A 69,673-nucleotide genomic window follows, 5' to 3' on the forward strand; every position below is an offset into this window, starting at 1 on the left:
GTAAACAAGGACTCAGCCTATAGTGCAGTTAAACCATGGCTTAATATTTTCTTTTTTTCAAGTTTGCTGGGAACATAGCAGTCAGGCCTCTTATTTCAGAAACAATGAACCGTAACAGTTAGGTTAAAAGGTAAGCCTACTACTTCTTTGCTTTCAGCCAGCTGCCTGTTGACATTTTCAGACAACAGTGAAGCTCGCTTCTTTTGCACAAGACAACTTTTAAAAGTAAACTTTCCATTCAGAAGCTTTTTATCATCCATTTCGCCGTATCGCGCTCACCATTCACTCAAACCGTAACGTTAGCATACTACACAGTTTGCAAGGCCAAAAAGTACGTTAATCTAAAAAAAAAAAAGAAAAAGAATCTTGCGTTAATCTCGCGCTAAAAAAAATTAACGGCGTTAAAATGGGTTTGCGTTAACGCCGTTAATAACGCGTTTAACTGACAGCACTAGATGAAACACAACCTTAGGACACGGCTTGGTAATATGTAGCCAGGTCACAGAGTATATATTTGACTGAAAGAACAAGCAGCAGATGAGAAGACAGAAGAATCGTCCAGTTTCAGCATGAAGACTTCTGGAGCTCTACTGGTGCTGCTGTGCTGCTGTTTGGCTGAGACGCAGCTCAGAGGGGAGACCAGTGAAAATGACATCACTCACCAGGGCCACTCTGGTGAAGCAGAGACCAGAGAAAATTAGGTTATGGGTGGAGCAGAGAGAACTGAAGCTGCTGTCACAGCCTCCACCTAACAAACCTGCCAGCCTGACATCCACACTGTGCTGAGAGAGATGAGCGCACTGATGGCGGAGCAGAGAGTGGAGGTCAGATACACTAAGACACAAATGGAGACCAGACTGAGAGCCAGTGAGAATAAAGTAGAGACCATGGAGACCAGACTGAGAGCCAGTGAGAATAAAGTAGAAGAGCAGAGAGCTGTTATTAAGGAGCTGAAGGAGAAATAGGAGGAGCAAGCAGCAGCTGTGAGAGCTGTAGGAGGCAGTGTGAACATAACAGGGAGTCAGGTGGAGGAGCTGAGGAGGGAGAGAGAGGAGAGGAGGGTGTCTTTCTCTGCTTCAATGGTAACATCTGGTGGTGGTCAGTATTTTGGTCCCTTTAGTAGGCCAACCACACTGATCTACAGACATGTCATTACCAACACTGGAAATGCCTACAACCCCAATACAGGTATGACTGTAAAGACACAGCCCAGATTCAAACTGTAGGAATCATGTCATGCTGACATCATTGATATTTTGTATAATTATTTTTCTATTTTCCTTCTTCTGTAGGTGTCTTCACGGCTTCAGTGTCTGAAATATTTGTTTGTTTTTAATTAAAGCACTTCACCCCAGATCAGTCAGTCCATGCAAGTTCAAGGGGAATTTGTCCTAAATACCAGTCATCATAACTGACTGCTCCCTTCACAGAAATGCAATATTATCAGCTCTCGCCTCTCATTGCCAAGAACAGAGATGGCACTACGTGCACTTCCTTCTGTTAAAATATGTTTCATTGTTGATACTGACAGCAGTGAACAGGAGGAACATTGTTCAGGTAGTTGGAAGCTTTCCCATTGTATGGTTTCAAATATACTGTAAAGCTCCCTAGGCCTTTTATCACTCTTATATGTCCTTTCACACAGGGAGTGACAGGCCCCATGGCACCATTCTTTACCCACTCAAATCACACACTGAAAAATAAGGTTCCTTAAATTCATTCACAAATACAAGAGGACAGCAAGATGAACACTCAATTTTGGACAAAAAAACACAGATGCAGTATACCTGAACTTACATTAAATGCTGACTCTCTAATAATGGCCTGTAATCTCTTATAACATCAACATCGGCTCTTTTGATAATATCACCTTTAAAAATGAGTGTTGGTTTTCTCTGACAGGTTTTGTTCAAGCGTGTCTAAAAGAAAAACATTTTGTAACACTATGTATTTATTTCCTGAGGTGAGCTACCTTACTAGCTAAAGTATGAGTTATTAATTCTAGTTTATGTTTTACTGATGTAACAGGGCTTAGTGTTGAATAAATACCAGCCTCTTCTTGCAGGTGGGTCTCCAGGTGAATTCAGTAAATAAACAAATAAGCCCGGGCTCTTACTGGAAGTGGGGTTATGATTTTGGTTTTGGTTTTAACATGTCCACAAGCAGAGGCTGCTCATTTGAGAGCGGAAATATTACAGTTAACGAAAATTAGGTCTAAAACTAAAACTAGCTGTGAAAAAATTATTTAGTTAACTCAATAGAAATACAAGTTTTTTTAAAAACATGAAAACTAGATCAAAACTACAATAAACAATGTCACACAAATTAAAAATGAAATAGAATTGCTGGTAAAATCAGATTTGTTTCCGTTACCCCCTTGATTAGCACTGTGGTTGCTGTACCTCTCACCAACATGTCATCTCCAACACTGGACTGCCTACAACCCCAATACAGGTATGACTGTAAAGACACAGCCCAGATTCAAACTGTAGGAATCATTCTACTGTCAGGCTGACATCATTGATATTTATATAATAATTTTTCTATTTTCCCTCTACTGTAGGTGTCTTCATGGCTCCAGTCAGAGGTGTCTACCACTTTTCTGTATTTGTGTATGGAGTTGGTCATGCATCTATAGGTGCAGGAGTATCTCTCCATAAGAATGAAGAAAGGGTTGTCGTTGCTTACAGTCATCAGCCAAGCAAAGTTGTTAGCTCCTCTAATGGAGCTTCTCTGCTGCTGGAAGTGGGAGATGCGGTCTATGTGAAGCTGTGGCCCAATGCATGGGTCCATTGCAGCTATAACCACGAAACCACCTTCTCTGGCCACTTGCTCTTCCCCATGTGAGGGAAGCAGTAGACTGATGTAGAAGTTTTATTGGGTGTGGAGTGACGCTAGCAGTGAGAAACCGACAGAAGGAAACACACTCCTCTCCTTGTTTCTTACATGGTCACTGGGTGGGTCTGGGAAAGACTTTTAGTGTGAAATAAGGGTTCATTCAGGGTTCATTCTCTTTGGTTGCTGGATCTGTGCTTACTGTCTGCTCTTAAACAGTTAAACTCTGTTGTTTTGTTCGGTTAATTAGATTTCATGATTGAATTGTCTTTACATATTCAGCGGAATGAGGTATTTTGCATTGTTATCTTTTGATTGTTTTACTGGATGTAAAAGGACTTTTATACACTGTTAGGATGTTAACATGCATTTTCAGGCACTAGTTATGAAACCTACTTCCAAAGGCTTTGTCTCTGTACATAATCAATTTGTTAAGTACGTTATCAAATACATTTTCATTACTTATTCAGATATATCTGTATCAGCTCACTGGTGTCCTTATTTCTCGTTTCCCATTTGAGTTAATGCTTATGATATTTGTCATCGTTCTTGAATGCGAAATCTCTCTCTCTCTCACACACACACACACACACACACACACACACACACACACACACACACACATACACACACACACACACTAGTTGTTGTTGCGTTTTGTCCTAAATACCAGTCATGATTTCAAAAGAACTAACCACAGAAATGCAATATTACCAGCACTCACCTCTCATTGCCAGGAACAGAGATGGCACTACGTGCACTTCCTTCTGGTAAAATATTTTCTGATGTTCATGCTGACAGCAGTGAACGGGAGGAACATTGTTCAAGTAGTTGGAAGCTTTCCCACTATATGGTTTCAAATATACGGTAAAGCTCGCTAAGCCTTTAATCACTCTTATATGCCCTTTCACACAGGGAGTGACAGGCCCCATGGCACCATTCTTTACCCACTCAAATCACACACTGAAAAATAAGGTTTCTTAAAGTAATTCACAAATACAAGTGGACAGCAAGATGAACACTCAATTTTGGACAAAAAAACACAACGAATGCAGTATACCTGAACTTACATTAAATGCTGACTCTCTAATTGTCATACCTCGACCGGCCAGGTGATGCCGCCAGAACCCACAAGCCCCTGAGTTCCGGCCTAGGAAACCCCATGCCAGGTGATCAGAGGAATCACCTGGTCCTCGTTTCAGGTGGCTGTCTTAAGCCCCTTGTTTCTGAGCTTCGTTGCTCAGTCATGAGATTTCTAACCGAGGGACAGTCAATGCTGTATGCTCACCTGCTCCTAGCAGGAACTTGCTCCTGTGATTATTGATCCTTGTTTGCCGCAGCTCACGGTCTGTTGGACTTTATATTGTTTCTGTGATTTTGGATACTTTGTGGACTTTTTGAGTTTGTTGCCTAAAGACGGGGTTTTGTGTTATTTATTGGAAGGACATCTTTTGTTTACCGTGTGCCATTGAATCCGTTGTTGTTTCTGGAATAAACCCTCTGTGAGTCCTCCAAACCTTGTCTCCTGCAGTTGTGCTTCACAAGATCCTAACAGCATGACTGAGCCACAAGCAAGCGCAGCGGAGACAGAGGACGTGCACACAATCCTGAGCAGAATGGGTATGGCTATGGAGAGGCGCGTTCACACCCTGGGGCAGTTCCTGCACCAGCTGAATAGCTCTGTCCCGACCACCTCTCAGGCGGGGCCCAGGAGTGATACAACACCTCAGCCTTCAACCCCTGCGACACCACCAGTCGTTTCCAGCCCTCATTCTGGCACCCGCTTCCCACTACCCAAGCAGTTTGAGGGAGACCCGGAGGTCTGCCGGGGCTTTTTGACCCAATGTGCCTTGGGTTTCCGACTACAGCCAGACAGCTTCCCCACAGAGGAGTCCAAGGTGGCTTACATCACCACCTTGCTATCTGGAAGAGCCCTGGAATGGCCCACGGCAGTTTGGGAGAGGGATCTACCCATCTGTCACTACGCCGCAGCATTCATGACCGAGGTCCAGACCATCTTTGGGCGCCCCACCAGTCGTCGTGAGTCAGCCAAACATCTCCTCCAACTCAAGCAAGGCAGGCGGTCGGTGGCAGACTATGCCATAGCGTTTCGTACCCTGGCTACACAATCTGGCTGGGAAGGGGACTGCCTGATGACTACATTCTATCACGGTCTCCATGAAGATCTGAAAGATGACCTGGTCAACCGGGAGTGGGGACACAGCCTTGAAGAGTTGATGAAACTTACATCTGACCTGGACCGAAGATCTCGTGAACGTAGACGGGAACGCACTACTAACGTCCAGTTCTCCTTAGCACCCCCCAGGAAACAGCCTCCCAGTCAGCTCCCTTACAAGGAAGTGGAGGAACCCGTGCAGCTTGGGCGAGCACGAATCTCACTTGACGAGAGGGAACGACGGAGGCGTGAGAACTGCTGCCTGTACTGTGGGGTGACCGGCCACTTCAGGGATAGATGCCCAGAACTCTTGGGAAAAGACAAACGCTCGCTAGGACAGAGGGGACCACTAGTGAGCGGGGCGGCTAGGTCCTCTCAACCATCGTCACGGCTGCAGCTTTCGGTCACACTGGAGTGGGAAGGTGACTCCAAGACTTCTCTCCCTGCATTGGTGGACTCCGGGGCAGAGGAGAACCTCATGGACCTCACTCTGGCTAAAAGACTCAATATTCCTTATGTGGTGAGTCCCTCCACTTACACTGTCCAGGCTCTAGATGGACGACCCTTAGGGTCAGGACTAATTGAGTTTGTCACTAAGCCTTTGAAGATGCAGGTGGGGGTCAAACATGTGGAATGGTGTAGATTCTTTTTAATTGACTCTCCAAGAGAGCCTTTGGTACTGGGGTATCCCTGGCTAAAAACACACTCCCCCCAGTTTAATTGGAGAAGGGGTGTTTTAGTAGCTTGGGGACCAGAGTGTGAAGGGACCTGCTCCGGCGAACTGCCCAGAGGACACGGCGTGCACAGGACCATGGTCCAGGGGTCGCCAAAGCTTTCTCAAGTAGTTCCCGAGGTAGACCTAGCATCGTTGCCTCAGCAGTACCATGACCTGAGAAGTGTTCTCTAAGTCCAAGGCTAGTACTCTTCCTCCACACAGACCATACGATATGGCTGTTGACCTCCTGCCTGGCACGATGCCCCCACGGGGTAGGCTGTACCCGCTGTCCGTACCTGAGACCAGAGCAATGGAGGAATACATTCAGGAGGCTCTTGGTAATGGGTTAATCACAACATCCACGTCTCCTGCTTCAGCAGGTTTTTTCTTTGTGCCCAAGAAGGATGGGGGCCTACGCCCGTGCATTGATTACAGAGGCTTGAACAAGGTAACGGGTCAAGAACAAATACCCTCTTCCCTTGATGTCCACGGCGTTTGACCTACTCAGGGGGGCAAAGGTTTTTTCCAAGCTGGACCTGCGTAACGCTTACCATCTAGTGCGCATCAGAAGCGGTGATGAGTGGAAGACTGCCTTTAGTACTCCTAGTGGCCACTACGAGTACAAAGTCATGCCCTTTGGTTTGTCTAACTGCCCTTCTGTGTTCCAGGCTCTGGTGAATGACGTGCTGCGGGAGATGATTAACCGGTGTGTATTTGTCTATCTAGACGACATCCTCGTCTTCTCCAAAGACCTTGAGTCTCATGTCCAGCAGGTCCGGCGGGTACTCAACCTTCTTTGGGAGAACAAGCTTTTTGTGAAGTTGGAGAAGTGCCAGTTTCATGTGTCTAACACGTTTTTTTTAGGCTTTCACATCTCACCACAGGGCGTGTCTATGGATCCTGGAAAGGTGCAGGCTGTTGTTAAATGGCCAGAGCCCACGTCTCTGAAACAAGTACAACGCTTTCTTGGTTTCGCTAATTTTTACAGACGGTTTATCCGTAACTTCAGTTCTGTTGCAGCTCCCATTACTGCACTCACCCGTGGCCAAACATCCAGGATAAGATGGACAGCAGAAACCCAGGCAGCTTTTGAGGCCCTGAAGAAACGGTTCACCACTGCGCCTATCCTACGGCACCCCGACCCTGCTCTTCCCTTCATGGTGGAGGTGGATGCCTCCAACACTGGGGTTGGTGCCATACTCTCCCAGAGGTCATCCCAAGATGGTAAGGTCCATCCGTGTGCCTTCTACTCGCGGAAGCTGACGCCTACTGAACAAAGGTATGATGTCGGGGACAGAGAGTTGCTAGCCATTAAGCTTGCATTGGAGGAGTGGAGGCACTGGCTAGAGGGGGCCACTCACCAGTTCCAAGTACTCACTGACCATAAGAACCTACAATACTTGAAGGAGGCTAAGAGACTAAACCCCCGCCAGGCCCGGTGGGCCCTGTTTTTTTTTAACCGTTTCGATTACATCCTCACCTACAGGCCGGGTTCTAAGAACACGAAGGCGGATGCCCTTTCCCGTCAGTACGATGCCTCCGAGCAGGATGCTCCACCCGAGAACATTATTCCACCATACCGAGTGATAGGGCAAGTACGACTGGCCTTGGAAGACTCCATCCTTCAGGCTCAGCAGGTGGAACCGGATCCAGGAGGTGGCCCATCCGGTTGCCTGTTTGTCCCGACAACATTACGGGCTGATGTGCTTAGGTGGGGTCATGATGAGCACCTAGTTGGGCACCCCGGAACACGTCGGACGTTGGAGTTCATCCGTCGTCGGTTTTGGTGGCCCAACATGAATAAGCAGGTGTTCGCTTACGTCCAAGCCTGTGCTGTGTGTGCCACACAAAAGTCTTCTCACCAAGCTCCCGCAGGGCTGCTTCGCCCCCTCCCTATCCCCAGTCGCCCTTGGTCCCACATCTCGATGGACTTTGTTTCAGGGCTACCACCGTCCGAAGGTAACACTGTCATTTTAGTAATTGTAGACCGTTTTTCTAAGGCTGCTCATTTTGTCCCTCTTCCCAAGCTACCCACAGCCAAAGAGACCGCCGAGGTCATCCTGAAAGAGGTGGTTCGGTACCATGGAGTGCCGGCCGATGTGGTGTCCGATCGGGGTCCACAGTTCAGTTCAAGGTACTGGAAAGCTTTCTGGTCCCTATTTAAGACCTCTGTCAGTCTCTCTTCAGGGTTTCACCCCCAGTCAAATGGGCAGACTGAAAGGGTTAACCAGGAGCTGGAGAAGTACCTGCGCTGTGTGGTCTCCAAAACCCCCAAGACCTGGAGTCGCATGCTCATCTGGGCAGAGATTGCACATAACCAGCTGGTCAACACCTCTACGGGTATGTGTCCGTTCGAGGTGCAGTTTGGATTCTTGCCACCATTCTTCCCCTCTGAGCAACCCAAGGTGAACGTCCCCTCTGCTGAAGCTGCTATTGCTAGGTGCAGAAGAACCTGGAAGCGAGCTCGTACAGCCCTGAAGCGTGCCTCCGCATGCTCTCAGCGTCAGGCCAACCGCAAGAGGAGAGCTACCCCATCATTCCGCGTGGACCAGAAGGTGTGGTTGTCCACACGGGATATCCCTCTGCGTGTGGAGTCCAAGAAATTCAAGCCACGCTTCATCGGGCCCTTTAGGATTGTGAGGCGGATAAATCCAGTGGCGTATCAGCTTGCCTTACCAAGGTCGCTTCGGGTGAGCCCAGTTTTTCATGTCTCTTTACTGAAGCCTGTTCTAACCTCCCCTTTGTCTCCTCCAGCCCCCCCACCTCCACCTTCTCGTTTTGTGGCAGGCGGTCCAGTGTTCACAGTTAAAGAACTCCTGGACTCTCGGCGAGTGGGCCGGGGAACACAGTACCTGGTTGATTGGGAGGGGTATGGTCCGGAGGAACGCTGCTGGATACCAGCGCGCCACATCATTGACAAGTCCCTCATCCGCGACTTCCGAAGAGACCAGCCTGGTGTCGCAGGACCGTCCGGTGACGGTCGTAAGGAGGGAGGTACTGTCATACCTCGACCGGCCAGGAGATGCCGCCAGAACCCACAAGCCCCTGAGTTCCGGCCTAGGAAACCCCATGCCAGGTGATCAGAGGAATCACCTGGTCCTCGTTTCAGGCGGCTGTCTTAAGCCCCTTGTTTCTGAGCTTCGTTGCTCAGTCATGAGATTTCTAACCGAGGGACAGTCAACTCTGTATGCTCACCTGCTCCTAGCAGGAACTTGCTCCTGTGATTATTGATCCTTGTTTGCCGCAGCTCACGGTCTGTTGGACTTTATATTGTTTCTGTGATTTTGGATACTTTGTGGACTTTTTGAGTTTGTTGCCTAAAGACGGCGTTTTGTGTTATTTATTGGAAGGACATCTTTTGTTTACCGTGTGCCATTGAATCTGTTGTTGTTTCTGGAATAAACCCTCTGTGAGTCCTCCAAACCTTGTCTCCTGCAGTTGTGCTTCACAAGATCCTAACACTAATAATGGCCTGTAATCTCTTATAACATCGGCTCTTTTGATCATATCAACTTTAAAAATGAGTGTTGGTTTTCTCTGACAGGTTTTGTTCAAGCGTGTCTAAAAGAAAAAAAATTGTAAGACTACGTAGCTAAAGTGTGAGTTATTAATTCTAGTTTATGTTTTGCTGATGTAACAGGGCTTAGTGTTGAATAAATACCAGTCTCTTCTTGCAGGTGGGTCTCCAGGTGAATTCAGTTAATAAACAAATAAGCCCGGGCCCTTACTGGGAGTGGGGTTATGGTTTTTGTTATGAGTTTAACACGTCCACAAGCGGAAGCTGCTCATTTGTGCGCAGAATTATTATAGTTAACGAAAACTAAGACTAAAACTAGCTGTGAAACAAAAGTTTTGTTAACTTAATAGAAAACTAGATCAAAACTACAATAAATAGAGTGACACAAATTTAAACAACATAGAATTGCTGGTAAAATCAGCTTTGTTTCCGTTACCCCCTTGATTAGCACTTTGGTTGCTGTACCACTTTGTCCTGTTCTGTTTGACCTCTTGAGAGACACAGGCCTAACAAAAATCATCACAGCATCACAGATGAGTGCAAAAGTGGTCATGGAGTTGTGACAGCCTGTCTTTAGAAGTATGAAGAACCAGTATAACCAGTTGTAGAAGTGATCTGATCCAGATAGGCGTTTGTGTGTTCAGTGTACGAAGGCTCTGATTGGTGAGCAGTTGTAGTGCTCCCTCCAGCCTCTGCTCTTAAAAGCATCGCTGTGCTGGATGAGGTGACACTTTCTTCAGGGGGACAGAGGACTAGAATATCACCTGCATCTTTCGCTGAGATTAGGTAAGGCCACTGCTCCTCACAAAAACTTAACCTAAACATCACAGTATAACAGTGGTGTTCTGTGGTGATCTTAAACATTACTTCACACTGTGGAGAATATTTCAGAAATGTCACTAATGTATACATGCTGATATAACCATGATTTAGATGATTTTTTAGTTTTTCCTAATGTGTGTGTGTGTGTGTGTGTGTGTGTGTGTGTGTGTTTCTATATGGGGTGCGTGGGTGTGTGTGTGTTACACATTTAGTTTATAAAGCTGTGTGTTGAGCATGAAGACTCTCGGCGCTGTGCTGCTGTTGCTGTGGTCTGGTCTAGTTGTGGTTGCAGGAGTTGGTAAAGATCTCCAAGACAAAACTGCTGCCACAGCCTACACCCAACAAACCTACCAGCCTGACTTCCACACTGTGCTGAGAGAGATGAGTGTACTGATGGCAGAGCAGAGAGTGGAGCTCAGATACACTAAGACACAAATAGAGGCCGTGGAGAACAGACTGAGAGCCAGTGAGAATAATGCAGATATCACGGAGACCAGGCTGAGAGCCAGTGAGAATAAAGCAGAGACCATTGAGACCAGACTGACGGAGAGGCTGGCTGCAAGTGAGAAGAAAGCAGAGGGCATGGAGACCAGACTGAGTGCCAGTGAGAGGACAGTGGAGGAGCAGATAGCTGTTATTAAGGAGCTGAAGGAGAAACAGGAGGAGCAAGCAGCAGCTGTGAGAGCTGTAGGAGGCAGTGTGAACCTCACGGGGAGCCAGGTGCAGGAGCTGAGATGGGAGATAGAAGAGAGGAAGGTGTCTTTCTCTGCCTCACTGGTAGCATCTGGAGATGTAACTAAAGGACCCTTTAATGCAGCAACTCCCCTGGTCTACAAACACATCTTCACCAACATTGGGAATGCTTACAACCCAAATACAGGTGAGAAAAGCTGTCAGTAAGTGTAAGTGTGATGTTAATGTACTGTAATGTGTCCTGTCAGTGGTTGGAGCTGTTGCCACTCGCCCCTGTTTTGTAAACAGATGGTATCTGTCTGGGTTTCTGAGTGTTTATTTCTCTTTCTGTCTCAGGGGTCTTCACAGCTCCAGTCAGAGGGGTCTACCACTTTAATGTCTTTGTGTTTGGGAATGGCCATGCATCAAGAGCTTCCGGAGTCTCTCTCCATAAAAATGGCGAACATATTGTCCTTGCTTACACTGTCCAGAACACCGTTCACGTGGCAGCCTCCAATGGGGCTTCTCTGCTGTTGGAGGTGGGGGATGTGGTCTACCTGAAGCTGTGGCACGGTGCCTGGGTGAGAGACACTTATGACCACCACACCACCTTCTCTGGCCACCTGCTCTTCCCCATGTGAGGGAAGCAGTATACTGATGTAGAAGTTATGTTGGGTGTGGAGTGACGCTAGCAGTGAGAAACCCAGACAGAATGGAACACACTCTCCTTGTTTCCTACATGGTCACTGGGTGGGTCTGGGAAAGACTTTTAGTTTGACAAAGTCAGGGTTCATTCTCTTTGGTTGCTGAATATGTGTTTACTGTCTGCTCTTGTTTTGGTTGGTTAATTAGATTACAGGATTGAATGGTTTGTACGCATTCTGCGGAATCAGGTATTTTTAATTGTTATCTTCTGATTGTTTTCCTGGATGTTAAAGGACTTTTATACACTGGTAGGATGTTAACATGCATTTGCAGGCACTAGTTATGAAACTTTCCTCCAAAGGTAAAGGTCATTCTCCTTGAATGCTATCTATCTGTTATGCTGTCTGTTGACATGTTAATGTCCTTTACCTACCGTTACTTTGTCAGTGTGGAACTGAAAACATTAGTCATGAAATGTGCTTTGTCAGGCTGTGTCTTTGTATATCCATCTATTACAAAATAAAATACTTCTTCAAATATATTTGTCATAGCTTTCATGCCGCCTGAAGACATCCTTCATAACATTACAGGTATATACTAACCAAGTTCAAGGTAAGGGACTAGGACTGCTGTTTAGTACACTCAGATATTCAACTGATATCATTATTGGTCCATTCAACCCATCTCCTGCTTTCACCCCTCTGGCACTGGTACTGGGAGGGAGGTGCAGAGGGGTTCCCATTCTCATCTCAGCTTAGCGCTAGCTCCTTTAGCATAATGTATTACACATTAGAGGTGTAATAGTCATACATACTGGAAGGGGATGAATATAACTGTAACACAGCTCAGTAGCTAAGCTAAATTAGGCATTGTTGTAATAATACTAAAAAACAAAAGCACAGACATAAAGGACAGGAAAGTTGCACAAGGGGAGGCCACCATTGGGGGCAAAACATCTTCTCCATTAGGTTGCTGTGTATAACCCCACTGGGTAATGTTTGGAGGCCCTCACTAGAAAAATGACCCAATCGCACTGACCCCCCTTTCCCTTCTACTAAAACAGCTATATAAGTGTACTATGACAGAATGATCAACTTATACTCTTCTGGAACATATGGGTCATAGAATGGTCAAACACACACACACACACACACACACACACACACAAACAAGCCTGTGCAGTTCTAATCTGGCCCAATGGCCCATTTTAAACTCTAGTCTTAGAGCATGTGCTCATAAGCTCATCGGGCGGGGAGTATATAACATTTCTTAGGATCCCATCAAATCCTTAGATGTACCACATTAAAGTAGCCACTAGATGGCGCCAGACACCCAGGAGTCAGAGAGGTGCCAGTGTGCCTCTATGGGGTTTCAGAAGGGGGAGTATGGAGGCAGGAATAGCACTGATATCCTGGGATACGCAGCAAACTAGACTGTAACTGCAGCACAGTGCTGCAATGCCACATTATCCCACACAACAACGAAGGTAGGGGAGTTCCTTGCCTCTCGATCTCTCTCCTCCCTGGCACAAGCTGATAAAGCAGGTCATCCAGAAAATAAACGAGCCTCCCTTTATCCATGTTTCCAAACAAAATACTTCCCATCCTCTCTTGTCTGTTTGGTAAACACACTAGAAATAGCAATTGCAATTACCTGCGTTTGGAATGATTACTATTTCATTTGGTTGTAAATAATCTACAAGGATTTTCTATGGATTTCTATATGGTTACCGGAGAACTGCATGAAATCTGCCATCATTCTGTTTTGAATGTGTTGTTAGGTGTTTTGAAAACAGTGTGTTAGCATTTGAAAAGTGTACTGCATTTGAAAAGTGTCCTCAGCTCCTCCACCTGAATCCCTGTGAGGTTCACACTGCCTCCTACAGCTCTCACAGCTGCTGCTTGCTCCTCCTGTTTCTCCTTCAGCTCCTTAATAGCAGCTCTCTTCTCCTCCACTTTATTCTCACGGACTCTCAGTCTGGTCTCCCCCATTTGGGTTAGTATAAATAGTTGCATCAGTAACATTTCTACTGAAGCCATTTGGATCAGTTCATAGTTGTTGTAGAAAATCCAATCTCACTAGTTTTAAATGAACAATGCTGGAATAAGCATCTCCTCAGATGTCAACCACACCTGGATTTCAAATGACTGCATTCACCACCCATGTGATCATTGTATTTGTATCAACAGGTATAATATCACAGTATCCAAACAGCCTTAAGAACCAGCTGTGTTCTACAACACTGTTAGCCTGACGATGTCATACTCATAATTCTAGTCAGAATATGAGTCTGATATCGCTCCATTGGGCTGTGATTATGGGGCGTGTTTCAACCGAACCAGGAGAAAAAATGCCTCTTCGCTCAATTGGTTACCTACAACCAATCAGAACAACGTAGTATGTGACCAGGGGCAGCTGATACATTACACTTTTACCGGATCCCGTAGGAAGGAAGGCAAAAACATCTTTTCGATTGACAAATGCCTTAATCGCGTTTCTCTGTTCCTCTTTCAAAATGAATGCACTGTCAATGTCTAAATGGACTCGAATCTATACATTTCAGCTCTCCAGCGGCAGCCATGTTTGTTGAAAACTAATTCAACTCGTGTGTTGGTGACGTGGTTGGTTACGTTACTGTTGATCATCTGTCCATCATCGTATAAAGCCCGCCTTAACAATTTGATTGGTACGGCCGATATCGAGCCGCAGATAATTTCTCCTCAATGGAGTAATGCCAGACCGAACTTCCCAACCAAAAAATGTGTGGGCGGGGCTAAGTTCGGTCTGGTATCCAGGCTACAACACTGTCTGCTTTGTGTAACGAAAAGGTGAATCCATATTACTGTAAGGGTAAAAATAACACACACACACACACACATGCACACACACACACACACACACACACACAAACACACACACACACACACACACAAATAAATAAATAAACCCCCAAAGGCAAATACATATGTAACAAGCTCCAAATGATCATTTATTTTCATACACAGTGCACTGTGAAACACCGTATAGTACAACCATCTGTACATGCAGTAAAATCATCACAGCTGTTACAAAGGAGAGAATGTGTGTTCATGTGAGTGTGTTGCATGCATGCTGTAGGTATGTGTGTGTGTATGTGAGCATGTGTATGTGTGTGTGTGTGTGTGTGTGTGTGAGATATGTGTGTGTGTGTGTGTGTGTGTGTGTGTGTGTGTGTGTGTGTGTAAACACCTCCCCATCACATGAGGAAGAGGAGTTGCCCGCTGAAGGTGGTGAGGTGGCCAGTGTAAGCAGACACCCACCACCCTGCCTCCAGACGCAGGGCCACACACACACACACACACACACACACATACGCCTATGCTTGATGAGGATTCATCACTGCTCAGTTTCTTTCTCCCACACACACACACACACACACACACACACACACACACACACACACACACACACACACACACACTCATACTCATGTCCTCATAGGGCTCGTATAACAGTGTGTTTTGGTGGGTGCTGGAGGGTCCGATGGCCTGTTTCAGGTTCAGCATATTACAGGACAAACCGTGTGTGTCGTAAATCTGGTTCTTTCCCTCATTTCCTGAAGCCTTTCTAAACAAGCAGCTGATAAAAAAAAACACACGCTCATACACACACACACACACACACACACACACACTCACACACATGGAAAACCATGTGCTGAGGCTGAGCTTCTTCTTTCCTTAACAGCTGAAGAATGGAATCAAAACATCCGTGATCAGAAGAACCAAGGAGCTGGTGAACTATTCTATTACTCAGATGTGTGTGTGTGAGAGAGTGGTGTGTGTGTGTGTGTGTGTGTGTGTGTGTGTGTGTGTGTGTGTGTGTGTGTGTGTGTGTGTGTGTGTGTGTGTGTGAGAGTAGTGGTGTGTATGTGTGTGTGAGTGGTGTGTAGGTGTGTGTGTGAGAGAGAGAGTGGTGTGAGCATATGTGTGTGAGTGGTGTGGACGTGTGTGCGTGTGTGTGTGTGAGTGCTGTGGGTGGGTGGTGTGTTTACTGCATGTGAGTCTTTGTTGTAACTGTCAGGGATAAGACCCTCAACAGTTAGTTAGCAGATTAAAAACATTACCCAGCATGTAAGTGAACTGGACGGTTTTCGAACGGGACCCGACGGAGACAGACACCTTAAGTCTGTCTGACGTGCCGTGCTGAAAACAAGTCCTTTTATTAAAACACAATGTTTACACAGTATGACAGTCAAGACGCTGGGATGCACTTAGGATACCTTCAGCTCAGCTGAATTCTACTTCTGCTTAGCAACGAGTCATTTCACAACCCGCTCTCTCCTTCTTATCTTATGTAAACATATACGTGAGGTTTCTGGGTTAACATTCTTGACTCTGCTAATTGTCTTCCAAAGTCCAATCTACATTGAGAACGCAGGGCACACAGCATTTTGGAACAAACCTTAAAACTCAAAGACATTCATGATAAAATATACTAATACTTTCTTTAACAGTAACATGCACGGCTCAATGCATGAACATGAAGGGGAGGTCATGCAGATTTAAATAATAATAAACAAAGTAAACAAAGACATGGCAAATAGAAAATAAAAGTCTGAAAAAAAGGAACAGACAGTGATGAACGTGACAGTATGTAGAATGTAGTAAGTGTTGCTCCAGTCAATATATAGTTATAAAGTATTACAGAACTCTGCTTTCCACAATCAGAATCTAAAATGTTTTAATTTAATGTTTTTTTCCCTGTCATGTCATTTGTCCAATCCAACAGTAGACGGGGCTATACCATTAACCAACCAGGACTCTCCTTACGTATGTAGCCTCTACATTTAGAAAAATATATAAAAACTAAATTGTAATAAAAATGTTGAAACCAGCAGAACCACTGGCTACAACATTGCTGTACAAACCCAAACAGGGTTTTTTATGAAAATGAACCACTTCAGGGGAAACCCCCAACACCCAGATATGCTTCTTGGCACCTGGCACGTGTTTGGCCTTGGTGATCATTTTTACTACAGCAGAGGAGGAAACTCAGTCAGCATTGGTGATCAATCAGAGGAGCCGATCAGCTGTACAGAGATAGCATGACTGTAAAGAGGGACATAAACATTGAGAGGAGTATCAGTAGCATTTAGTATCAACCAATAATTGACATCAGTCATAAAACTGCAAAATCAATAATTAACAAAAATCAATAAAAAAAGTCAGCCTACAGCCCTGTGCCCCGACCTTTAATCAGGAGCACTTCACCAAACAACAAGACAACATGGAATAACTGACAAAAACTAACTCATTTGAGTGTATTATTACCTACTGTAAGGAGGGGGATTGGGGACTGGTTACACACACATTAGCTACTGTAGGAGAGTACTGGAGACTGGCTACACACACTACCTAACACAAGTTCATCGGCATATCAATGAGCACCATAAACTGCAGCTCCTCCTCTTCCTCAGAATGATGAAGATGTTTGTCTGGCAGTGAGATATGATTTATGCTGACATAACATCAATAACACACAGCACCAATAACACACAACCCTGAGCCTGGACTTTGTGCTGCTTTTCAGAAAACAAGACGGCACATGTACAACAACTCAAGTGCACATCATTTATGATTCTGTTTATTTGGCTACACACTACTTAACACAAGACAACGGTATTGGAGACTGTTTACTGTGCACCTCATCACCCATTCACACCAACACATGGGGTTACAATGCTAATGTAAGTTGAGCTGATTTGGATGTTCAGTTAACCTCATGAAGAGACAGCTGTTAGCATATCTAATGCAGTACGCTGGGCAGTGGGCCCAGGTAGATGGCTGAAGGAGAGGCCTGAGGTCACCTGAAATAAGTGTGTGATTTGTAACAACAGTGATTTTTCCTCTGTGATTAGAATTCAGTGTCACTAAGAGGAGAATAATGTTACCACCTCTGACTGACTGGACTGTTCCTGTAGAGTGAGACCTAGAGCAACCACACAAGCACACTGGACTACCAGACCAGGACATCTTCATAAAACACAGAATATTAGGCACATACCAAACACAGCTGACAAACTGTACTCCCAATCTCTGGAGATGCAGGTCAATCTGGGATTTTATGACACATCCACACATTGTATTCCGGCACGAGCAGCACATCAATGAGCACCATAAACTGCCGCTGCTTTTGATAATGTTTGTTTGGGAGTGAGATATGATTCATGTTGATATCACACTATTTTCACCAATAACACACAACCTTGACCCTGGACTACTTAAAAAAAAAAAAAAAACACGAACTACACCTCACGTGTGCATCGTATACGATTCTGTTTGTTTGATGAATATCTGCACGTCCCAATGACATCACTTGGTAACATGCAACCAGGCTATATATTTGAGAGCAAGAACACACAGTACACAATGAGAAGAGAAGTGGAGAAGAAGAATCATCCAGTATAATGAAGACTTCTGGAGCTCTACTGGTGCTGCTGTGCTGCTGTTTGGCTGAGACGCAGCTCAGAGGAGAGACCATCAGTGAAAATGACATCACTCACCAGGGCCACTCTGGTGAAGCAGAGAACAGAGAAAAAGAGGTTATGGGTGCAGCACAGAGAACTGAAGCTGCTGCCCCAGCCTCCACCCAACAAACCTGCCAGCCTGACATCCACACTGTGCTGAGAGAGATGAGCGCACTTATGGTGGAGCAGAGAGTGGAGCTCAGATACACTAAGACACAAATGGAGGCCATCGAGACCAGGCTGAAAGCCAGTGAGAATAAAGCAAAGACCGTGGAGACCAGACTGAGAGCCAGTGAGAAGACAGTCGAGGAGCAGAGAGTGGATCTCAGACAGACTGAAGCTAGACTGACAGCCAGTGAGAAGACAGTCGAGGAACAGAGAGTGGATCTCAGACAGACTGACGCCAGACTGACTGCCAGTGAGAGACTAGTGGAGCGGTTTCAGAGTGAAAACGAAGGTATGAAATTACTGATTATGTTCCCAAATTAATCTTTTTGCACGTCAAACATGGAAGTTCAGCTCAAGGATATAATTAATATGTTTTTTTGTTTGGGTTAATTCCTTTCTCTTTCTCTCTCTGTTTCTCTCTCTCTCTCTCTTTCTCTCTGTGTGTGTTTTGTTTGTTGTGTTCAGCTCTGACAGTGAATCTGAACCTCACAGGGAGTCAGGTGGAGGAGCTGAGGAGAGAGAGAGAGAAGAGCAGGGTGTCTTTCTCTGCCTCACTGGTAACATCTGGTAGTGAGACTTTTGGTCCCTTTAATAAGCCAACCACACTGGTCTACAGACATGTCTTCACCAACACTGGAAATGCCTACAACCCCAATACAGGTATGACTGTAAAGACACAGCCCAGATCCAAACTGTAGGAATCATAATACTGTCATGCTGACATCATTGATATTTTGTATAATTATTTTTCTATGTTCCCTCTACTGTAGGTGTCTTCATGGCTCCAGTCAGAGGTGTCTACTACTTTGCTGTATTTTTGTATGGAGGTGGTCATGCATCTACACAATCAGGAGTCACTCTCCATAAGAATGAAGAACATGTTGTCATTGCTTACAGTCACCAGCCAAGCCACATTTATAGCTCCTCTAATGGAGCTTCTCTGCTGCTGGAGGTGGGAGATGTGGTCTATGTGAAGCTGTGGCCCAATGCATGGGTCCATGACAGTCATAACCACCACACCACCTTCTCTGGCCACTTGCTCTTCCCCATGTGAGGGAAGCAGTAGACCGATGTAGAAGTTATGTTGGGTGTGGAGTGATGCTAGCAGTGAGAAACAGACAGAAGGGAACACACTCCTCTCCTTGTTTCCTACATGGTCACTGGGTGGGTCTGGGCAAGACATTTAGTGTGACAAAGTCAGGGTTCATTCTCTTTGGTTGCTAAATCTGTGCTTACAGTCTGCTCTTAGTTAAACTCTTGTTTTGGTTGGTTAATTAGATTACAGGATTGAATGGTCTGTACGTATTCTGCGGAATCAGGTATTTTGAATTGTTATCTTCTGATTGTTTTCCTGGATGTTAAAGGACTTTTATACACTAGTAGGATGTTAACATGCATTTGCAGGCACTAGTTATGATACTTTCCTCCAAAGGTAAAGGTCATTCTCCTTGAATGCTATCTATCTTTTATGCTGTCTGTTGACATGTTAATGTCCTTTACCTACTGTTACTTTGTCAGTGTGGAACTGAAAACATTATTAATGAAATGTGCTTTGTCAGGCTGTGTCTTTGTATATCCATCTATTACAAAATAAAATACTTCTTCAAATATATTTGTCATGGCTTTTATTCCGCCTGAAGACATCCTTCATAACATTACAGGTATATACTAACCAAGTTCAAAGTAAGGGACTAGGACTGCTGTTTAGTACACTCAGATATTCAACTGATATCATTATTGGTCCATTCAACCCATCTCCTGCTTTCACCTCTCTGGCACTGGTACAGGGAGGGAGGTGCAGAGGGTTTCACATTCACATCTCAGCTTAGCGCTAGCTCCTTTAGCATAATGCATTACACATTAGAGGTGTAATAGTCATACATACTGGAAGGGGATGAATATGACTGTAACACAGCTCAGTAGCTAAGCTAAATTAGGCATTGTTGTAATGATACTAAAAAACAAAAGCACAGACATAAAGGTCAGGAAAGTTGCACAAGGGGAGGCCGCCATTGGGGGCAAAACATCTTCTCCATTAGGTTGCTGTGTATAACCCCACTAGGTAATGTTTGGAGGCCCTCACTAGAAAAATGACCCAATCTTATCAGTATGATGGTGACATTCATGCACTGACCCCCCCTTTCCCTTCCACTAAAACAGCAATATGAGTGTACCATGACAGAATGATCAACTTATACTGTTCTCTTCCTGAACACAGTTCATAGAATGGTCAAACACACACACACACACACACACACGCACACTAGCCTGTGCAGTTCTAGTGTAAACAGCCCATTTCAAACTCTAGTCTTAGAGCATGTGTTAATAAGCTGATAAGGGTGTATATAACATATGTTAGGATCCCATTAAGTTCTTAGATGTACTACATTAAAGTAGCCACTAGGTGGCGCCAGACACCCAGCAGTCAGAGAGGTGCCAGTGTGAGAGCTCAGCAGTGGCTCAGGGAACAGGTCACAGGTGCACACAGTTTTGCATAGATGGAATCAATTAAAAACAAACAAAATCTTTTAACTCCACGTTGGGGGGAAACAACTTTGCATGTTCCTCTGTACTATTCTATCTCTGCATAAGGTCAAATGGGTTAATAAGACAGGAATATGAAACATTTCATAAGTATGTATTCCTCCTCTTCCTCAGGAGGATGAAGATATTTGTCTGGCAGTGAGATATGCTTTATGCTGACATAACATCAATAACACACCAATAACACAACACCAGTAAAACACAACCCTGAGCCTGGACTTTGAGCTGCTTTTTAGAAAACAAGACGGCACATGCACTACAACTCACGTGCACATCATTTATGATTCTGTTGATGTGATGAAACTAGTGCTGTCAAACAATTAAAATATTGAATCGCGATTAATCGCAATTTTTTATCTATTCTAAATGTCCCTTCATTTATTTATTTTTTTCCATCATTTTATTTAAATTTTAATGCCCTTATCCAGGGGCGGTTTTTCCTACAGGCGGTGTAGGCGGTCACCACTCAGAGGGGGGCGCAAAAAACTGCGCCCAGCAAAAAAAAAAAAAAAAACAAGAATTGTGTTATTTTTTTTGCTGGACAGAGTTTTTTTTGCGCCCTCTTCTATATCTCCAACCAATATTTTGACATAAAAAAAAAATCTAACATCAGGGTAAAATGAGCCAAAAATCGAAAACGGAAGGGGTACGTACGTCCTTGGTGTTGTCAGAACATGCTAGCGCAGCGAGGCGTTTGGTTAGAGTGTGTGTGTGTTCAAGAAACTTTAAAGAACAAAATAATGAAGAGGCAAAAGCCATCCGGGGCGCAATTTAAGAAGAAAAGAAAGGAAGAAAAAGAGAAACGTGCCAAGGAGATTCTAGCCTAGAATGAATTCCAGATAAGAAAACGTTCACGAATGCGTGAATTGCCCCCGGCACTTTAGTGGAGTTAAGAAGAAAAGATGTACCTTATCATGAACCACTTCAGGGGAAACCCCCAACACCCAGATATGCTCCTTGGCACCTGGCACGTGTTTGGCCTTGATGATCATTTTTACTACAGCAGAGGAGGAAACTCAGTCAGCATTGGTGATCAATCAGAGGAGCCGATCAGCTGTACAGAGATAGCATGACTGTAAAGAGGGACATAAACATCGAGAGGAGTATCAGTAGCATTCAGTATCAACCAATAATTGACATTAGTCATAAAACTGCAAAATCAATAATTAACAAAAATCAACCCTGTCAGCCTACAGCCCAGCGCCCCGACCCTTAATCAGGAGCACTTCAGCAAACAACAAGGCAACATGAACGCAATAACTGACAAAAACAAACTAATTTTAGTGTATTTTTACCTACTGTAAGGAGGGGGATTGGGGACTGGTTACACACACATTAACTACTGTAGGAGAGTACTGGAGACTGGCTACACACACTACTTAACACAAGTTCAGCGGCATATCAATGAGCACCATAAACTGCAGCTCCTCCTCTACCTCAGGAGGATGAAGATGTTTGTCTGGCAGTGAGATATGATTTATGCTGACATAACATCAATAACAAACCCATAACACACAGCACCAATAACACACAACACCAATAACACACAACCCTGAGCCTGGCCTTTGAGCTGCTTTTTAGAAAACAAGACGGCACATGTACTACAACTCACGTGCACATCATTTATGATTCTGTTTATTTGGCTACACACTACTTAACACAAGACGATGGTATTGGGGACTATTTACTGTGCACCTCATCACCCATTTACACCAACACATGGGGTTACAATGCTAATGTAAGTTGAGCTGATTTGGATGTTCAGTTAACCTCATGAAGAGACAGCTGTCAGCATATCTAATGCAGTACGCTGGGCAGTGGGCCCAGGTAGAAGGCTGAAGGAGAGGCCTGAGGTCACCAGAAATAAGTGTGTGATTTGTAACTACAGTGATTTTTCCTCTGTGATTAGAATTCAGTGTCACTAAGAGGAGAATAATGTTACCACCTCTGATTGACTGGACTGTTCCTGTAGAGTGAGACCTAGAGCAACCACACAAGCACACTGAACTACCAGATCAGGACATCTTCATAAAACACAGAATTTTAGGCACATAACAAACACAGCTGACAAACAGTGTCATCCCAGTCTCTGGAGATGCAGGTCAATCTGTGATTTTATGACACATCAACACATTGTAGTCTGAGATCAGTGAAGTCAGCAGTGGGGCCATCACCAGAGTGGCACATCAATGAGCACCATAAACTGCAGCTCCTTTTGATGATGTTTGTCTGGCAGTGAGATATGATTCATGCTGACATCATACTATTTTCACCAATATCACACAACCTTTACCCTGGACTGCACATGAACTACACCTCACGTGTGCATCGTTTACGATTCTGTTTGTTTGATGAATATCTGCACGTCTCAAAGACATCACTTGGTAACATGCAACCAGGCTATATATTTGAGAGCAAGAACACACAGTACACAAGGACAAGAGAAGAGGAGAAGAAGAATCGTCCAGTTTCAGCATGAAGACTTCTGGAGCTCTACTGGTGCTGCTGTGCTGCTGTTTGGCTGAGACGCAGCTCAGAGGAGAGACCAGCAGTGAAAATGACATCACTCACCAGGGCCACTCTGGTGAAGCAGAGACCAGAGAGAATGAGGTTATGGGTGCAGCAGAGAGAACTGAAGCTGCTGCCACAGCCTCCACCCAACAAACCTGCCAGCCTGACATCCACACTGTGCTGAGAGAGATGAGTGTACTGATGGCGGAGCAGAGCGTGGAGCTTAGATACACTAAGACACAAATGGAGACCAGACTGAGAGCCAGTGAGAATAAAGTAGAGACCATGGAGACCAGACTGAGAGCCAGTGAGAAGACAGTGGAGGAGCAGAGAGCTGTTATAAAGGAGCTGAAGGAGAAACAGGAGGAGCAAGCAGCAGCTGTGAGAGCTGTAGGAGGCAGTGTGAACCTCACAGGGAGTCAGGTGGAGGAGCTGAGGAGGGAGAGAGAGAAGAGCAGGGTGTCTTTCTCTGCTTCAATGGTAACATCTGGTGGTGGTCAGTATTTTGGTCCCTATAGTAAGCCAACCACACTGATCTACAGACATGTCTTCACCAACACTGGAAATGCCTACAACCCCAATACAGGTATGACTGTAAAGACACAGCCCAGATTCAAACTGTAGGAATCATGTCATGCTGACATCATTGATATTTTGTATAATTATTTTTCTATTTTCCTTCTTCTGTAGGTGTCTTCACGGCTTCAGTGTCTGAAATATTTGTTTGTTTTTAATTAAAGCACTTCACCCCAGATCAGTCAGTCCATGCAAGTTCAAGGGGAATTTGTCCTAAATACCAGTCATGATAACTGACTGCTCCCTTCACAGAAATGCAATATTATCAGCTCTCGCCTCTCATTGCCAGGAACAGAGATGGCACTACGTGCACTTCCTTCTGTTAAAATATGTTTCATTGTTGATACTGACAGCAGTGAACAGGACGAACATTGTTCAAGTAGTTGGAAGCTTTCCCACTATATGGTTTCAAATACACGGTAAAGCTTGCTAAGCCTTTAATCACTCTTATATGCCCTTTCACACAGGGAGTGACAGGCCCCATGGCACCATTCTTTACCCACTCAAATCACACACTGAAAAATAAGGTTCCTTAAATTCATTCACAAATACAAGAGGACAGCAAGATGAACACTCAATTTTGGACAAAAAAACACAGATGCAGTATACCTGAACTGAAATATTTGTTTGTTTTTAATTAAAGCACTTCACCCCAGATCAGTCAGTCCATGCAAGTTCAAGGGGAATTTGTCCTAAATACCAGTCATGATAACTGACTGCTCCCTTCAAAGAATACAATGTTCCTCCCGTTCACTGCTGTCAGCATGAACATCAGAAAATATTTTACCAGAAGGAAGTGCACGTAGTGCCATCTCTGTTCCTGGCAATGAGAGGCGAGAGCTGGTAATATTGCATTTCTGTGGTTAGTTCTTTTGAAATCATGACTGGTATTTAGGACAAAACGCAACAACAACTAGTGTGTGTGTGTGTGTGTGTGTGTGTGTGTGTGTGTGTGTGTGTGTGTGTGTGAGAGAGAGAGATTTCGCATTCAAGAACGATGACAAATATCATAAGCATTAACTCAAATGGGAAACGAGAAATAAGGACACCAGTGAGCTGATACAGATATATCTGAATAAGTAATGAAAATGTATTTGATAACGTACTTAACAAATTGATTATGTACAGAGACAAAGCCTTTGGAAGTAGGTTTCATAACTAGTGCCTGAAAATGCATGTTAACATCCTAACAGTGTATAAAAGTCCTTTTACATCCAGTAAAACAATCAAAAGATAACAATGCAAAATACCTCATTCCGCTGAATATGTAAAGACAATTCAATCATGAAATCTAATTAACCGAACAAAACAACAGAGTTTAACTGTTTAAGAGCAGACAGTAAGCACAGATCCAGCAACCAAAGAGAATGAAGCCTGAATGAACCCTTATTTCACACTAAAAGTCTTTCCCAGACCCACCCAGTGACCATGTAAGAAACAAGGAGAGGAGTGTGTTCCCTTCTGTCGGTTTCTCACTGCTAGCGTCACTCCACACCCAATAAAACTTCTACATCAGGTGGCAAGAGAAGGTGGTCTCGTGGGCCGAGCTGCAATGGACCCATGCATTGGGCCACAGCTTCACAAAGACTACATCTCCCACCTCCAGCAGCAGAGAAGCTCCATTAGAGGAGCTATAAACGTGGCTTGGCTGACGACTGTAAGCAACGACAACCCTTTCTTCATTCTTATGGAGAGATACTCCTGCACCTATAGATGCATGACCACCTCCATACACAAATACAGCAAAGTAGTAGACACCTCTGACTGGAGCCATGAAGACACCTACAGTAGAGGGAAAATAGAAAAATCATTATATAAATATCAATGATGTCAGCCTGACAGTAGAATGATTCCTACAGTTTGAATCTGGGCTGTGTCTTTACAGTCATACCTGTAGGGGTTGTAGGCAGTCCAGTGTTGGAGATGACGTGTTGGTGAGAGGTACAGCAACCACAGTGCTAATCAAGGGGGTAACGGAAACAAATCTGATTTTACCAGCAATTCTATTTCATTTTTAATTTGTGTGACATTGTTTATTGTAGTTTTGATCTAGTTTTCATGTTTTTAAAAAAACTTGTATTTCTATTGAGTTAACTAAATAATTTTTTCACAGCTAGTTTTAGTTTTAGACCTAATTTTCGTTAACTGTAATATTTCCGCTCTCAAATGAGCAGCCTCTGCTTGTGGACATGTTAAAACCAAAACCAAAATCATAACCCCACTCCCAGTAAGAGCCCGGGCTTATTTCTTTATTTACTGAATTCACCTGGAGACCCACCTGCAAGAAGAGGCTGGTATTTATTCAACACTAAGCCCTGTTACATCAGTAAAACATAAACTAGAATTAATAACTCATACTTTAGCTAGTAAGGTAGCTCACCTCAGGAAATAAATACATAGTGTTACAAAATGTTTTTCTTTTAGACACGCTTGAACAAAACCTGTCAGAGAAAACCAACACTCATTTTTAAAGGTGATATTATCAAAAGAGCCGATGTTGATGTTATAAGAGATTACAGGCCATTATTAGAGAGTCAGCATTTAATGTAAGTTCAGGTATACTGCATCTGTGTTTTTTTGTCCAAAATTGAGTGTTCATCTTGCTGTCCTCTTGTATTTGTGAATGAATTTAAGGAACCTTATTTTTCAGTGTGTGATTTGAGTGGGTAAAGAATGGTGCCATGGGGCCTGTCACTCCCTGTGTGAAAGGGCATATAAGAGTGATTAAAGGCTTAGCAAGCTTTACCGTGTATTTGAAACCATATAGTGGGAAAGCTTCCAACTACTTGAACAATGTTCGTCCTGTTCACTGCTGTCAGTATCAACAATGAAACATATTTTAACAGAAGGAAGTGCACGTAGTGCCATCTCTGTTCCTGGCAATGAGAGGCGAGAGCTGATAATATTGCATTTCTGTGAAGGGAGCAGTCAGTTATCATGACTGGTATTTAGGACAAATTCCCCTTGAACTTGCATGGACTGACTGATCTGGGGTGAAGTGCTTTAATTAAAAACAAACAAATATTTCAGACACTGAAGCCGTGAAGACACCTACAGAAGAAGGAAAATAGAAAAATAATTATACAAAATATCAATGATGTCAGCATGACATGATTCCTACAGTTTGAATCTGGGCTGTGTCTTTACAGTCATACCTGTATTGGGGTTGTAGGCATTTCCAGTGTTGGTGAAGACATGTCTGTAGATCAGTGTGGTTGGCTTACTATAGGGACCAAAATACTGACCACCACCAGATGTTACCATTGAAGCAGAGAAAGACACCCTGCTCTTCTCTGATTCAAACTGTAGGAATCATGTCATGCTGACATCATTAATATTTTGTATAATTATTTTTTCTATTTTCCTTCTTCTGTAGGTTTCTTCACCGATTTAGGGTCTGAAATATTTGTTTGTTTTTAATTAAAGCACTTCACCCCAGATCAGTCAGTCCATGCAAGTTCAAGTGGAATTTGTCCTAAATACCAGTCATGATAACTGACTGCTCCCTTCACAGAAATGCAATATCATCAGCTCTCGCCTCTCATTGCCAGGAACAGAGATGGCATATTATAGGTCTAAATTCAGTTTCATCTTGAATGATGAGACTGCTTGCTGAGACAATATTAGTTTTCATTATCCACCCTGATGTAGAAACCACCATTTCTGATAGACTATACAGCATGTCAAAGCCTAATATGTTGATGCACAGGTCAGCAAGATCATTTCGCGACCCCAAAAAAATGTTTGGTGACCCCACTTGGGGTCCCGACCCCTAGTTTGAGAACCACTGTTCTAGTGGACTGAACACACACCTGTGTTAGGGTTCTAGTGAACTGAATGCACACCTGTGTTAGGGCTGTAATGGACTGAATGCACACCTGTGTTAGGGCTGTAATGGACTGAATGCACACCTGTGTTAGGACTTTTAGTGTGACATAATGTCAGGTTTTTTTTTGCATTGTTATCACCCGATCTGGATGTAAAATGACTTTTATACACTGTTAGTATGTTAACATGCATTTTTCAGGCACTAGTTATGAGACCTACCTCCAAACGCTTTGTCTGTGTAATGTACATAACAATATTGTTAAGTACATTATCAAATACATTTTCATTATTTATTCAGACATATTTGTATCAGCTCAATGGTGTCCTTATTTCTCGTTTCCAATTTGAGTTATTACTTATAATATTTGTATTCGTTATTGAATGCGAAATCTCTCACACACAACCACAAACATACACACACACACACTCATTCACTCACACACACACACTTTGTTGCATGCTTTGAACATTTGTTGGGTGTAGGCATGCTTTGTTGCATGCTTTGAATATTTGCTTTGTTTTTAATTAAAGCACTTCACCCCAGATCAGTCAGTCCATGCAAGTTCAAAGTGAATTCGTCCTAAATACCAGTCATGATTTCAAAAGAACTAACCGCTCTCTTCACAGAAATGCAATATTACCAGCTCTCGCCTCTCATTGCCAAGAACAGAGATGGCACTACGTGCACTTCCTTCTGGTAAAATATGTTGTTATGTTCATACTGACAGCAGTGAACAGGAGGAACATTCTTCAAGTAGTTGGAAGCTTTCCCACTGTATGGTTTCAAATATACGGTAAAGCTGGATAAGCCTTTTATCACTCTTACATGCCCTTTCACACAGGGAGTGACAGGCCCCATGGCACCATTCTTTACCCACTCAAATCACACACTGAAAAATAAGGTTTCTTAAAATCATTCACAAATACAAGAGGACAGCAAGATGAACACTCAATTTTGGACAAAAAAACACAACGGATGCAGTATACCTGAACTTACATGAAATGCTGACTCTAATAATGACCTGTAATCTCTTATAACATAAACATTGGCTCTTTTGATCATATCAACTTTAAAAATGAGTGTTGGTTTTCTCTGACAGGTTTTGTTCAAGCGTGTCTAAAAGAAAAAAAATTGTAAGACTACGTAGCTAAAGTGTGAGTTATTAATTCTAGTTCATGTTTTACTGATGTAACAGGGCTTAGTGTTGAATTAATACCAGCCTCTTCAGTCCTTCGAGAGACTGGTGTTGTCCCACCTGAAGGTCATCACTGGCCCCCTCTGCAGTTTGCCTACCGGGCTAATAGGTCAGTGAAAGAGGCAGTAAACATGGGACTGCACTACATCCTGCAACACCTCGACTCCCCAGGCACGTATGCAAGGATGCTGTTTGTGGACTTCAGCTCGGCGTTCAACACCGTCATGCCAGAAGTCCTCCACACCAAACTCACCCAGCTCACTGTGCCCGCCACCACCTGTCAGTGGATTACGAACTTCCTGACAGATAGGAAGCAGCAGGTGAGGCTGGGTGAAATTACATCCAGCACCCGGACAGTCAGCACTGGTGCCCCCCAGGGATGTGTGCTCTCCCCACTGCTCTTTTCTCTGTACACAAATGACTGCACCTCAGGAGACCTGTCTGTTCAGCTCCTGAAATTTGCAGACGACACAACAATCATCGGCCTCATCCGAGATGGAGATGAGTCTGCATACAGGAGGGAAGTTGAACATCTGGCCCTGTGGTGCAGTCGCTACAACCTGGAGTTGAACTCGCTCAAAACTGTGGAGATGATAGTGGACTTCAGGAGGAGCCCCCCATCACTGCCCCCCCCCTCACCATACTGAACAGCACTGTGTCTGCTGTGGAATCCTTCAGGTTTTTGGGTTCCACAATCTCCCAGAACCTGAAGTGGGAGCCAAACATCAATACAGTCCTCAAAAAGGCCCAGCAGAGGATGTACTTCCTGCGCCAGCTCAGGAAGTACAACCTGCCTCAGGAGCTGCTGATCCAGTTTTACACTGCAGTCATCGAGTCTGTTCTCTGCTCATCCATCACTGTCTGGTTTGGTTCGGCCACTAAACTGGACAGGTACAGATTACAACGGACAGTCAGGTCTGCAGAAAGGATTATTGGTGCCGACCTGCCCACCATCCAGGACCTGTACACATCCAGAGCCAGGAAACGGGCAGGGGAAATCATTGCAGACCCCTCACACCCTGGACATAATCTGTTCCAGCTCCTCCCCTCTGGCAGGCGCTACAGAACTATGTACACAAAAACCACCAGACACAGGAACAGTTTTTTTCCCCTTGCCGTCACTCTAATGAACAGTTGACAGATTATTATATTTTATTATTATATTATATTTATGTATTATCCTAAACTGTTGCATGCATATTTTTCAGTTTAAGTACAGTGAGAGCAATTAAACCCAGGAAAAATTCCTTGTATGTGGAAATGTACTTGGCCAATAAAGATGATTCTGATTCTGATTCTGATTCTTGCAGGTGGGTCTCCAGGTGAATTCAGTAAATAAGCAAATAAGCCCGGGCCCTTACTGGGAGTGGGGTTATGGTTTTGATTATGGTTTTAACACGTCCACAAGCGGAGGCTGCTCATTTCGTTAACTCAATAGAAATACAAGTTTTCAAAAACATGAAAACTATATCAAAACTACAATAAATAATGTGACATAAATTTAAACGACATAGAATTGCTGGTAAAATCAGCTTTGTTTCCGTTACCCCCTTGATTAGCACTGTGGTTGCTGCACCACTTTGTCCTGTTCTGTTTGACTTCTTGAGAGACACAGCCCTAATACAAATCATTACAGCATCACAGATGTGTGCAAAAGAGGTCATGGAGTTGTGACAGCCTGTCTTTAGAAGTATGAAGAACCAGTATAACCAGTTGTTGAAGTGATCTGATCCAGATAGGCGTTTGTGTGTTCGGTGTAAGAAGGCTCTGATTGGTGAGCAGTGGTAGTGCTCCCTCCAGCCTCTGCTCTTAAAAGCATCGCTGTGCTGGATGAGGTGACACTTCCTTCAGGGGGACAGAGGACTAGAATATCACCTGCATCTTTCGCTGAGATTAGGTAAGGCCACTGCTCCTCAAAGAAACTTAACCTAAACATCACAGCATAACAGTGGTGTTCTGTAGTGATCATAAACATTACTTCACACTGAGGAGAATATTTCAGAAACTTAACCTAAACACCACAGCATTACAGTGGTGTTCTGTGGTGATCTTAAACATTATTTCACACTGTGGAGAATATTTCAGAAACTTAACCTAAACATCACAGCATTACAGTGGTGTTCTGTGGTGATCTTAAACATTACTTCACACTGTGGAGAATATTTCAGAAATGTCACTAATGTATACATGCTGATATAACCATGATTTAGATGATTTTTTTAGTTTTTCCTAATATGTGTGTGTGTGTGTGTGTGTGTGTGTGTGTGTGTGTGTGTGTGTGTGTGTGTGTTTCTATATGGGGTGCGTGGGTGTGTGTGTGTTACACATTTCGTTTATAAAGCTGTGTGTTGAGCATGAAGACTCCCGGCGCTGTGCTGCTGTTGCTGTGGTCTGGTCTAGTTGTGGTTGCAGGAGTTGGTAAAGATCTCCAAGACAAAACTGCTGCCACAGCCCACACCCAACACACTTACCAGCCTGACTTCCATACTGTGCTGAGAGAGATGAGTGTACTGATGGCAGAGCAGAGAGTGGAGCTCAGATACACTAAGACACAAATAGAGGCCGTGGAGAACAGACTGAGAGCCAGTGAGAATAATGCAGAGATCACGGAGACCAGGCTGAGAGCCAGTGAGAATAAAGCAGAGACCATTGAGACCAGACTGACGGAGAGGCTGGCTGCAAGTGAGAAGAAAGCAGAGGGCATGGAGACCAGACTGACGGAGAGGCTGGCTGCAAGTGAGACGAAAACAGAGGGCATGGAGACCAGACTGAGAGCCAGTGAGAGGACAGTGGAGGAGCAGAGAGCTGTTATTAAGGAGCTGAAGGAGAAACAGGAGGAGCAAGCAGCAGCTGTGAGAGCTGTAGGAGGCAGTGTGAACCTCACGGGGAGCCAGGTGCAGGAGCTGAGATGGGAGATAGAAGAGAGGAAGGTGTCTTTCTCTGCCTCACTGGTAGCATCTGGAGATGTAAATACAGGACCCTATAACGCAGCAGCTCCCCTGGTCTACAAACACATCTTCATCAACATTGGGAATGCTTACAACCCAAATACAGGTGAGAAAAGCTGTCAGTAAGTGTAAGTGTGATGTTAATGTACTGTAATGTGTCCTGTCAGTGGTTGGAGCTGTTGCCACTCGCCCCTGTTTTGTAAACAGATGGTATCTGTCTGGGTTTCTGAGTGTTTATTTCTCTTTCTGTCTCAGGGGTCTTCACAGCTCCAGTCAGAGGGGTCTACCACTTTAATGTCTTTGTGTTTGGGAATGGCCATGGATCAAGAGCTTCCGGAGTCTCTCTCCATAAAAATGGCGAACATATTGTCCTTGCCTACACTGACCAGAACACCATTCACATGGCAGCCTCCAATGGGGCTTCTCTTCTGTTGGAGGTGGGGGATGTGGTCAACCTGAAGCTGTGGCCCAATGCATGGGTGAGAGACACTTATAACCACCACACCACCTTCTCTGGCCACCTGCTCTTCCCCATGTGAGGGAAGCACTATACTGATGTAGAAGTTATGTTGGGTGTGGAGTGACGCTAGCAGTGAGAAACACAGACAGAATGGAACACACTCCTCTCCTGGTTTCCTACATGGTCACTGGGTGGGTCTGGGAAAGACTTTTAGTGTGACATGAAGTCAGAGTTAGTTCTCTTTGGTTACTGAATCTGTGCTTACTGTCTGCTCTTAGTTAAACTCTTGTTTTGGTTGGTTAATTAGATTACAGGATTGAATGGTCTGTACGTATTCTGCGGAATCAGGTATTTTGAATTGTTATCTTCTGATTGTTTTCCTGGATGTTAAAGGACTTTTATACACTGGTATGATGTGAACATGCATTTGCAGGCACTAGTTATGAAACTTTCCTCCAAAGGTAAAGGTAATTCTCCTTGAATGCTTATTGTTTGATGACATGTTAATATACCTTTACCTACTGTTAGTATGTCAGTGTGGAACTGAAAACATTAGTAATGAAATGTGCTTTGTCAGGCTGTCTTTGTAAATCCATCTATTACAAAATAAAATACTTCTTCAAATATATTTGTCATGGCTTTTATGCCGCCTGAAGACATCCTTCATAACATTACAGGTATATTCTAACCAAGTTCAAAGAAAGGGACTAGGACTGCTGTTTAGTACACTCAGATATTCAACAGATATCATTATGGGTCCATTCAACCCATCTCCTGCTTTCACCTCTCTGGCACTGGTACTGGGAGGGAGGTGCAGAGGGGTTCACATTCTCATCTCAGCTTAGCGCTAGCTCCTTTAGCATAATGTATTACACATTAGAGGTGTAATAGTCATACATACTGGAAGGGGATGAATATAACTGTAACACAGCTTAGTAGCTAAGCTAAATTAGGCATTGTTGTAATAATACTAAAAAACAAAAGCACAGACATAAAGGACAGGAAAGTTGCACAAGGGGAGGCCACCATTGGGGGCAAAACATCTTCTCCATTAGGTTGCTGTGTATAACCCCACTGGGTAATGTTTGGAGGCCCTCACTAGAAAAATGACCCAATCGAACTGACCCCCCTTTCCCTTCTACTAAAACAGCTATATAAGTGTACTATGACAGAATGATCAACTTATACTCTTCTGGAACACATGGGTCATAGAATGGTCAAACACACACACACACACACACACACACACACACACACACACAAGCCTGTGCAGTTCTAATCTGGCCCAATGGCCCATTTTAAACTCTAGTCTTAGAGCATGTGCTCATAAGCTCATCGGGCGGGGAGTATATAACATTTCTTAGGATCCCATCAAATCCTTAGATGTACTACATTAACGTAGCCACTAGGTGGCGCCAGACACCCAGGAGTCAGAGAGGTGCCAGTGTGCCTCTATGGGGTTTAGGAAGGGGGAGTATGGAGGCAGGAATAGCACTGATATCCTGGGATACGCAGCAAACTAGACTGTAACTGCAGCACAGTGCTGCAATGCCACATTATCCCACACAACAACGAAGCTAGGGGAGTTCCTTGCCTCTCGATCTCTCTCCTTCGCTGGCACAAGCTGATAAAGCAGGTCATCCAGAAAATAAACGAGCCTCCCTTTATCCATGTTTCCAAACAAAATACTTCCCATCCTCTCTTGTCTGTTTGGTAAACACACTAGAAATAGCAATTGCAATTACCTGCGTTTGGAATGATTACTATTTCATTTGGTTGTAAATAATCTACAAGGATTTTCTATGGATTTCTATATGGTTACCGGAGAACTGCATGAAATCTGCCATCATTCTGTTTTGAATGTGTTGTTAGGTGTTTTGAAAACAGTGTGTTAGCATTTGAAAAGTGTACTGCATTTGAAAAGTGTCCTCAGCTCCTCCACCTGAATCCCTGTGAGGTTCACACTGCCTCCTACAGCTCTCACAGCTGCTGCTTGCTCCTCCTGTTTCTCCTTCAGCTCCTTAATAGCAGCTCTCTTCTCCTCCACTTTATTCTCACAGACTCTCAGTCTGGTCCCCCCCATTTGGGTTAGTATAAATAGTTGCATCAGTAACATTTCTACTGAAGCCATTTGGATCAGTTCATAGTTGTTGTAGAAAATCCAATCTCACTAGTTTTAAATGAACAATGCTGGAATAAGCATCTCCTCAGATGTCAACCACACCTGGATTTCAAATGACTGCATTCACCACCCATGTGATCATTGTATTTGTATCAACAGGTATAATATCACAGTATCCAAACAGCCTTAAGAACCAGCTGTGTTCTACAACACTGTCTGCTTTGTGTAACGAAAAGGTGAATCCATATTACTGTAAGGGTAAAAATAACACACACACACACACACATGCACACACACACACACACACACACAAACACACACACACACACACACACACAAATAAATAAATAAACCCCCAAAGGCAAATACATATGTAACAAGCTCCAAATGATCATTTATTTTCATACACAGTGCACTGTGAAACACCGTATAGTACAACCATCTGTACATGCAGTAAAATCATCACAGCTGTTACAAAGGAGAGAATGTGTGTTCATGTGAGTGTGTTGCATGCATGCTGTAGGTATGTGTGTGTGTATGTGAGCATGTGTATGTGTGTGTGTGTGTGTGTGTGTGTGAGATATGTGTGTGTGTGTGTGTGTGTGTGTGTGTGTAAACACCTCCCCATCACATGAGGAAGAGGAGTTGCCCGCTGAAGGTGGTGAGGTGGCCAGTGTAAGCAGACACCCACCACCCTGCCTCCAGACGCAGGGCCACACACACACACACACACACACACATACGCCTATGCTTGATGAGGATTCATCACTGCTCAGTTTCTTTCTCCCACACACACACACACACACACACACACACACACACACACACACACACTCATACTCATGTCCTCATAGGGCTCGTATAACAGTGTGTTTTGGTGGGTGCTGGAGGGTCCGATGGCCTGTTTCAGGTTCAGCATATTACAGGACAAACCGTGTGTGTCGTAAAATCTGGTTCTTTCCCTCATTTCCTGAAGCCTTTCTAAACAAGCAGCTGATAAAAAAAAACACACGCTCATACACACACACACACACACACACACACACACTCACACACATGGAAAACCATGTGCTGAGGCTGAGCTTCTTCCTTCCTTAACAGCTGAAGAATGGAATCAAAACATCCGTGATCAGAAGAACCAAGGAGCTGGTGAACTATTCTATTACTCAGATGTGTGTGTGTGAGAGAGTGGTGTGTGTGTGTGTGTGTGTGTGTGTGTGTGTGTGTGTGTGTGTGTGTGTGTGTGTGTGTGTGAGAGTAGTGGTGTGTATGTGTGTGTGAGTGGTGTGTAGGTGTGTGTGTGAGAGAGAGAGTGGTGTGAGCATATGTGTGTGAGTGGTGTGGACGTGTGTGCGTGTGTGTGTGTGAGTGCTGTGGGTGGGTGGTGTGTTTACTGCATGTGTGTCTTTGTTGTAACTGTCAGGGATAAGACCCTCAACAGTTAGTTAGCAGATTAAAAACACTACCCAGCATGTAAGTGAACTGGACGGTTTTCGAACGGGACCCGACGGAGACAGACACCTTAAGTCTGTCTGACGTGCCGTGCTGAAAACAAGTCCTTTTATTAAAACACAATGTTTACACAGTATGACAGTCAAGACGCTGGGATGCACTTAGGATACCTTCAGCTCAGCTGAATTCTACTTCTGCTTAGCAACGAGTCATTTCACAACCCGCTCTCTCCTTCTTATCTTATGTAAACATATACGTGAGGTTTCTGGGTTAACATTCTTGACTCTGCTAATTGTCTTCCAAAGTCCAATCTACATTGAGAACGCAGGGCACACAGCATTTTGGAACAAACCTTAAAACTCAAAGACATTCATGATAAAATATACTAATACTTTCTTTAACAGTAACATGCACGGCTCAATGCATGAACATGAAGGGGAGGTCATGCAGATTTAAATAATCATAAACAAAGTAAACAAAGACATGGCAAATAAAAAATAAAAGTCTGAAAAAAAGGAACAGACAGTGATGAACGTGACAGTATGTAGAATGTAGTAAGTGTTGCTCCAGTCAATATAGAGTTATAAAGTATTACAGAACTCTGCTTTCCACAATCAGAATCTAAAATGTTTTAATTTAATGTTTTTTCCCCTGTCATGTCATTTGTCCAATCCAACAGTAGACGGGGCTATAGCATTAAACAACCAGAACTCTCCTTACGTATGTAGCCTCTACATTTAAAAATATATATAAAAACTAAATTGTAATAAAAATGTTGAAACCAGCAGAACCACTTGCAACAACATTGCTGTACAAACCCAAACAGGGTTTTTTATGAAAATGAACCACTTCAGGGGAAACCCCCAACACCCAGATATGCTCCTTGGCACCTGGCACGTGTTTGGCCTTGATGACCATTTTTACTACAGCAGAGGAGGAAACTCAGTCAGCATTGGTGATCAATCAGAGGAGCCGATCAGTCGTAGAGATAGCATAACTGTAAAGAGGGACATAAACATCGAGAGGAGTATCAGTAGCATTTAGTATCAACCAAACAACAAGACAACATGGAATAACTGACAAAAACTAACTAATTTGAGTGTATTATTACCTACTGTAAGGAGGGAGATTGGGGACTGGTTACACACACATTAGCTACTGTAGGAGAACTGGATACTGGCTACACACACTAGTTAACACAAGACTAGCGGCATATCAATGAGCACTATAAACTGCAGCTCCTCCTCTTCCTCGGGAGGATGAAGATGTTTGTCTGGCAGTGATATGATTTATGCTGACATAACATCAATAACACACCTATAACACACAACACCAATAACACACAACCCTGAGCCTGGACTTTGAGCTGCTTTTTAGAAAACAAGACGGCACATGTACTACAACTCACGTGCACATCATTTATGATTCTGTTTATTTGGCTACACACTACTTAACACAAGACAACGGTATTGGAGACTGTTTACTGTGCACCTCATCACCCATTCACACCAACACATGGGGTTACAATGCTAATGTAAGTTGAGCTGATTTGGATGTTCAGTTAACCTCATGAAGAGACAGCTGTTAGCATATCTAATGCAGTACGCTGGGCAGTGGGCCCAGGTAGAAGGCTGAAGGAGAGGCCTGAGGTCACCTGAAATAAGTGTGTGATTTGTAACTATAGTGATTTTTCCTCTGTGATTAGAATTCAGTGTCACTAAGAGGAGAATAATGTTACCACCTCTGATTGATTGGACTGTTCCTGTAGAGTGAGACCTAGAGCAACCACACAAGCACACTGTGTCAGGATTCGAAAGGTAGAGACCCAATCGCAGACCAGATGCAGGGACAGTTCAAGGTTTATTTACAAAAAAGGTTTTAACGCAAAAGTCCAAAAGACAAACACACAAAAGATCCAAAGGTTTTAACACAAAACTCCAAAAGGCAAACACACTGAAGATCCGGGCAAAAACTAGATTTGCCAAAAACACAGGAGACACAGAAGATCCCACAGAACACAGAATATTAGGCACATAACAAACACAGGTGACAAACAGTGTCATCCCAGTCTCTGGAGATGCAGGTCAATCTGGAATTTTATGACACATCCACACATTGTAGTCTGAGATCAGTGAAGTCAGCAGCGGCACGAGCAGCACATCAATGAGCACCATAAACTGCAGCTCCTTTTGATGATGTTTGTCTGGGAGTGAGATATGATTCATGTTGATATCACACTATTTTCACCAATAACACACAACCTTGAACCCCGGACTACTTAAAAAACGCACAACGCACAAACGCACAAACTACACCTCACGTGTGCATCGTATACGGTTCTGTTTGTTTGATGAATATCTGCACGTCCCAATGACATCACTTGGTGACATGCAACCAGGCTATATATTTGAGAGCAAGAACACACAGTACACAATGAGACAAGAAGTGGAGAAGAAGAATCATCCAGTTTCAGCATGAAGACTTCTGAAGCTCTACTGGTGCTGCTGTGCTGCTGTTTGGCTGAGACGCAGCTCAGAGGAGAGACCATCAGTGAAAATGACATCACTCACCAGGGCCACTCTGGTGAAGCAGAGAACAGAGAGAATGAGGTTATGGCTGCAGCACAGAGAACTGAAGCTGCTGCCACAGCCTCCACCCAACAAACCTGCCAGCCTGACATCCACACTGTGCTGAGAGAGATGAGCGCACTGATGGCGGAGCAGAGAGTGGAGCTCAGATACACTAAGGCACAAATGGAGGCCATAGAGACCAGACTGAGAGCCAGTGAGAATAAAGCAGAGGCCATGGAGAACAGACTGAGAGCCAGTGAGAATAATGCAGAGGCCATGGAGACCAGACTGACGGAGAGGCTGGCTGCAAGTGAGAAGAAAACAGAGGGCATGGAGACCAGACTGATAGCCAGTGAGAAGACAGTGGAGGAGCAGAGAGCTGTTATAAAGGAGCTGAAGGAGGAACAGGAGGAACAAGCAGCAGCTGTGAGAGCTGTAGGAGGCAGTGTGAACCTCACAGGGAGCCAGGTGCAGGAGCTGAGATGGGAGATAGAGGAGAGGAAGGTGTCTTTCTCTGCCTCACTGGTAGCATCTGGAGATGTAACTAAAGGACCCTTTAATGCAGCAACTCCCCTGGTCTACAAACACATCTTCATCAACATTGGGAATGCTTACAACCCAAATACAGGTGAGAAAAGCTGTCAGTAAGTGTAAGTGTGATGTTAATGTACTGTAATGTGTCCTGTCAGTGGTTGGAGCTGTTGCCACTCGCCCCTGTTTTGTAAACAGATGGTATCTGTCTGGGTTTCTGAGTGTTTATTTCTCTTTCTGTCTCAGGGGTCTTCACAGCTCCAGTCAGAGGGGTCTACCACTTTAATGTCTTTGTGTTTGGGAATGGCCATGGATCAAGAGCTTCCGGAGTCTCTCTCCATAAAAATGGCGAACATATTGTCCTTGCTTACACTGTCCAGAACACCGCTCACATGGCAGCCTCCAATGGGGCTTCTCTGCTGTTGGAGGTGGGGGATGTGGTCTACCTGAAGCTGTGGCACGGTGCCTGGGTGAGAGACACTTATAACCACCACACCACCTTCTCTGGCCACCTGCTCTTCCCCATGTGAGGGAAGCAGTATACTGATGTAGAAGTTATGTTGGGTGTGGAGTGACGCTAGCAGTGAGAAACCCAGACAGAATGGAACACACTCCTCTCCTTGTTTCCTAGAAGGTCACTGGGTGGGTCTGGGAAAGACTTTTAGTTTGACAAAGTCAGGGTTCATTCTCTTTGGTTGCTGAATATGTGTTTACTGTCTGCTCTTGTTTTGGTTGGTTAATTAGATTACAGGATTGAATGGTCTGTACGTATTCTGCGGAATCAGGTATTTTTAATTGTTATCTTCTGATTGTTTTCCTGGATGTTAAAGGACTTTTATACACTGGTAGGATGTTAACATGCATTTGCAGGCACTAGTTATGAAACTTTCCTCCAAAGGTAAAGGTCATTCTCCTTGAAAGCTATCTATCTGTTATGCTGTCTGTTGACATGTTAATGTCCTTTACCTACCGTTACTTTGTCAGTGTGGAACTGAAAACATTAGTCATGAAATGTGCTTTGTCAGGCTGTGTCTTTGTATATCCATCTATTACAAAATAAAATACTTCTTCAAATATATTTGTCATGGCTTTCATGCCGCCTGAAGACATCCTTCATAACATTACAGGTATATACTAACCAAGTTCAAGGTAAGGGACTAGGACTGCTGTTTAGTACACTCAGATATTAAACAGATATCATTATTGGTCCATTCAACCCATCTCCTGCTTTCACCCCTCTGGCACTGGTACAGGGAGGGAGGTGCAGAGGGGTTCACATTCACATCTCAGCTTAGCGCTAGCTCCTTTAGCATAATGTATTACACATTAGAGGTGTAATAGTCATACATACTGGAAGGGGATGAATATAACTGTAGCACAGCTCAGTAGCTAAGCTAAATTAGGCATTGTTGCAATAATACTAAAAAACAAAAGCACAGACATAAAGGTCAGGAAAGTTGCACAAGGGGAGGCCACCATTGGGGGCAAAACATCTTCTCCATTAGGCTGCTGTGTATAATCCCACTAGGTAATGTTTGGAGGCCCTCAGTAGAAAATGACCCAATCCCCTCAGTGTGATGGTGACATTCATGCACTGACCCCCCTTTCCCTTCCACTAAAACAGCTATATGAGTGTACTATGACAGAATGATGAACTTATACTGTTCTCTTCCTGAACACATAGTTCATAGAATGGTCAAACACACTCACACACACACACACACACACACAAGCCTGTGCAGTTCTAATGTAAATGGCCCATTTCAAACTCTAGTCTTAGAGCATGTGTTCATAAGCTCATAGGGGTGTATATAACATATGTTAGGATCCCATCAAATCCTTAGATATACTACATTAAAGTGGCCACTAGGTGGCGCCATACACCCAGCAGTCAGAGAGGTGCCAGTGTGAGAGCTCAGCAGTGGCTCAGGGGACATAAAGAGGATCCTCTTCCTCTGGCTTTCCCTCATAGATGCTTCTCGGCCCTTTTCACAGGTGCACAGAGTTTGCATAGATGGAATCAAGTAAAAACAAAAAACAAACAAATAAACAAAATCTTTCAGATCCTTGTCGGGGAAAAAAAGCTTTGCATGTTCCTCTGTACTATTCTATCTCTGCATAAGGTACAATGGGTTAATAAGACAGGAATTTGAAACATTTCATATGTTTGTATTCCTGCTCCTCCTCAGGACGATGAAGATGTTTGTCTGGCAGTGAGATATATTTTATGCTGACGTAACATCAATAACATACCCATAACACACAACACCAATAACACGTGAGATGCAGGTCAATCTGTGATTTTATGACACATCCACACATTGTAGTCTGAGATCAGTGAAGTCAGCAGTGGGGCCATCACCAGAGTGGCACATCAATGAGCGCCATAAACTGCAGCTCCTTTTGATAATGTTTGTCTGGCAGTGAGATATGATTCATGTTGATATCACACTATTTTCACCAATAACACACAGCCTTGACCCTGGACTGCACATGAACTACACCTCACGTGTGCATCGTTTACGATTCTGTTTGTTTGATGAATATCTCAATGACATCACTTGGTAACATGCAACCAGGCTATATATTTGAGAGCAAGAACTCACAGTACACAAAGAGAAGAGATTAGGAGAAGAAGAATCATCCAGTTTCAGCATGAAGACTTCTGGAGCTCTACTGGTGCTGCTGTGCTGCTGTTTGGCTGAGACGCAGCTCAGAGGAGAGACCATCAGTGAAAATGAAATCACTCACCAGGGCCACTATGGTGAAGCAGAGAACAGAGAGAATGAGGTTATGGGTGCAGCACAGAGAACTGAAGCTGCTGCCACAGCCTCCACCCAACAAACCTGCCAGCCTGACATCCACACGGTGCTGAGAGAGATGAGTGTACTGATGGCAGAGCAGAGAGTGGAGCTCAGATACACTAAGGCACAAATGGAGGCCGTGGACACCAGGCTGAGAGCCAGTGAGAATAAAGCAGAGGCCATGGAGACCAGACTGAGAGCCAGTGAGAGTAATGCAGAGGCCATGGAGACCAGACTGACGGAGAGGCTGGCTGCAAGTGAGAAGAAAGCAGAGGGCATGGAGACCAGACTGTTAGCCAGTGAGAAGACAGTGGAGGAGCAGAGAGCTGTTATTAGGGAGCTGAAGGAGAAACAGGAGGAACAAGCAGCAGCTGTGAGAGCTGTAGGAGGCAGTGTGAACCTCACAGGGAGCCAGGTGCAGGAGCTGAGATGGGAGATAGAGGAGAGGAAGGTGTCTTTCTCTGCCTCACTGGTAGCATCTGGAGATGTAAATACAGGACCCTTTAACGCAGCAACTCCCCTGGTCTACAAACACATCTTCATCAACATTGGGAATGCTTACAACCCAAATACAGGTGAGAAAAGCTGTCAGTAAGTGTAAGTGTGATGTTAATGTACTGTAATGTGTCCTGTCAGTGGTTGGAGCTGTTGCCACTCGCCCCTGTTTTGTAAACAGATGGTATCTGTCTGGGTGTCTGAGTGTTTATTTCTCTTTCTGTCTCAGGGGTCTTCACAGCTCCAGTCAGAGGGGTCTACCACTTTAATGTCTTTGTGTTTGGGAATGGCCATGCATCAAGACCTTCCGGAGTCTCTCTCCATAAAAATGGCGAACATATTGTCCTTGCTTACACTGTCCAGAACACCGTTCACGTGGCAGCCTCCAATGGGGCTTCTCTGCTGTTGGAGGTGGGGGATGTGGTCTATGTGAAGCTGTGGCCCAATGCATGGGTGAGAGACAATTATAACCACCACACCACCTTCTCTGGCCACCTGCTCTTCCCCATGTGAGGGAAGCACTATACTGATGTAGAAGTTATGTTGGGTGTGGAGTGACGCTAGCAGTGAGAAACACAGACAGAATGGAACACACTCCTCTCCTGGTTTCCTACATGGTCACTGGGTGGGTCTGGGAAAGACTTTTAGTGTGACATGAAGTCAGAGTTAGTTCTCTTTGGTTACTGAATCTGTGCTTACTGTCTGCTCTTAGTTAAACTCTTGTTTTGGTTGGTTAATTAGATTACAGGATTGAATGGTCTGTACGTATTCTGCGGAATCAGGTATTTTGAATTGTTATCTTCTGATTGTTTTCCTGGATGTTAAAGGACTTTTATACACTGGTATGATGTTAACATGCATTTGCAGGCACTAGTTATGAAACTTTCCTCCAAAGGTAAAGGTAATTCTCCTTGAATGCTTATTGTTTGATGACATGTTAATATACCTTTACCTACTGTTAGTATGTCAGTGTGGAACTGAAAACATTAGTAATGAAATGTGCTTTGTCAGGCTGTGTCTTTGTAAATCCATCTATTACAAAATAAAATACTTCTTCAAATATATTTGTCATGGCTTTTATGCCGCCTGAAGACATCCTTCATAACATTACAGGTATATACTAACCAAGTTCAAAGTAAGGGACTAGGACTGCTGTTTAGTACACTCAGATATTCAACAGATATCATTATGGGTCCATTCAACCCATCTCCTGCTTTCACCCCTCTGGCACTGGTACTGGGAGGGAGGTGCAGAGGGGTTCCCATTCTCATCTCAGCTTAGCGCTAGCTCCTTTAGCATAATGTATTACACATTAGAGGTGTAATAGTCATACATACTGGAAGGGGATGAATATAACTGTAACACAGCTCAGTAGCTAAGCTAAATTAGGCATTGTTGTAATAATACTAAAAAACAAAAGCACAGACATAAAGGACAGGAAAGTTGCACAAGGGGAGGCCACCATTGGGGGCAAAACATCTTCTCCATTAGGTTGCTGTGTATAACCCCACTGGGTAATGTTTGGAGGCCCTCACTAGAAAAATGACCCAATCGCACTGACCCCCCTTTCCCTTCTACTAAAACAGCTATATAAGTGTACTATGACAGAATGATCAACTTATACTCTTCTGGAACACATGGGTCATAGAATGGTCAAACACACACACACACACACACACACACACACACACACACACACAAGCCTGTGCAGTTCTAATCTGGCCCAATGGCCCATTTTAAACTCTAGTCTTAGAGCATGTGCTCATAAGCTCATCGGGCGGGGAGTATATAACATTTCTTAGGATCCCATCAAATCCTTAGATGTACTACATTAACGTAGCCACTAGGTGGCGCCAGACACCCAGGAGTCAGAGAGGTGCCAGTGTGCCTCTATGGGGTTTAGGAAGGGGGAGTATGGAGGCAGGAATAGCACTGATATCCTGGGATACGCAGCAAACTAGACTGTAACTGCAGCACAGTGCTGCAATGCCACATTATCCCACACAACAACGAAGGTAGGGGAGTTCCTTGCCTCTCGATCTCTCTCCTCCGCTGGCACAAGCTGATAAAGCAGGTCATCCAGAAAATAAACGAGCCTCCCTTTATCCATGTTTCCAAACAAAATACTTCCCATCCTCTCTTGTCTGTTTGGTAAACACACTAGAAATAGGACACTTGGGTGGGCTTTCAGCTGAAATTGCAATTACCTGCGTTTGGAATGATTACTATTTCATTTGGTTGTAAATAATCTACAAGGATTTTCTATGGATTTCTATATGGTTACCGGAGAACTGCATGAAATCTGCCATCATTCTGTTTTGAATGTGTTGTTAGGTGTTTTGAAAACAGTGTGTTAGCATTTGAAAAGTGTCCTCAGCTCCTCCGCCTGACCCCCTGTGAGGTTCACACTGCCTCCTACAGCTCTCACAGCTGCTGCTTGCTCCTCCTGTTTCTCCTTCAGCTCCTTAATAGCAGCTCTCTTCTCCTCCACTTTATTCTCACAGACTCTCAGTCTGGTCCCCCCCATTTGGGTTAGTATAAATAGTTGCATCAGTAACATTTCTACTGAAACTATTTAGATCAGTTTATAGTTGTTGTAGAAAATCCAATCTCACTAGTTTTAAATGAACAATGCTGGAATAAGCATCTCCTCAGATGTCAACCACACCTGGATTCCAAATGACTGCATTCACCACCCATGTGATCATTCTATTTGTATCAACAGGTATAATATCACAGTATCCAAACAGCCTTAAGAACCAGCTGTGTTCTACAACACTGTCTGCTTTGTGTAACGAAAAGGTGAATCCATATTACTGTAAGGGTAAAAATAACACACACACACACACACACACCCACACACACACACACAAATAAATAAACCCCCAAAGGCAAATACATATGTAACAAGCTCCAAATTATCATTTATTTTCATACACAGTGCACTGTGAAACACCATAAAGTACAACCATCTGTACATGCAGTAAAATCATCACAGCTGTTACAAAGGAGAGAATGTGTGTTCATGTGAGTGTGTTGCATGCATGCTGTAGGTATGTGTGTGTGTATGTGAGTATGTGTGTGTGTGTGTGTGTTTAAACACCTCCCCATCACATGAGGAAGAGGAGTTGCCCGCTGAAGGTGGTGAGGTGGCCAGTGTAAGCAAACACCCACCACCCTGCCTCCAGACGCAGGGCCACACACACACACATACGCCTATGCTTGATGAGGATTCATCACTGCTCAGTTTCTTTCTCCCACACACACACACACACACACAAACAAACTGATTGTTTTAGGTCTTTAGGAATCTAGGAAGAGTGTGTGTGTGTGTGTGTGTGTGTGTGTGTTAGTTTGTGTGTCCTCATAGGGCTCGTATAACAGTGTGTTTTGGTGGGTGCTGGAGGGTCCGATGGCCTGTTTCAGGTTCAGCATATTACAGGACAAACCGTGTGTGTCGTAAATCTGGAACTTTCCCTCATTTCCTGAAGCCTTTCTAAACAAGCAGCTGATAGAAAAAAACACACGCTCATACACACACACACACACACACACACACACACACACACACACACACACACACACACACACACACACACACACTCACACACATGGAAAACCATGTGCTGAGGCTGAGCTTCTTCCTTCCTTAACAGCTGAAGAATGGAATCAAAACATCCGTGATCAGAAGAACCAAGGAGCTGGTGAACTATTCTATTACTCAGATGTGTGTGTGTGAGAGAGTGGTGTGTGTGTGTGTGTGTGTGTGTGTGTGTGTGTGAGAGTAGTGGTGTGTATGTGTGTGTGAGTGGTGTGTAGGTGTGTGTGTGAGAGAGAGAGTGGTGTGAGCATATGTGTGTGAGTGGTGTGTACGTGTGTGCTTGTGTGTGTGTGAGTGGTGTGAGTGGGTGGTGTGTTTACTGCATGTGTGTCTTTGTTGTAACATGCACGGCTCAATGCATGAACATGAAGGGGAGGTCATGCAGATTTAAATAATAATAAACAAAGTAAACAAAGACATGGGCAAATAAAAAATAAAAGTCTGGAAAAAAGGAACAGACAGTGACGAACGTGACAGTATGTAGAATGTAGTAAGTATTGCTCCAGTCAATATAGAGTTATAAAGTATTACAGAACTCTGCTTTCCACAATCAGAATCTAAAATGTTTTAATCTAATGTTTTTTTCCCTGTCATGTCATTTGTACAATCCAACAGTAGACGGGGCTACAGCATTAAACAACCAGAACTCTCCTTACGTATGTAGCCTCTACATTTAAAAAAAATATATAAAAACTAAATTGTAATAAAAATGTTGAAACCAGCAGAACCACTTGCAACAACATTGCTGTACAAACCCAAACAGGGTTTTTTATGAAAATGAACCACTTCAGGTGAAACCCCCAACACCCAGATATGCTCCTTGACACGTGTTTGGCCTTGGTGATCATTTTTACTACAGCAGAGGAGGAAACTCAGTCAGCATTGGTGATCAATCAGAGGAGCCGATCAGCTGTACAGAGATAGCATGACTGTAAAGAGGGACATAAACATCGAGAGGAGTATCAGTAGCATTTAGTATCAACCAATAATTGACATCAGTCATAAAACTGCAAAATCAATAATTAACAAAAATCAATAAAAAAAGTCAGCCTACAGCCCTGTGCCCCGACCTTTAATCAGGAGCACTTCACCAAACAACAAGACAACATGGAATAACTGACAAAAACTAACTCATTTGAGTGTATTATTACCTACTGTAAGGAGGGGGATTGGGGACTGGTTACACACACATTAGCTACTGTAGGAGAGTACTGGAGACTGGCTACACACACTACCTAACACAAGTTCATCGGCATATCAATGAGCACCATAAACTGCAGCTCCTCCTCTTCCTCAGAATGATGAAGATGTTTGTCTGGCAGTGAGATATGATTTATGCTGACATAACATCAATAACACACAGCACCAATAACACACAACCCTGAGCCTGGACTTTGTGCTGCTTTTCAGAAAACAAGACGGCACATGTACAACAACTCAAGTGCACATCATTTATGATTCTGTTTATTTGGCTACACACTACTTAACACAAGACAACGGTATTGGAGACTGTTTACTGTGCACCTCATCACCCATTCACACCAACACATGGGGTTACAATGCTAATGTAAGTTGAGCTGATTTGGATGTTCAGTTAACCTCATGAAGAGACAGCTGTTAGCATATCTAATGCAGTACGCTGGGCAGTGGGCCCAGGTAGAAGGCTGAAGGAGAGGCCTGAGGTCACCTGAAATAAGTGTGTGATTTGTAACTACAGTGATTTTTCCTCTGTGATTAGAATTCAGTGTCACTAAGAGGAGAATAATGTTACCACCTCTGATTGATTGGACTGTTCCTGTAGAGTGAGACCTAGAGCAACCACACAAGCACACTGTGTCAGGATTCGAAAGGTAGAGACCCAATCGCAGACCAGATGCAGGGACAGCTCAAGGTTTATTTACAAAAAAGGTTTTAACGCAAAAGTCCAAAAGACAAACACACAAAAGATCCAAAGGTTTTAACACAAAACTCCAAAAGGCAAACACACAGAAGATCCGGGCAAAAACTAGATTTGCCAAAAACACAGGAGACACAGAAGATCCCACAGAACACAGAATATTAGGCACATAACAAACACAGGTGACAAACAGTGTCATCCCAGTCTCTGGAGATGCAGGTCAATCTGGAATTTTATGACACATCCACACATTGTAGTCTGAGATCAGTGAAGTCAGCAGCGGCACGAGCAGCACATCAATGAGCACCATAAACTGCAGCTCCTTTTGATGATGTTTGTCTGGGAGTGAGATATGATTCATGTTGATATCACACTATTTTCACCAATAACACACAACCTTGACCCTGGACTACTTAAAAAAAAAAAAACCTTTACCCTGGACTGCACATGAACTACACCTCACGTGTGCATCGTATACGATTCTGTTTGTTTGATGAATATCTGCACGTCCCAATGACATCACTTGGTAACATGCAACCAGGCTATATATTTGAGAGCAAGAACACACAGTACACAATGAGAAGGGAAGTGGAGAAGAAGAATCATCCAGTATAATGAAGACTTCTGGAGCTCTACTTGTGCTGCTGTGCTGCTGTTTGGCTGAGACGCAGCTCAGAGGAGAGACCATCAGTGAAAATGACATCACTCACCAGGGCCACTCTGGTGAAGCAGAGAACAGAGAGAATGAGGTTATGGGTGCAGCAGAGAGAACTGAAGCTGCTGCCCCAGCCTCCACTCAACAAACCTGCCAGCCTGACATCCACGCTGTGCTGAGAGAGATGAGCGCACTGATGGCGGAGCAGAGAGTGGAGCTCAGATACACTAAGACACAAATGGAGGCCATGGAGACCAGACAGAAAGCCAGTGAGAATAAAGCAGAGACCGTGGAGACCAGACTGAGAGCCAGTGAGAATAAAGCAGAGACTTTGGAGACCAGACTGAGAGCCAGTGAGAAGACAGTCGAGGAGCAGAGAGTGGATCTCAGACAGACTGATGCCAGACTGACAGCCAGTGAGAGACTAGTGGAACGGCTTCAGAGTGAAAATGAGGGTATTTGGGATTATGTTCTCAAATGAATCTTTTTGAATTTCACATGGAAGTTCAGCTCAAGGATATAATTTACCTGTTTTTTGGTTCATTCTTATTCTCTCTCTCTCTCTCTCTCTCTCTCCCTCTCTCACTCTCTTTCTCTCTGTGTTTGTTTTGTGTGTTGTGTTCAGCTCAGACAGTGAATCTGAACCTCACTGTGAGCCAGGTGGAGGAGCTGAGGAGGGAGAGAGAGGAGAGGAGGGTGTCTTTCTCTGCCTCACTTGTATCATCTGATGGTGGTCAGTATTTTGGTCCCTTTAGTAGGCCAACCACACTGATCTACAGACATGTCTTCACCAACACTGGAAATGCCTACAACCCCAATACAGGTATGCCTGTAAAGACACAGTCTAGATTCAAACTGTAGGAATCATACTACTGATATTTGATAATTTGCATAATTATTCTTCTATTTTCCTTCTACTGAAGGTGTCTTCACGGCTCCAGTCAGAGGTGTCTACCACTTTTCTGTATTTATGCATGGAACCGGTCATGCCTCTATACCTACAGGAGTCTCTCTCCATAAAAATGAAGAACATGTTGTCATTGCTCACAGTCACCAGCCAAGCTACAGTGTAAATCCCTCTAATGGAGCTTCTCTGCTGCTGGAAGTGGGAGATGTGGTCTATGTGAAGCTGTGGCCCAATGCATGGGTCTATGACAGCTATAACCACCACACTACCTTCTCTGGCCACCTGCTCTTCCCCATGTGAGGGAAGCAGTAGACCGATGTAGAAGTTATGTTGGGTGTGGAGTGACGCTAGCAGTGAGAAAAACGGACAATATGGAAGCCACTCCTTTCCTTGTTTCCTACATGGACACAGGGTGGGTCTGGGAAAGACCTTTAGTGTGACATTAAGTTCATTCTCCTTGATTGCAATCCATGTATTGTGCTGTTTTGTTACATATACCTTTACCTACTGTTAGTATGTCAGTGTGGAACTGAAAACACTAGTAATGAAATGTGCTTTGTGAGGCTTTGTCTTTGTATATCTGTCTATTACAAAATAAAATTCAATTCAATTGAAATATATTTGTTACAACACACTTGCAGTCATATTTACCATAGCTTTTATGCCACTTGAGGACATCCTACGTTTTATTACAGGTATTTACTAACCAAGTTCAAAATAAGGGACTAGGCCTCATTATCATGTCATCCAGAAATAAGAGCAAGAGCTGCTGTTTAGTAAACTGAGATATTAAACTGATATAATTATGGGTCCATTCAACCCATCTCCTGCTTTCACCCCTCTGGCACTGGTACTGGGAGGGAGGTGCAGAGGGGTTCACATTCATCTCAGCTTAGCGCTAGCTCCTTTAGCATAATACATTATTCATTAGAGATATGTCATATATACTAGAAAGGAATGAATATGACTCAGTAGCTTAGCTTAGTAGCTCAGTAGCTAAGCTAAACTAGCCACGGTTGCAAACATACAAAAAAACAAAAGCACAGACATAAAGGTCAGGAAAGTTGTACAAGGGGAGTCTACCATTGGGGGTAAAACCTCTTCCACATTAGATTGCTGTGTATAATCCCACTAGGTAATGTTTGGAGACCCTCAGTAGAAAACTGACCCATCACCTCAATTGATGGTGACATTCATGTACTGACCCCCCTTTCCCTTCCACTAAAACAGCTATATGAGTGTACCGGTACTATGATAGAATGATGAACTCACTGTTCTCTTCCTGAACACATAGTTCATAGAATGGTCAAACACACACACACACACACACACACACACACACACACACACATACACACACACACAAGCCTGTGCAGTTCTAATGCAAATGGCCCATTTTAAGCTCTAGTCTTAAGCTCATAGCTCTAGTCTTAAGCTCATAGGGGTGTATATATAACATATGTTAGGATTCAAACAAATCCTTAGATATACTACATTAAAGCGGACACTAGGTGGCGCCATACACCCAGGAGTCAGAGAGGTGTCAGTGTGAGAGCTCAGCAGTGGCTCAGGGAACATAAAGAGGATCCTCTGGCTCTCCCCCATAGATGCTTCTCGGCCCTTTTCACAGGTGCACACAGTTTTGCATAGATGGAATCAAGTAAAAACAAACAAACAAACAAATAAACTAAATCTTTTAGATCCACGTCGGGGAAAAAAAACGTTAATCTGTGCCAATCTAACTCTGCATAAGGTACAATGGGTGAATAAGACAGGAATATGAAACATTTCATAGGTTTGTATTCCTCTTACTCCTCAGGAGGATGAAGATGTTTGTCTGGCAGTGAGATATGATTTATGCTGACATAACATCAATAACACACCAATAACACACAACACCAAAAACATAATCGTGAGCCTGGAAATTGAGCTGCCTTTTAGAAAACAAGACGGCACATGTACTACAACTCACGTGCACATCATTTATGATTCTGTTGATGTGATGAAACATGACCTTAGGACATGGCTTGGTATTATATAACCAGGTCACAGAATATATATTTGACTGAAAGAACAAGCAGCAGATGAGAAGAGAGAAGAATTGTCCAGTTTCAGCATGAACACTTCTGGAGCTCTACTGGTGCTGCTGTGCTGCTGTTTAGCTAAGACGCAGCTCAGAGGAGAGACCATCAGTGAAAATGACATCACTCACCAGGGCCACTATGGTGAAGCAGAGACCAGAGAGAATGAGGTTATGGGTGCAGCACAGAGAACTGAAGCTGCTGCCACAGCCTCCACCCAACAAACCTGCCAGCCTGACATCCACACTGTGCTGAGAGAGATGAGCGCTCTGATGGTGGAGCAGAGAGTGGAGCTCAGGTACACTAAGACACAAATGGAGGCCATGGAGACCAGACTGAGAGCCAGTGAGAATAAAGCAGAGACCATGGAGACCAGACTGAGAGCCAGTGAGAGACTAGTGGAACGGCTTAAGAGTGAAAATGAAGGTACAAAATGTCTGATTATGTTCCCAAATTAATCGTTTTGAATGTCACATGGAAGTTCAGCTCAAGGATATCATTTACATGTTTTTTTTATTGTGGTTCATTCTTATATTTCTCTCCCTCCCTCTCTCTCTCTCTCTCTCTATCTCTCTCTCTCTGTCTCTCTCTCTGTGTTTTGTGTGTTGTGTTCAGCTCAGACAGTGAATCTGAACCTCACAGTGAGCCAGGTGGAGGAGCTGAGGAGGGAGAGAGAGAAGAGGAGGGTGTCTTTCTCTGCCTCACTGGTAACATCTGGTGCTGAAAATATAGGACCCTGGTCAACTGCAACTACCCTGGTCTTTAGAAATGTCATATCTAACATTGGCAATGACTACAACCCAAACACAGGTACTGGAAGAACGAGTTATTCATGGACCTGTTTAGTGTTACTGTTGGCTATATGTTCATCTGTCCTGCTAACCAAGTTTGTTTAGAGATCAAGCTAATGTATCACCTTTTGGTGTAACTCACTGTCCTCGTTTCAGGGCAACATGTTAAACAGACAAAACAATTAATAATATAAAATACTTTTAGAGCTATCTAAAATGTGAATATTTTAAAGCCTTAAGTACAATGCACACTTATTCTGAGACCATGGTACAGTTAAAGCTACACAGCCTTAAGAGTATCAGATATTTTGAGTATGAAGAGACAACATGGGAAATAAATTTGTCACAAAGGGCTCTTTCCAACCTCCAATCCTCCTCCTCCTTTCCTGACAATTCTCATTTCAAATCAAGATCTTTCTCACCCCCGCCCCCCTCTCTCTTCTCTCTCTCGTACATCAAGTTGTGTATGTGTAAGGCAGACAGCTCTCTGCAAAATGATCAAATCTATAAAATAGACATCCAGACTTATCATAACACCTCTCTCCACCAAAAGAATTCCACTGTTTGTGTTCACAGCAACCCTCATGCATTGAGTGCTATCAGACACATTGCCTGGCCACAGTTTAATAATGACCATAACCTGCATTCCTTTAACACCTGGCTGCTTGCTACAACCTTCCCCATCGTCACAGAGAGAACTTCAGGATGGTTGTGATTTCCATGTCATCTTGTAAATGAATATGAATGTAACCTATTCATGTTTGGTCTTTAATTGATCCTTGTGATGCGGGCAGCTGTCTGACCATGGTTTCATTGCAATCTGAAGGACATGCCATAGTTGTACCATTTGAATTCGTTTTTATTTTAGGTCTGCATATTAATCAGCCTCCAGCACACCAGCCATCTAAAGGGTTACTTGAGCCAAAGGGCCTGGTCTTAAGACACAGGACAATACCATTGCATTGGTTACCTGAGCCAAAGGGCCTGGTCTTAAGACACAGGACAATACCATTGCATTGGTTACCTGAGCCAAAGGGCCTGGTCTTAAGACACAGGACAATACCATTGCATTGGTTACCTGAGCCAAAGGGCCTGGTCTTAAGACACAGGACAATACCATTGCATTGGTTACCTGAGCCAAAGGGCCTGGTCTTAAGACACAGGACAATACCATTGCATTGGTTTGTGGAGATTCATGGAAATGGAGATTATGGTATTTGACGCCATTTTATGATATTTGGTCTCTTGCTCTCTTACTCTTGCTTATACCCGTCTCTTGGCTCATGCTGTCCGTTTCTCTCTCTCTCTCTCTATCCCTTCTCTCTCTTCATTTTCCCTCTGTCTCATCTCTTTTATCTTATTAACCCGGTTGGGTTTAATTCAGGTTAAACAGGTTGGGTTTCTTTACATTTGCTGCATTCATGGTTTATTAGGTTTATTTGGTCATTAAGTGTATTTGGTTTAATTGGCATCCAGTCTGTTTATGCAATTGCTATTATTTACAGTTCTACTTATCCATTTAGTTTTTACCTCACATTCAGTTCCATCGATTCTTGTAACATTGAAGTTAACTGTTATTGTAGTAATAAACTGTTCATCCATTAACCATTCATTTAACCCCTCGTGTGCCATGCCAATACTGTGCCAAAAGCTATATACCTCTTTGGTTATATTGGGGGTCATTTAATCATTTAATGGAGTCATATTAATTGTATTTTCAGCAGTTTTTACCACTCTAATGTATTCTTCTGCCCCATAAAGTTCAGACACGCTTACGCCTTCCAGCCTGGTATTTATTTTGTCAATGTGGTAACACACTTTTGTCTGTCTTGCATCTGTCACAGGTGTCTTCACAGCTCCAGTCAGAGGAGTTTACCACTTTGTGGTATTTATTCATGGAAGTGGTAATGCAAATATACCTACAGCAGTCACCCTACATAAAAATGGAGAGCATGTTGTCATTGCCTGGAGTCACCTAACAAGCGGCTTCTCTGGCTCCTCTAATGGAGCTTCTCTGCCACTGGAGGTGGGAGATGTGGTCTATGTGAAACTGAGGGTTAATGCATGGGTGTATGATAATACGGAACGCTACACCACTTTCTCTGGCCACCTGCTCTTCCTGATGTGACAGATGTCCCTTCCATAAGAATAAACAGAACCCAAGCAGACAGACGGAGGGTTCAACAGAGCTGTGAGGTTTGGGCCTCTGCGGGCAGTACTCTCTATTGTTACTTCTCAACTGTATTGAGATCTCATTGTGTTATTTGGTAAAAAAAATAAAAACGTTGGAAAAACCGTGAATGGGTTGTATCATGTTTGAGATCATCAGAGACTTGGAATGACAATAATGTTCCACCTGAAAGCATCTACACAACACCTTTGCACAGTTATACAGAAATGAGAGTTTTGGAGACATCCATCCACCATCATCATTCACCATCCATCCATCCATCCACCATCATCCACCATCATCCATCATCCATCCACCATCATTCATCATTGTTATGGCCAGCTCGTGTGACCGCAACATAAAAGAAGGGAAGCAGACGACAAAGCTATAATTTCTAAATGTTATTGGTATTTATTTAATCCATACAAAAGTCTAAAAAAAGGAAACATGTCTGGGGGGTTTGATGTCTGTCTGGTTTGGAGTTAGCAGTGTGAGGGTGGTTAGGAATTGTGCAAGTGTGAGTATAGAATGTATAGAATGAGGTGTGCTGAGAGACAGGTGTCCACAGGTCCTTTCATCCCCCACACCTCCCCAGGTCAATCCACCAATCGTCGTCGTCCCCACTGTTGCCTGCAGGCCATGCATGGCCACTACACAGTCTGCAGGGGCGCTGGGGGTCGTAACAGTCCCTTATAGAAAGTGTTAGACTGTGACAGCCTTATTGTCAGGTGGCAGCATAGGATCTGGCTAAGGCTGAGAGCCTCATTGAGGTCCACGTGGGCCGGGTGTTTAGCCGACCTCTTGAGGTCTTTCATCCAGGTAGGCTCAATCCAGTCCGGTAGCTTCTGAGGCAGTGCATCACAAAGCTACAAAAAAATCACGCAGCCACCAATTTCAACATCAGTGAAAATGCCAAAGTATTTGGCTCTACTGAAGTACACTAACCGTATGAGCTTCTCGGCATGACAGAGTCTATGGAAGGATTGATATACCTACCTCCAGGAGTCTGGTCATAGCCGTGCCAGGTCTAGCTGACGTGGCTAACAGCACCGTTGCAATGGCCTCCACGTACCTCAAGGCCTCAGTAAAGCATCTTGCTCTGAACAGTCTCCAGGCATACAGGATCTTGAAGGTCTAAAGAACAAGACCCAAGTATCTGAGAAGGTGTTTGGCTGTTATTTTAAAAGGAAGCAAAAAGACTGAGGGCCGTACAATAGCACATTTTGACACATTAACTTTGATAAAAGAAACTTCAAAACTGAAAAAAAAAACTTGGACATTGATTGCCTCCAGTGAAAGACAATGGGTATTCATATACAGTATCTCCGTTCTCTGGATTGCAGCATCAGAAGCAAACATCTTAAATGGCAGGCTACGGTAAAAGAGAGGGCAGATCTTGTATTACTTAACTGGTTAAGTACTTTCTTGGTTATGGTTGCATGAATTTATGTCTATTATAATTATTTAAATCCGAGGATGTCTGTAAAATTGATGTGAACGCAATCACCAATGCTTTCTCACAAAATCAGCCCTTAAGAACATGGGCGCTCTCCAAACTGGCCTATCTAAGACTATTTTCTGCATTTTTATTTCCTGTTCTTAGCTAAGAACCAATCCCAGATTTAAAAAACGGTCAGGAATTTCAGAACTGTCCTGTAAGTGGAGTGGAGTTAACTGCGTTCAAGAATGAGGTCCATTGGCCGTAAAAGCTGTTCTTACATTCTCTTGAGTTTGACCAGGCCAGGTCACAAAACTGCACAGTGAATTTCCTGGGCGGCTAGTGGGGATGACCATAGACATATATAGTCTATGGGGACGACAGGTGGGTTCTTCACATGACCATATGCCATTCAAATGTATTCCAGGATGTTATAAGAACTAGTTAACTTAAAATAACATGCTTAAAAACGGTTAAAAAAAAAAAAAAAAAAAACTTCAGAAATGGCAGAAAATCATGACTACTGGTTTACATGCATTTAAGAAGAATTTAAAATACAATCCCATGCAGGCTATCATGTGTCTACCAACACTAAATTACAAGGGAAGATCGGTCAAGACACCCAGCTTTTGGAAAGAGCCAGACATTTCAAAACAAAATATTATATTATATATATTAATATAATATTATAATATAGACCACACAAAGTACAAAATGGTTGTTCCAAATATTAAACCTTTCCTGTCTTTTTTTCCGGATTGTTGACTGTTCTGACTATGAGCGCCCCTAGCAAGCTAGCAAAAGACAGTCCCTCTCCCCCAACACCAGCTAATTTTTCTCTACCAAACCGGCAAGCCAATAAGAGTGTAAAACGACATACTTTTCTAAGTGGGTGGCTGAAATTGCCTTAACGAAACAGCGAAAACTATTGTGAGTTAAAATCCTAGTTAATAATTTGCTAGCTAACTTAGCTCACCTAGAAAACTAACTGAACAACTGCACATTAAACAACGCACGTCTCAACATGTCGAATTTAAACAAAAGAAGCCAGACGATATAATAGTCATCTTAATTTAAATCCACTTTAGCAAAATGCAGCCTGTTCCTCAAGCCACCTCTTGGTATTTCCCTGTAGAGTGACTCTTGAAACCCCGTAGCAAGCAACAATTACAGCGCATTCTGACACACTCAATTCAATCTAGTTCACTTTACTGAATTGTTATACGTAGCCTACTTGCCTGAACTAAGAACACTTGAGTACATTTCAGAAAACATATTGCTTTGAGAATAAAGTAGTATGTTTCCTGAACACAGTATTAGTTAGTTTAATCAGAAGCTACATTTCATTTAGTTAATATTTACATTTGAATCTAGTGCAATTTAATTCTACTCAGCACCACTTTTTAAATTGCATTTGGAGTATGTATAGTTTATGCAGGCCTAAACCAAAAAGCTTTACACCTTTGATATTGATTAAACGTTATGAGTTGCAGCGAAAACAATATCATGCATTTGTTTTAATTCAGTTCGGACAGGTCCAAAAGTTTTTGGCAAAAATTCAGTTACGGTGGAATTAAATCGGGTTAGACCCCTGCTTTGAGAACTCTTCGCACTCAATTTAACTAATCGTGCCGTGACGGGGGTCACTCCGATTTGATTGGTCATGCCTATTCCGTCGTGGCGATGTCAGACGCATACGCTTTTTGTTATCGACGTCTGAAGAATGCTGCAATGTGTTAGCCGGCCGGCCCAGTTGACGAGAATCTCACTTATTTTAAGCACCTGTCGATATTTCACCAACGGTTTTAGGTAAGTAAGAAAGTGCCATAGTTAGTAACTATCATGCAAAAGGCTTATTAAGTGTTTGGTCACCATCGACTGCTGCTTTTGATAAAGGGTGTATTTGAAAGATAGCTTACCCAACACTAGCAGGCCTAGAGGGCTAATAAAAATCCAGAGCAATGCGTTCAAAAGAATGGATAGGTTAGCCAGCTAGGTTTACGAAACTTATTCTTAGCTCTGGAACCGTACAAGTTAATCCGGTCATTTCAAATACAAATTTCACATTGGACTGTTTATTGTGTTGTTTGCATAATTATTTCAATTTGATACTTGTTGCTGTGTACATTGCTACAGTAACGTTAGCTAGCTATGCAAGCTACCTTGCTAGCTAGTTCAGCTTAGCTAATGTTACTCGGCGAAACCTAGTGCTAGCTAATGAGCGTAGTGCCGGGGGAGACTGACGTACAACGTTACCTAAGGTTAGCTCTGGCTAGCAAGCATGTTACCTTTTAAATAGATAATTCTCTTGTCTAAAGCAGTGTTCTCATAATAATGTTAGTGAGACGATGTAATTCCCAGCTACTCGACCACAACATAAGTTGCCCTGTATCTACTTTATTAAATCAGGTAATTACTGTTACTTTCACGTGTGTCGGTGCAAGCTAACTTTACCCATCACTGAGAAGGCGTTTTCGGAAACAGCCCAGTTTTAGCTGAATTGCATTTTTCATAGGCAATATTATAGACACCACTTAAAAATAACATTGACTAGATTTTGTCTGTGATCGACTCAGTTTAGCTAGCTATTCCAAGCCCTATGTGAATAGGAAGAATGCCGGTAACATCAGATGAGTAGACGGGGGTAGGTTATCCCCTCATCGGTGATGGTGCCTAGCAGCACTCGTTGTTGCCACCTTGATATGATGTCCTACATATAAATACCTAAGTAAAATAAGTTTGTACAGATCATTATTACGGCTGATGACAAACATTACAAGTAGATGTATTGAGAGGGTGTACCTTCTTGTTTGCTAGGTATTGTATATCTTTCCTAACCTAAGTAATCCAAGCAGTTAGACCAGCTCTCAGTATTTGGGCCCCGGTCAGACTGCATTGATTCAATTCCCAACCAAATTGGTAGGCAAAGTGTTTTGCTCCTGCTCCCTTGTGGAAATATAGTTTAAGTACAGTGTTGACGTCACCATAAGCTGGTTGATATCAAGTAATCAGAAAATGCAGCTTGGACCCTGTGTGGTGGGGTCGAGTTGACATCCTTTCCTCCTCTTTACTGCAGCTTTTTGTCATCCCAGGCTTTCAGCATGACAGACCCGGCCGTGAAGAGGGTTGTGAGCGACATCATCAAATCCCCAGAGGACAAGCGGGTCTACAGAGGCCTCGATTTTACTAACGGCCTGAAAGCCGTGCTCATCAGCGACCCCACTACAGACAAGTCCTCCGCAGCGCTCGATGTCCACATAGGTGGGTACCGCCTCACTAGCCCCCCTTTATCTAAGCAGTCTCCAGAATAACCTCACCTACACATTGCCTACTGTCCCCTGCCACAGGCCACAGGGGCCTTGACAAGGTCCTGTCTTCCATACTAAAATATTTAGTTGTTCCCCTTACATCAGCAGTATTGTGTTTGTTACGCAAGACAGTGTACCATGCCAGAATAGGCCCTAACCCTACACTAATCAGCACTTTGTTGTTTTCTGTGGAATGTAAGCAGTAGTACCGCATTTGGAAAACCGATAAACAGAATTGTCACGTCAGCTCTGTTCAACACTGTTCTTTACATTTCTGTACACACACACACACACACACACACACACACACACACACACACACACACACACACAGAGAGCATGCTTCTCTCCGATTAGTTACTCAACCGCTTGCAGGTTCAGGCCCTTCTAAATAATTCAGGTATTCCCTTTGGACGGTAATTCAGTTGTCTCTTTTAGATGGAGGCATTCTATTTTATGCTTGTAGCCAGAAACCCAACATGCTCTATGAAAACAAGCAGTTCATCCATTTCTGTCATTTTTACAGTTTCTATACAAAGCCTTTTTCTAAATGTAAGGAAGACTTTAAAAAGGGATATTGGCAGTGAAGCATTCAGTGAAAGTGTAGTGCACACACTGGGAACAGTGGCAGAGTGTGCTGGTGTGGATGTAAAAGGGTTGGGAGAACTATGGAAGTATGACCTGAATTTGTCATCGGTTGTCTCGGATCAGAGCTAAGCTTCTTAGAAAACCAGTCTTTGTTTGTACAGTAGTGTAACAGTTGATGGTTTTCCTGTGGTCTCGCCTTTCATCATAAAGCTAGGACACTTGTGGAGTTTGACCTTTGATCATCTGCCTGTATGTCAGGAAGTCACATCACATCATAAAATCATATTATATCACCTACATCAGCTGCTCCACATATTGGAACCAGGTCAATTCCAACTCCAGTGGAAAAACCTCTCACATCTCTGTCAAGTATAACTGGGTGAAAACCACAGCATTAGCTTCAAACAGCATGAGCAAGCCATTGTAGCTGAATATAAGGCATGCGGCATGATACGCCTACAGGTTTGTGTGCAAGTTAAAAAATCTTGAGTGTGTCTGTTGATATTTACCCACAGTGCACCTCTGCCTACCTGCTTTGCTTTCTCATTCAGGTTCCCTCTCTGACCCATGCAACATCTCTGGCCTGGCTCACTTCTGTGAGCACATGCTCTTCCTGGGCACCGAGAAGTACCCCAAGGAGAATGAGTACAGTCAGTTCCTCAGCGAGCACGCCGGCAGCTCAAACGCCTTCACCAGCGGAGAACACACCAACTACTACTTTGATGTGTCTCATGAACACCTGGAGGGGGCGCTAGACAGGTGAGTGAAGTGGGGCGTCCCTGCTTTGACCTTTTTGTATCTTTTTAGCTGTGTACATCCAGTCTTGTATTTCAATATGTTAACTTACCTGAGATTACAATGGCAAGGTAGAGTGCTATAGGCTTTAATGTGATGGCTTGCTTTAGTAACTGTTTGGTAGGCTTCCAACATGTCGTTCAGCTTGTGAGATTTGTAGTGCTTATTCTGATGCCAGTCGTAGCGCAGTGACGTCACACAGCAGTGAGCTTTGTTCTAATGCGGGTGAGTCATGTTAGAGGTGTAGGCCCATACATGAGGCCTTGGTACTCAGCGTGTCTTGATGAATGATTACGTCCAGTGAGGACACCATATGAAATGTCATCTCAACCCCTCGCTCGGCTGATCATAAAGAGTCACCTGTCATGCTGCATGTTTCTACCTGGTTGGTGTGTGCCATTGTATCTGTGTAGGTGTGAGGCTTTTGAATAAGGCCTGATGTCCAGGACCATCTGGAAGACCTACCAGGCTCTAGTTTCCTACAGTGAATGGAATCGTGTTGCGTTTTTCCCCCTGACCTGCGGATGCAGGGTGCGCTGTGCCCAGTCTCAGGTTTCGCCCCTGTGGATGACCTTGGGGTCGCATACAGCCTTGGGAGAGTATTGTGTGACTGGTCAGTCATTAGGGCAGAGTATTCTTCTGTGTCCAGGATGCTACGGAGCACGTCTAAGTTTCCAGTTTGGAGTGGAACTTCTTTATGCATAATGCCTCATTTGTCTTGAGTCGTTATCATTTTTTTGTTTTTAAATCAAATGTATTGTCACTTTGGACAAAAGCATCTGCTAAACATTGAACTATAAACTATAACTTCTTAACATATTCTAAACAAGATTTGTCATACAGAATGTTGGTGTAGTGTTTAATGTGGTGTACTTGTGTTGTAGTTTAATTATGGCTTTTCTGCTGCTTACTATTGTTACGAAAGCTCCTGAATAAGAATCGTTTTCAGGCGGTAAGGCATGCCCTCCTTGATGCCGCTTTGCATTATGTAGTGGGTCGTTGGAGACCTGCTGTCTGTAACGAGAGTAAGGTTTTCCTTAAAGGTAAATCAAGCCCCACCCCCCTACCTTAGTGCAAGTGTTTATATTTCCAAAAATCTCCTGTCACAAATTAAGTGGTTTTGAAATGTTACCTGTGGGTGTGGAAGATTTATTTTTTTGACACCATTGCAACATATTGACAATTACAGGTGTGGTGTGTGTAAATATATACATATATGTATGTATATATATATATATATATTTTTTTATAGTTGTTTAGATAATAAAGGATGATCCGATCCACACACACACACCGTAGCACTCAGTCATAGGGTCAGACTGCTTGTCTCTCACTGGCTTCCGAAAGTATTCAGAAAGGGCACGTTCCTCGAGTATAGTTAGGAAAGATGGCACATTAATTAGTTTGACTCCAAAGATCACCCAGACCACCGGGTGGGTGGTGGTGATCGAGGTGAGGTGATCGGTTTAACCCAAAGGCAGATAGTTTTCTCTGTGGTTATGTGTTGAAGCATGTTGTGTTACAAATGGCCTTCATACTCAATTGTTTGATTTATATTCTTATTTACATTGCAGTTGAAACCTATGCAAATAGTTTTGCAAACAGCTGCTATTATGCTATACGTGTGTCATTGGAGCTTCAGCCTCCTTCCTACATTTTGTATCCTAGAGGCTTTCTCAACAGGAACACATAAAACAAAGTGTTTCCTTAAATTATCAGTATAAAAAAAAAGTTAATAATAATATATATATACTATTGTACATGCTAATGCATGCTCTTTCATGTTGGTGTGTCTCATGTTTGTCTATATTGTGTCTGTGGGTCTCTAATTTGGTCAGCGTTTGTGTGTGTGTGTGTGTGTTTCTGTCCGTGTATCCTCCCATCAGTTTGTTTCTTGATTAAGTTGAGTACGTGTGTATGTCCGTGCAGGTTTGCGCAGTTCTTCCTGTGCCCCCTGTTCGATGAGAGCTGTAAGGACCGGGAGGTGAACGCCGTGGACTCGGAGCACGAGAAAAACCTGATGAACGACGCCTGGAGGCTCTTCCAGCTGGAGAAGGCCACAGGGAACCCCAACCACCCATTCAGCAAGTTCGGAACCGGTAGGAAGCTTACGCTGCCCACGTTAAATGAATAGCAAATAGGAGCTCGGAAACCCGCACCCAGTTGTGACTAGTGCTGTTTTTAGACATTTTAAAATATGTACGTAGACGATTCTGCTTGGATCATTTGGATTTGGATGGTTCATTTTGGCATGTGGTGAACCAACCATCATCTGAACCTTACCAGGATGGAAATCTTCCTCAGTATATTTGCGTGAAAACAGTACAAAAGCCCTTGCATGCCATAACGTGGATTTGGGTGTAGTCAATGCGTCTCAACTAGATCAGTTTTATCTAGGATCTGAGTCGCCACTGGGTGGCAGCGTTGTCACGTCAAGCCTTACCCATGCTCTTCCTAAATTTCAGCTTGAACCAAAGGCATACATACAGGTGTCAGATGCCTGTAGGTGCAGTGGGTTGTCTCTTTAAACTCTCTGTTAAGGGGAATGAGACTGCAGGATTTTCCAGTCTAGTTCAGATTCTTCTTGTGCTTTGTCTGTGAAGGGTTATTTACATTTAAGGTCAAAGGTGAGAAAGAGAATGTAGGTCCTCACAGCAGCCAGCTGGAGGTGTAACACCTTTCCCCTCCTCTTTTATTTTCAGGGAATAAGCTGACCCTGGAGACGAGACCGTGTAAAGATGGAATCGATGTCCGCCAGGAGCTGCTGAAATTCCACTCCACCTTCTACTCCTCTAACCTCATGGGTCTGTGTGTGCTGGGCAGAGGTGAGCTCTGGGACTGTGTGTGTGTGTGTGCGTGCAAGACTTGGATAGAAGGCCTACCAAAACCAATTAGCTGAACATTTTGGTAACACTTAAAGGAAGTGTTACATCTTCATCCAACATTTTCCCTTTTGCAAATCATGGCCACGAATATGTTAGACCGACATGGGAGATCACTGATCAAACATCTACCTCCAGACATGGCACCAGTCCCCTGCCCAGTGTATGCTCTTAGATCTGGGACATAAAAGTATTGGCAATTGGCAGTGTGGATGTCCATAGTTGCCCCTTGACTATTTTTCACCACTGTCTTGTGCTTTTCTGTGTCTGGGTTTGTACAAAGACGTAAGTCGTTCACCAGCAAAAAAGTGTGGTGGCATTTTTAATTCCCAGTGTCCGTGCACAGGGTTTCCGCGGGTCCTTAAAAAGTCTTAAAATTTGGGTAATTAAGGTCTTAAATTGTCTTAAATTTCACGTAAAGTTGCTGTAGGTATTTTTTTTTTTGCCGGTGCGCTTAATGACGATGAGAAAGCACAGTGGCACATCTTAAAACATCTAATAGTTGATTAATTTAGTATTGTGTAAAATGAGTCTCCGCAATTTAATAGCTGTTTACGGTACGTCGTTTACGGTACGTCGGCTACAGACGCTGACGTCAGGCTGCGTGTCGCCATTACGCGGTGGTCGATGTGAGGTTCGACACACACACACACACACACACACACTTGGGTATGTCCAAGTAATCTGTGAACGCAAGCAGTCATGAATATTTCTTTCAAGCTTGTTTGTTTGGCCAACCCATGTCACCATGACACGCTTTTTATTTCGAGTCTTCTGGTCTGTTCGAAATGGAAGGTAGCTGCCTCAATGCCGTAATTGACAGGTGTATTACAAGACATGTCTTTCGGGCGAAAGCGTTGGTTTCGAGCGGCCTTTTTAAGATGCCATTTACGGTAACGTGTAACGTTGGTACGCTGCGATAACGTTATGCTATCTAACGTAGGCTAACGTGCTAAAGTCAGACAGTTGGCTGACAGACGCCTCGCAAATCACATCAACCATTTTTGCTGGTTACAATAACGGTGTTATCGGATAGTACAGTGTCTTTTTCTCTGTAACTTTTGACATCTAAGTGTGAAAACGCCGGAAAATGTACATTTACATAAGACATGGCTGTCAGGCGAGTTTGGTCCGGAGTTTAGCTGCTAAAGTTATCTTCTGTCCTGTCGTTTAAAGCAAACCTTTTAGCTCTGGCATTGGTCTCCCATTATGTATTTATCACTTCACTGGATTAGAAGACCATTTTCCAGGCTCTCGCATGCCCCCTTCATTGAGGCAGAGGTTACGTTTGCCTCCCCTATGTGCTTTTTCACTGTGGTTTTATGACAGATCAGCAAGACTAAATAGCTTCTTCACATACGTGAAATACATTACCTATTCTATGGATACAAACGACATATAATAACAGTGTCTACAAATATTTCAGTGATGACAAACAATGAGAAAGCAAAAGGCATGTGCTCAACCCAGTGTGTGAGGGATTGCACAATCTGAGATGAGGCGCAGCTCGTTGCTGCCTCACCTCGCGAGTCGCCTCTGTTTGAACTGGAACATGCTCATGGTCAAATTCAGCGATTTTGATTATAAAAATCATCGTAATCATACAAACATTTGATTTAAAGCACAGATCAGTAGATACATATTAATATTTATTTAGTTTTTTACTTTTTATGAGGCTCTGCCTCCCCTGTCCACACGTCCCTATGTAATCTGTAATCTGAAACACTGACCCGTTTTCTACTGCCAGGCGCTTCACTGCAACTGAACAAATTTACCACTCTCCTACTTCAGTTTGTTTTCAGAATGAGAGAATTTTAGGAGGAGGATGCCATTACTGTGGCTCAACTAGAGGCAGGTTGGGTTGGCCTGTGCCCGTGCAAGATTCAACACAGGAATGTTTACGATTAAACTGTTACCAGAGCACAAAATTGTTTACAAAAGCACAAAGTTCTTCATAGATCAAGCCTCATAATTTTGTTGTCAAAGTGCACCAGATTGATGCATTGAACTTTAAAATGTGCAAAATGTTCTTATATATAAAATACATTCCCCGGGGAGCATGCCCCGGACCCTCCTAGGGGGTTTGCATCGTTGTCACCTTTTTCATCCCTGATGAGTTTGCACCCCTGAATTGAGTATTCCAAAGAAATTGTGACATTTTTGGGTCTTAAATTATATTTGTTGAGGTCTTAAAAAAGTCTTAAAAAGCATTACATTTTACTTTTGAAATGTTGCAAGAACCCTGCGTGTAGGAGGAGGGCTTATGCCAAAGGACAAATTACATTGTGGATTGGACACAACATTCAGGAGCATTAGCATTATAAAGGATTGGTTTAAGCACTGTGTGTGTTCATACTAAAAGAAGAAAATAGTTAAATGAGTCATTTTCTGCCGTGTTCTTACACACTCTCTCGTTTGTGCCTTAGAGTCGCTGGATGACCTCACCTCCATGGTGGTCAAGCTGTTTGGGGAGGTGGAGAACAAGTCTGTCCCTATCCCAGAGTTTCATGAGCATCCTTTCCAGGAGGAGCACCTTAGGGTGAGCTCCTGTGTTTGTTTTACACACACACCCACACACACACACACCCCCCACACACACACACACACACAGTAGATCCCCTTTGGTTGTGTTCCTCAAAGTGACCAATACAGCACAGCAGAATGGCAGAAAATGAAAATGACTCTATTCCTCTTTCTGTTTGTCTCTAGCAATTTTATAAAGTTGTCCCCATAAAGGACATCAGGAACCTTTATGTCACCTTTCCCATCCCCGACTTGCAAAAGTACTTCAAGTCCAACCCTGGCCACTACCTGGGCCACCTGATCGGCCATGAGGGTCCCGGGAGCCTGCTGTCTGAGCTCAAGTCTAAAGGTGAGTGATGGTTTTATCTATGTGAATGGCACACGGGATCCATACGTTTCCTGAACTAGCTGATTGGATGGAATAGCTCAGACTTTGGAAATTGACATGTATTGACCCGAAATGGGCAGGGATGTTTTTTTCTTTCTCCTGTACTTTACAGTTGTGTTATTGACCATCACCTATGCTTGCTTGAGGCCTTGTTCTGAAACTGGTTGGGTTTGAGTTGTGATGAATCCTGACGCTAATGTCCTCTGTGGTTGCAGGTTGGGTGAACACGTTAGTTGGAGGTCAGAAAGAGGGCGCCAAAGGTTTCATGTTCTTCATCATAAACGTGGACCTCACTGAAGAAGGACTCTGTGAGTGTTTCCCCCTCCGAGTTCTTCATTTCTTTCCGTACGTGGTGAAAATGGTTTTATGGCGTCACTAACCCGTGGGTGTGTCTGTGCCTTTTTGCAGTGCACGTGGACGACATCATCTTCCACATGTTCCAGTATGTTCAGAAGCTTCGCACGGAGGGTCCCCAAGAGTGGGTGTTCCAGGAATGTAAGGTGAGTGGTTTGAGCTGTATCCGTTGGATACCGCAGCCTCCTCCTGCTGCCGCCGAGACTCTCTTTATACCTCTCTTTAGACCTGTGCCTGCCTGCTCGCTCACGTCTTTCTTTTTTTTTTTGTCTTTCTCTTCCTCCGCAGGATCTTAACAATGTTGCCTTTCGATTCAAGGACAAGGAGCGTCCTCGGGGCTACACGTCTAAAGTGGCCGGCTTGTTGCACGTAGGTTCCATCATCACGATCTCCGTGGGGGCCTGAAAAGGCTGTAGTCATGGTTACGAGCAAGGCTCGGATCATCCGACTGCTGATAATTGAAGCTTTGTGGGAGTGGGAGGTGTGAGGGCGCGCAACAGGTTTGTGCTCCCTTTTAGGGCTGAGGCGTTCACCACCCGAGACGCGAGGCTATCGTGGCAGTAGTGTAGCCACGTCATCGACGCCGTATTTCACCTCCCGTTCACTCTATTTGCACTAATTGCTAAATGCCATGTTTGCTAGCTTTACAGAGGTGAATCAGTCACTCATGTCTCCCATGTATCAGAATAGCACAATGAGAACTGGTAAACAGAGGAGAGGGGAAAGTGTGTTGTCACATTTTATGTTAGTTGCAATAGCAGAGGTATTAACAAAATGTGCCGAGATTTGTCTCCACCGACATACAGCAAAATTGTTGTGGATTCGCTCTCTCGCCCTCTTATGCTTACACACCCCCCTTGTGTCTCCAGTATTACCCCCTGGAGGAGATCCTGGCAGCGGAGTACCTGCTGGAGGACTTCAGGCCCGACCTGATCCAGATGGTGCTGGATAAACTAAGACCAGAGAATGTCAGGTGGGTGCTGAACTGTGAACCATCCATTCTATGAATGAGAATATTATTGGGGGGGGGGAATCTTTTCAAAGACACTGCAAGTTTTATAGGTGAAGTGTAGTTTTAGGCCGTCTTCTTTTTATTGGTTGCCCATCTGATCTATGTGATCTTTTTTCCAGGCCGTCAATTTCAGAAGTTATTTCCACTGTCCTCTTTCCCTGTGTAACATTGAGACCCACATTTTTCAGACGAATGGGTTCTCAGCGCCCGCACTTTGTGCCCTAAATGCTCTGAGGGTTTTTTGCTTCGCTCCATCACTGTCAGATAAAGCGCTCTGATGTGGCCTCAGATTAGACACACTTTGCACTAACCCCAAAACTTCAGATTGAAGAGGTCTGAGGGGAGTGTCTAGCAAGGTGTCCTTTTTTAAAATGTTATTCTGGGCCGTTTTGTTGGATCTTTTTAGTTTGTGCCTTGAAATAGGTCTGATCTGGGAACAGGAAACCCAGTGACCTGGTACGACTTGCTTTTGAGAGACCGCCAACCGCATTTGATTTTAAACACAGTTTATTTTTCTTCCGGATTTCTGGAATGTTAGGGGGGAGAGGGGGCACATTCAATTTCCTTTGCAACTTCAAAGGAAAGGTGTGTGTGTTGATTTTCTTTTGTACTTTTTTCCCCAATCTTTTCTGTTGTTGATTGCTCTGGCCTGCCTTTCATCTCATCACAAAGTATAGTGAAATCTACAGACATCCTAACAGGCTTCTTGCGATCGCAAAAAAAAACCATCTTGCTATAACGATAGGCTTTTTCCAAAAGCCATCTCTATCCTGGCAGGCTTCTCACCTGACTTCTTTCGTCCTGGCTGCCAACATCATCTGCTGGTGGGGCCCAGGCTCGTGAAGAAGCCTGCTCCGGTGTGGACAGGACTGGCTGTGAGCTCATGCCTGCGCTGCACTCGGGCCCTGGCCTCCTCGCACAGATGTGCAGATGCCCTTGTAGGAGTGTGTGTGTGTGTGTGTGTGTGTGTGTGTGTGTGTGTGTGAAAATAACCCAGGAGTCAAGTTACAGCACACGGGTTGTGTGAGTGAAATGATACACCAGTGTGCTCATGCAGACCTCGCTGACTGCAGGTGCAGGACCGTAAAAACAAGTGAAAATGGTGGGGTCAGAAGGGGGAAGACGTGACGTGTCTGTCTGCTATTTTCCTTAAGCTCCATTGGGCGATTTTTATTATTGTGTCCTGTAAACCTGTGTGGTCCTCACTGGAGAAATTAGGCCAGGGCAGGGAGAGAACCACCGCAGGGGGGTGTGTGTGTGTGTGTGTGTGTGTGTGTGTGTGTGTGTGTGCGCGCGCGATAGCTGGGCCACAGCAGTGTCTGACGGCAGATACAAATGCAGCGCGGCTCTCCATGTAATCCCCTCTGGACGCCCAGCGGGCAAACCCAAAACACAAGGGGGAGCCGGGACACGTAGATGGCCTTAGCAGTCTTCACGCTGAAATTGGATCAGCTTTGTTGCCCTGGCCTCCATACAGTTCCTATAAAAACAACCTATGGTTCCCATGGTAACGTTTCATTTGCTGAGGTGAAGAGCGGTCTCTTATTGGGTTTTTAAACATTAAATGACTGAATAGCTGTCACCTGTTCCTCTTTGTTTTTGTTTCTGTACAGTAAATGTCGAGTGCAGCTGTGTGTGTGATTGCCTGTGCGCAGACATTCATATTGGCGGGTCATTTGAATCTGTTTGTTGGATGGAGTCACATCAACTGGCCTGAGCAGACTCCAGGTATTCCCAAGGATCTTCTTGAGGATGTTAACAGTCAGCAGAAAGAAAATGTAGCACTTTATGTTCCCTCAATTAGGTCAGCTTCCACACGTCTTAATTAAAAATGTAAAATGTATTTTTATGGCAACAAACAATTTTTTGGGCTGTTTACATTGACATTCCCTTGGATTCATTCAACAGATGCTTCTATCTGAAGCAACCTCGCACACAGTTCAGTTGTGTGTATATATATTTTATATTATTTGCTCACTGGATAGCAGTCCTATGACCTTCATGTACTTTGTTTCCCCAATAGTTTTGTTGTTGTTGCATCTTGAGTTTAGTTTGCCCTGTGGCATAGACTCCTTGATGGTCATTGACGCTACTCGCCCAGAATAGCGAGCCAGTTGTTCTGGGAGTTGATCACGTCCATTGATCACAGGAGCAAGATGGCCAGGACTCACCTCTAAACATAGTGCAT

The 69,673-nt window shown here is 43.8% G+C and overlaps 7 protein-coding genes and 1 long non-coding RNA gene across 13 annotated transcripts in view; 7 read left to right on the forward strand and 1 right to left on the reverse strand.

Annotated features, from left to right (window-relative positions):
* The first annotated feature begins 10,222 nt into the window (after window positions 1-10,222).
* LOC116223139 (complement C1q-like protein 2) lies at window positions 10,223-11,583 on the forward strand. The gene is made up of 2 exons (XM_031578663.2): window positions 10,223-10,945; window positions 11,095-11,583. The coding sequence occupies exons 1-2, from the start codon at window positions 10,300-10,302 to the stop codon at window positions 11,376-11,378; spliced, it is 930 nt and encodes a 309-aa protein (XP_031434523.1). The 5' UTR covers window positions 10,223-10,299; the 3' UTR covers window positions 11,379-11,583.
* Window positions 11,584-17,274: 5,691 nt separating this feature from the next.
* LOC116223103 lies at window positions 17,275-19,437 on the forward strand. Its single transcript, XM_042709489.1, has 3 exons — window positions 17,275-18,374; window positions 18,524-18,718; window positions 18,829-19,437. Exons 1-3 carry the CDS (start codon window positions 17,831-17,833, stop codon window positions 19,110-19,112), a joined length of 1,023 nt encoding a protein of 340 aa, XP_042565423.1. The 5' UTR covers window positions 17,275-17,830; the 3' UTR covers window positions 19,113-19,437.
* A 12,008-nt stretch (window positions 19,438-31,445) lies between these two features.
* LOC116223142 (complement C1q-like protein 2) lies at window positions 31,446-32,745 on the forward strand. Its single transcript, XM_031578668.2, has 2 exons — window positions 31,446-31,767; window positions 31,917-32,745. Exons 1-2 carry the CDS (start codon window positions 31,470-31,472, stop codon window positions 32,198-32,200), a joined length of 582 nt encoding a protein of 193 aa, XP_031434528.1. The 5' UTR covers window positions 31,446-31,469; the 3' UTR covers window positions 32,201-32,745.
* Window positions 32,746-37,997: 5,252 nt separating this feature from the next.
* On the forward strand, window positions 37,998-39,422 carry LOC116223138 (flagellar attachment zone protein 1-like). Its single transcript, XM_031578661.2, has 2 exons — window positions 37,998-38,893; window positions 39,043-39,422. Exons 1-2 carry the CDS (start codon window positions 38,170-38,172, stop codon window positions 39,324-39,326), a joined length of 1,008 nt encoding a protein of 335 aa, XP_031434521.1. The 5' UTR covers window positions 37,998-38,169; the 3' UTR covers window positions 39,327-39,422.
* A 1,910-nt stretch (window positions 39,423-41,332) lies between these two features.
* LOC116223136 (ribonuclease Y-like) lies at window positions 41,333-43,235 on the forward strand. 3 transcript variants are annotated; one of them, XM_031578659.2, is made up of 3 exons: window positions 41,333-41,750; window positions 41,793-42,175; window positions 42,325-43,235. In XM_031578659.2, the coding sequence occupies exons 1-3, from the start codon at window positions 41,452-41,454 to the stop codon at window positions 42,606-42,608; spliced, it is 966 nt and encodes a 321-aa protein (XP_031434519.1). In that variant the 5' UTR covers window positions 41,333-41,451; the 3' UTR covers window positions 42,609-43,235. The 3 variants fall into 3 exon arrangements, with proteins under 3 accessions (XP_031434519.1, XP_031434518.1, XP_031434520.1); XM_031578660.2 differs by having other exon boundaries at window positions 41,379-41,778; window positions 41,821-42,175; window positions 42,325-43,234; XM_031578658.2 differs by having other exon boundaries at window positions 41,334-42,175; window positions 42,325-43,234.
* Window positions 43,236-47,613: 4,378 nt separating this feature from the next.
* On the forward strand, window positions 47,614-54,328 carry LOC116223135 (flagellar attachment zone protein 1-like). 3 transcript variants are annotated; one of them, XM_031578656.2, is made up of 4 exons: window positions 47,632-48,639; window positions 51,536-51,662; window positions 51,852-52,046; window positions 53,872-54,328. In XM_031578656.2, exons 1-4 carry the CDS (start codon window positions 48,208-48,210, stop codon window positions 54,153-54,155), a joined length of 1,038 nt encoding a protein of 345 aa, XP_031434516.1. In that variant the 5' UTR covers window positions 47,632-48,207; the 3' UTR covers window positions 54,156-54,328. The 3 variants fall into 3 exon arrangements, with proteins under 3 accessions (XP_031434517.1, XP_042565543.1, XP_031434516.1); XM_031578657.2 differs by lacking the exons at window positions 51,536-51,662; window positions 51,852-52,046; window positions 53,872-54,328 and adding exons at window positions 48,874-49,071; window positions 49,172-49,701 and having other exon boundaries at window positions 47,614-48,703; XM_042709609.1 differs by lacking the exon at window positions 51,536-51,662 and having other exon boundaries at window positions 47,627-48,703.
* Window positions 54,329-54,638: 310 nt separating this feature from the next.
* Window positions 54,639-57,598, reverse strand: LOC116223304. The gene is made up of 3 exons (XR_004165027.2): window positions 57,555-57,598; window positions 55,194-55,331; window positions 54,639-55,063 (listed from the first exon to the last, which is right to left on the reverse strand). It is a non-coding gene; the product is annotated as an uncharacterized LOC116223304 (long non-coding RNA).
* Window positions 57,293-69,673, forward strand: part of ide (insulin-degrading enzyme) — a 27,995-nt gene continuing 15,614 nt past the window's right edge. Inside the window, exons 1-11 of one of the 2 annotated variants that reach the window (XM_012819894.3) lie at window positions 57,293-57,444; window positions 58,712-58,896; window positions 60,083-60,290; window positions 62,256-62,425; window positions 63,029-63,151; window positions 65,635-65,747; window positions 65,918-66,080; window positions 66,335-66,427; window positions 66,528-66,619; window positions 66,762-66,842; window positions 67,343-67,446. In XM_012819894.3, coding sequence (XP_012675348.1) covers window positions 57,359-57,444; window positions 58,712-58,896; window positions 60,083-60,290; window positions 62,256-62,425; window positions 63,029-63,151; window positions 65,635-65,747; window positions 65,918-66,080; window positions 66,335-66,427; window positions 66,528-66,619; window positions 66,762-66,842; window positions 67,343-67,446 — 1,418 coding nt within the window. In that variant the 5' untranslated portion in view covers window positions 57,293-57,358. The remainder of the gene's footprint in view (window positions 57,445-58,711; window positions 58,897-60,082; window positions 60,291-62,255; window positions 62,426-63,028; window positions 63,152-65,634; window positions 65,748-65,917; window positions 66,081-66,334; window positions 66,428-66,527; window positions 66,620-66,761; window positions 66,843-67,342; window positions 67,447-69,673) is intronic. The other variant, XM_031579442.2, reaches the window with a different exon arrangement.

Source organism: Clupea harengus, chromosome 13 (assembly GCF_900700415.2).
Source record: "Clupea harengus chromosome 13, Ch_v2.0.2, whole genome shotgun sequence".
NCBI lineage: Eukaryota > Metazoa > Chordata > Actinopteri > Clupeiformes > Clupeidae > Clupea > Clupea harengus.

Excerpts from the sequence above, each read along its gene's own strand:
- LOC116223139 (XM_031578663.2), top strand. The coding sequence starts at position 10,300 with ATGAAGACTCTCGGCGCTGTGCTGCTGTTGCTGTGGTCTGGTCTAGTT. Across the intron at positions 10,946-11,094 it reads TGCTTACAACCCAAATACAG|GGGTCTTCACAGCTCCAGTC; the intron begins GTGAGAAAAGCT and ends TTTCTGTCTCAG.
- LOC116223135 (XM_031578656.2), top strand. The coding sequence starts at position 48,208 with ATGAAGACTTCTGGAGCTCTACTTGTGCTGCTGTGCTGCTGTTTGGCT. Across the intron at positions 48,640-51,535 it reads AGCAGAGAGTGGATCTCAGA|TACACTAAGACACAAATGGA; the intron begins CAGACTGATGCC and ends GTGGAGCTCAGG. Across the intron at positions 52,047-53,871 it reads TGACTACAACCCAAACACAG|GTGTCTTCACAGCTCCAGTC; the intron begins GTACTGGAAGAA and ends CATCTGTCACAG.
- LOC116223103 (XM_042709489.1), top strand. The coding sequence starts at position 17,831 with ATGAAGACTTCTGGAGCTCTACTGGTGCTGCTGTGCTGCTGTTTGGCT. Across the intron at positions 18,375-18,523 it reads ATTACTGATTATGTTCCCAA|CTCTGACAGTGAATCTGAAC; the intron begins ATTAATCTTTTT and ends TGTTGTGTTCAG. Across the intron at positions 18,719-18,828 it reads TGCCTACAACCCCAATACAG|GTGTCTTCATGGCTCCAGTC; the intron begins GTATGACTGTAA and ends CCTCTACTGTAG.
- LOC116223138 (XM_031578661.2), top strand. The coding sequence starts at position 38,170 with ATGAAGACTTCTGAAGCTCTACTGGTGCTGCTGTGCTGCTGTTTGGCT. Across the intron at positions 38,894-39,042 it reads TGCTTACAACCCAAATACAG|GGGTCTTCACAGCTCCAGTC; the intron begins GTGAGAAAAGCT and ends TTTCTGTCTCAG.
- LOC116223142 (XM_031578668.2), top strand. The coding sequence starts at position 31,470 with ATGGAGACCAGACTGAGAGCCAGTGAGAGGACAGTGGAGGAGCAGAGA. Across the intron at positions 31,768-31,916 it reads TGCTTACAACCCAAATACAG|GGGTCTTCACAGCTCCAGTC; the intron begins GTGAGAAAAGCT and ends TTTCTGTCTCAG.
- LOC116223136 (XM_031578658.2), top strand. The coding sequence starts at position 41,452 with ATGAAGACTTCTGGAGCTCTACTGGTGCTGCTGTGCTGCTGTTTGGCT. Across the intron at positions 42,176-42,324 it reads TGCTTACAACCCAAATACAG|GGGTCTTCACAGCTCCAGTC; the intron begins GTGAGAAAAGCT and ends TTTCTGTCTCAG.